Source organism: Hylobates moloch, unplaced genomic scaffold (genome assembly GCF_009828535.3).
Source record: "Hylobates moloch isolate HMO894 unplaced genomic scaffold, HMol_V3 SCAFFOLD_12, whole genome shotgun sequence".
NCBI classification, from domain to species: domain Eukaryota; kingdom Metazoa; phylum Chordata; class Mammalia; order Primates; family Hylobatidae; genus Hylobates; species Hylobates moloch.
In genome coordinates this window covers 48,056,386-48,115,743 of record NW_026652287.1, presented here as the reverse complement: position 1 = coordinate 48,115,743, position 59,358 = coordinate 48,056,386, and the positions used below count along the sequence as shown (strand labels likewise).

General features: G+C 45.8%; 3 protein-coding genes across 7 annotated transcripts; 1 reads left to right on the top strand and 2 right to left on the bottom strand.

The window, feature by feature from the left end:
• Positions 1-9,753: 9,753 nt before the first annotated feature.
• SLC1A6 (solute carrier family 1 member 6) lies at positions 9,754-39,600 on the top strand. Of its 5 annotated transcripts, none has more exons than XM_032169973.2 (11): positions 9,754-10,106; positions 12,612-12,883; positions 16,668-16,879; positions 17,693-17,830; positions 21,212-21,416; positions 25,347-25,389; positions 27,314-27,657; positions 32,967-33,200; positions 35,347-35,541; positions 36,560-36,694; positions 39,244-39,591. In XM_032169973.2, the coding sequence occupies exons 3-11, from the start codon at positions 16,675-16,677 to the stop codon at positions 39,437-39,439; spliced, it is 1,695 nt and encodes a 564-aa protein (XP_032025864.1). In that variant the 5' UTR covers positions 9,754-10,106; positions 12,612-12,883; positions 16,668-16,674; the 3' UTR covers positions 39,440-39,591. The 5 variants fall into 5 exon arrangements, with proteins under 5 accessions (XP_032025864.1, XP_032025862.1, XP_032025861.1 ...); XM_032169971.2 differs by having other exon boundaries at positions 9,754-10,310; XM_032169974.2 differs by lacking the exon at positions 9,754-10,106 and adding an exon at positions 11,336-11,535.
• Positions 39,601-47,175: 7,575 nt separating this feature from the next.
• LOC116478608 (olfactory receptor 7C2) lies at positions 47,176-48,138 on the bottom strand. Its single transcript, XM_032169975.1, has one exon. It carries the CDS (start codon positions 48,136-48,138, stop codon positions 47,176-47,178), a length of 963 nt encoding a protein of 320 aa, XP_032025866.1.
• A 2,075-nt stretch (positions 48,139-50,213) lies between these two features.
• LOC131380703 (inteferon-activable protein 208-like) lies at positions 50,214-52,413 on the bottom strand. Its single transcript, XM_058424588.1, has 2 exons — positions 52,137-52,413; positions 50,214-50,576 (listed from the first exon to the last, which is right to left on the bottom strand). The coding sequence occupies exons 1-2, from the start codon at positions 52,398-52,400 to the stop codon at positions 50,532-50,534; spliced, it is 309 nt and encodes a 102-aa protein (XP_058280571.1). The 5' UTR covers positions 52,401-52,413; the 3' UTR covers positions 50,214-50,531.
• Between the last annotated feature and the right edge of the window lie 6,945 nt (positions 52,414-59,358).

The following is a 59,358-nucleotide window of genomic DNA, read 5'->3' as shown; positions in this document are numbered from 1 at the left end:
GTCAGGAGTTCAAGACCAGCCTGACCAACATGGAGAAATCCCGTCTCTACTAAAAATACAAAATTAGCCAGGCGTGGTGGCGCATGCCTGTAATTCCAGCTACTCGGGAGGCTGAGGCAGGAGAATCACTTGAACCCAGGAGGTGGAGGTTGCAGTGAGCCGAGGTCACACCATTGCACTCCAGCCTGGGCAACAAGAGTGAAACTCCTTCTTAAAAAAATTTTTTTAAATAGATTTTGGGGGTTCAGTGCAGTTTTGATACATGGATATATTGAATACTCATAAAGTCTAGGCTTTTAGTGTAGCCATCACCCAAATAATGTGTGTTGTACCTAACAGGTAGTGTCTCATCCCTCAGCCCCCGACCCTCCCACCTTTTGGAGTTGCCAGTGTCTGTATAACCATCGGTACCCATTGTTTAGCTCCCATTTGTGAGAACATTCGGTATTTGACTTTCTTCCTTCTTTTTTTAAAGACAGGATTGTGCTCTGTTGCTCAGGCTGGAGTGCAGTGGCACGATCATGGCTCACTGCAGCCTTGAGCTCCTCAGTTCAAGTGATCCTCCCACCTCTGCCTCCTGAGTAGCTGGGACTACAGGTGTGCACCACCACACCCAGGTAACTATTATTATTATTTTTTGTAGAGACGGGATCTTGCTATGCTGCCCAGGCTGGTCATCTCCTACTCCTGAGTTCAAGGGATCCTCCCTCCTCAGCCTCCCAAAATGTTGGGATTACAGGCATGAGCCACCACACCGGCTAGTATTTGACTTTCTGTGTCTGAGTTATTTCGCTTAAGATAATGGCCTCCAGCTCCATCCAAGTTGTTGCGAAAGACATTATTTCATTCTTTTTTTAATGGCTGAGTAGTATTCTATGGTGTATATTCTGACAGGTATTAGGTGATATCTCATTGTGGTTTTAATTTGCATTTCCCTGATGATTAATTCTATTCAGCATTTTTTCTTTCATGAACCTGTTGGCCATTTTGTATGTCTTCTTTTAAGAAATGTCTATTCAAGTCCTTTGCCCATTTTCTAATTGGGTTATTTGTTTTCTGAACATAAGGTTTCACAGAGCAGGAGCACCATCATCTTGTACAAACACAGCCACTTTAAGTTCCAGCTCCTTTTCTAGCCTCATGCATTTCAGGGAGATCACTTCTCTTCTAACTACAAGAAGACAGAAAGAACAGACCATAAAACACAAATAAGACAGCTGGGGGACAGAGGCAGGTGGGGAAAAAGTCTCTTGGGTAACTGCCAAACTTCACCCTCATACAATGGGCCCCAGTAAAACAGTGGGCCTTAATAAACACGTTCCTTTCCCTTCAGGTGCACTAAGATAGGGAAGCTAAAAGCAGACTTGGGGAATATGCCAGGAGGCTCTCCACCTCCTGGGTTCAAGAAATTCTCCTGCCTCAGCCTCCTGAGTAGCTGGGATTACAGGTGTGCACCACCACGCCCGGCTGATTTTTGTATTGTTAGTACACATCTGTGGTCTCAGCTACTTGGGAGGCTGAGGCAGTAGGATTGCTTGAGCCCAGGAATTCAAAGCTGCAGTAAACTATGATTGCCCTACTGCACTTCAGCCTGGGCAACAGAGTGAGATCCTGTCTCAAAAAACCAAACCAAAACAAACAATGAAACCAAAACCGAAAAGGCAGGCTCTGCTGGACTAGGCTCTCTGAGTTGCTTTGCAAATGTTTTCTAGTTGGGCATGGTTTGAGTCTGAGCTGCTGTGGAACATATTCGGGGAGACTCATGATGTCCTTGCTGGGCTTCAAACAGCACAGGCATATTGTGCTCAGAGTCTCTGCATTTGCTGTTCCCGCTACCTGAATTGCTCTTCCTCTAGTCATCCTCCCTGCTGACTTCCTTATCTGCTTTGCGTCTTTGCTCAAGTATCACCTTTGCACTCGGACATCCACTAACTGCTTAATGAAGACTGTGACTCTCTCCTCACCCTCCATATGTTCTTTTCCTGATTATCGTTATTATTTTTAATTTTAAAAATATTTTTTTTTCGAGACAGAGTCTTGCTCTGTTGCTCAGGCTGGAGTGCAGTGGTACGATCTCAGCTTACTGCAACCTCCGCCTCCTGGGGTTCAAACAATTCTTCTGCCTCAGCCTCCTGAGTAGCTGGGATTACAGGTGTGCACCACCATGCCTGGCTAATTTTTGTATTTTCAGTAGAGACGGTATTTCGCCATGTTGGTCAGGCTGGTCTCGAACTCCTGACCTCATGATCCGCTCACCTCGGCTTCCCAAAGTGCTGGGATTACAGGCGTCAGCCACCGCATCCAGCCCTGATTATTGTTTTTTCTCCATAGGACTTATCACCATCTGACAATGGTTTGCAAAGTGTAGCCTGCAAATCCCCAGGTGTGGCAGCCTTGAGACCATTCAGGAGGTCTGCAAGGTCAAAATGATTTTAATAATCATTCTAAGATATTATTTGCCTTTTTTCACTGTGTTAGTCTATGCACTCATGGAGCAAAAGTAAGGGCGAGTAACAGTGTTTATCATCTAAAAGGGAATCAACGCAGCAGCACCAAACTGTACTAGGGGTCATTATATTCTTCATTGCCACACACTCATGGTTTTAACAAAAGCCATTTTCAGGCCAGGTACAGTGACTCATGCCTGTAATTCCAGCACCTTGGGAGGCCGAGGCAGGAGGATCACTTGAGCCCAAGAGTTTGAGACCCAGTCTGTACAAAAAAGTAAAGGAAAAATTAGCCAGACCTGGTGGCGCACACCTGTGGTCCCAGCTACTCAGGAGGCTGAGGTGGAAGCATCACTTGAGCCCAGGATGTCAAGGCTACAGTGAGCTATGATCGTACCACTGCACTCCAGCCTGGGTGACAGAGGGAGACCCTGTCTAAAAAAATAAAAATAAATAAAAAAGCCAGTTTCATTTAGGCTTGTACTTGATAAAGCAATACAATTTTTCATTTTATTAAATCCTTTTTTTTTTTTTGAGACAGAGTTTCACTCTTGCGGCCCAGGCTGGAGTGCAATGGTGCAATCTCGGCTCACTGCAAACCTTTATCTCCCGGGTTCAAGCAATTCTCCCTCAGCCTCTGTAGTAGCTGAGATTACAGGCACCCACCACCATGCTGGGCTAATTTTTTTTGTATTTTTAGTAGAGACGGGGTTTCACCATGTTGGCCAGGCTGGTCTTGAACTTCTGACCTCAGGTGATCCACTCACCTCGGCCTCCCAAAGTGCTGGGATTACAGGCGTGAGCCACCGCGCCTGGCCCATTTTATTAAATCTTGACTCTTGAGTATATGTCTTTTTAATATTCTGTGTGATGCAACAGGAAGTATGGATAAAAAATTTTTCTACACACAGAAGTACCATGGTAGCTGTCTCCAAGACAAAAAAAAAAAAAAAAAATTACCGCTTGTGTGAGTGTTTGAATTGCAAGCTGAACCAGCTACTTTTTTTCATGGAATTCCATTTTTAGACAGATAAACCTCAGCTATTCTGACATGGTGTATTATTCTGTGCGTGTGTCTGTTTTTTTTTTCTTTTTCTTTTTTGAGACAGAGTCTCGCTCTGCTGCCCAGGCTGGAGTGCAGTGGTGTGATCTCGGCTCACTGCAACCTCCACCTCCTGGGTTCAAACAATTCTTCTGCCTCAGCCTCCTGAGTAGCTGAGTGGTGTGCACTACCATGCCCAGCTAATTTTTGTATTGTTAGTAGAGATGGATTTTTGCCATATTGGACAGGCTGGCCTCAAATGATCCTCCCTCCTTGGCCTCCCAAAGGTTGGGATTATAGGCGTGAGCCACAGTGCCCGGCCAGACTGTTTGCATTGCTATAAAGGAATACCTGAGACCGGGTAATTTATAAAGAAAAGTGCTTTATTTTGGCTCACAGTTCTGCAGGCTGTACAGGAAGCATGGCACTGGCATCTGTTTCTGGTGAGGGCCTCAGGCAGCTTCCAGTCATGGTGGAAGGTGAAGGGGAGCAGAAATATCAAATGGTGAGAGAGAGCAAGAAAGAGAGAGGGAGGAGGTGGCAGGCTCTTTTAAACAGTTAGCTTTCCCATGAACGCATAGAGTGAGAACTCACTCATTACTAGGAGAATGGCAGCAAGCCATTCACAAAAAATCCACCCCTGTGACCCAAACACCTCCCGCTAGGCCTGCTTCCAACACTGGAGGTCACATTTCAACATGAGATTTGGAGGGGACAGAACACTCAAACCATCGCAAAGGAGGTTTGACAAACATTTTTGCAAAAATGAAAGAAATATATCTGTCACTTCAAGGAAAATGATTCACAGTCATTATTGTCAATGATAAAATTTGCACTTTTTGGACAGGCGTGGTGGCTCACGCCTGTAATCCCAGCACTTTGGGAGGCCGATGCGGGCAGATCACCTAAGGTCAGGAGTTTAAGACCAGCCTGGCCAACATGGTGAAACCCCGTCTCTACTAAAAATACAAAAATTAGCCAGGCATGGTGGCATGCACCTGTAATGCCAGCTACCTAGGAGGCTGAGGCAGGAGAATCGCTTGAACAAGGGAGTCGGAGGTTGCAGTGAGCCAAGATTGCGCCATTGCACTCCAGCCTGGAGACAGAGCGAGACTCTATCTAAAAAAAAAAAAAAAAGTTGCACTTTTGAGTGAAAATTATAATTTTTAAAAATTTGTATTCACAACTGTGACAGCTTCCCAACATTTTAAAACTTTCCATGAGGTCAGTGATGATATTAACAAACATGACTTTTTGCTATTGCATAATAAAATGTGTTAATATTTAGAAGATCTGTAACTAGTGAGCTAACATTTTTCAAATGACAAACGCATGAGGTTTCAAAATCATGCATGGTTAAAAGACGAGCTTAATGGATTTTAATATTAATAGAACGCAAGAATTCACGGACAGGGTTTCCAATTCCACATTGCAACTGTTCTTGAAGAAACTAAAATATGTAGCATTTTGGTGTCATCTCAAAGAATAGACACAGTTACCTGAAAAGCTGATTAAAATAATCAGCTTTCCAACTGCCTGTCTGTGTAAGGCTGAATTTTTTTTCATTAATTTCAACCAAAACAATATACCATTACAGATTCAATGCAGAAGCAGATATAGTTGATTTTCATTATTCATGGTAGTTATATTCTATGAAATTGCTTTTTTTTTGTTTCTTATTTTAGAGATGGAGCTTTGCTCTTGTTGCCCAGGCTGGAGGGCAATGGCACGATCTCGGCTCACCACAATGGTGCCATCTCGGCTCACTGCAACCTCCGCCTCCTGGGTTCAAGCGATTCTCCTGCCTCAGCCTCCCAAGTAGCTATGACTACAGGCAAGCGCCACCATACCTGGATAATTTTGTATTTTTAGTAGAGACAGGATTTCTCTATGTTGGTCAGGCTGGTCTCAAACTCCCGACCTCAGGTGATCCGCCCACCTCAGCCTCCCAAAGTGCTGAGATTACAGGCATGAGCCACCGCACCCAGCCTTATAAAGTTGCTTTGAACAGTAAAGTAGCAAATACTAAATCACTGCTTCCAGGGGAAGTACAAGATTTAGTTTCTGTAAGCACCTGGTCACAACATTTTTGTCAACTGATATATACTTTGTTTTATTTGTGTTTTTGTTTAAAGACACCATATTTAATATATGTTGCTGATTCATTAACATTGAGCTCATGCCCAACAGTACTAAAAGTTATGTCTGAGCATAGCTTACCTAACATACATATTGTCTCTGTAAGGCACGTCACAGCCTTACAGCCTTACAGCCTTTTTTTTTTTTTTTTTTTTTGGTCTTGTTGTTCTTGTTGTTGTTGTTTTAGAGATAGAGTCTTGCTCTGTCACCCAGGCAGGAGTGCAGTGGTACAATCATAGCTCACTGCAGCATCAAACTTCCAGGCTCAAGTGATCCTCCCACCTCAGCCTCCTGAGTAGCTGGGACCACAGGCACGCCCCCCATACCTGGCTCATTTAAAAATTTTTTGTAGAGATGGGGGAGTCTCGATATGTTGCTCAGGCTGGTGTCAAACTCCTGGGCTCAAGTAATCCTCCTGTCTTGGCTTCCCAAAGTGCGGCTGGGATTACAAGTGTGAGCCACCACACCCAGCTACCCCACAGCCTTCTAGAGCTTAGAAACACACTAAGCACTTCAGCTTAGAAACGCTAGACAGCACTTCAGCAAAGTGCCCGGGACCATTTTAAACAGCGAAATCAACAAAAAACATGAAAATTAGAAAAGTATGGCACTAAATAGGCCACAAATAGGATGCTTGTTCACTGTATGAGCTGAAATAAGATTAACAGAGCATGGTTTTATTCCACCTCAGCTACAAACGTTCACGCCGTGCAGCTCAAAATGTTAACCTCTCTGCAAATGACCCAGAATAACTTCAAAATCTCCACAAGTATTAATTTTGGGGTCACAAATACATGTTAGTGAGCGAGTGACTTTGCAAACACAGAATCCATGAATAATGAAAATCAACTGTATAAAAATTCCGTTTCCTTTTTATTAAGGTAGCCATTAAAGCAATTTGAAAAAGTGTAAAACAATGTCACTCCTCTCTTTTTTTGCTCTTGTTTTGGAAAATACAGTTACTTTTCGTAAAAATATGCTATTTTATGTTAACATGTAGTAGGTTTATTCTTGTTATGTTAAAATAAATGTTGAAACACTTTTTCAGTTTTAATTTCTGATACTGTAAAGATCAATAGCCATAACCTATATAAACAAAAGCTCTTTGGAATCTCCCAGGATCTTTTTAAATTAAGACACAGTTTCTGAGAACAGTTTTAGATTTACACAAAAAATGAAAAGATAGTGCAGACAGCTCCCATATACTCCCTTGACTTAGTTTCACTTGTTATTAATATCTTTCATTAGTATGGCACATTTGTGTAATTACCATATTGTAATATTGATATATTATTATATTGATACATTATTAGCAAAATGTTATCGTTACAGATAACTTTTTATGAACAAAATGTTATTGTTACAGATAACTTTTTTTGAAACAGAGTGTTACCCTGTTGCCCAGGCTGGAGTGCAGTGGCACGACCTTGGCTCACTGCAAACTCTGCCTCCTGGGTTCAAGTGATTCTCTTGCCTCAGTCTCCTGAGTAGCTGGGATTACAGGCACCCACCACCATGCCTGGCTAATTTTATATTTTTAGTAGATACGGGGTTTCACCATGTTGGCCAGGCTGGTCTCGAACTCCTGACCTCTAGTGATCTGCCCACCTCGGCCTTCCAAAGGGCTGGGATTACAGGTGTGTGCCACCACGCCTGGCCAATACGGATACATTATTATTAGTGAAAGCCCATACTCTATTCAGATTTCCTAATTTTTTCCTTATATCCTTTTTCTTTTCTAGGATCTCACATTACGTTTGGTTGTCATATCTTCTTAGATTCCTCTTGGCTGTGACAGTTTCTCAGACATTCCTTGTTTTCTCATTTTTTAATTTTAATTTTTTTTTTAGAGACCGGGTCTCGCTCTGTTGCCCAGGCTGGAGTGCTGTGGCACAATCATAGTTCACTGCAGACTCAACCTCTTGGACTCGAGGGGTCCTCCTGCCTCAGCCTCCTGAGTATCTGGGACTACAGGCACCTGCCACCAAACCCTGCTCCAGACGTTCCTTAATTTTTAAGGACTGTTTTGAAGAGGACTGCGCGGGTAGATTACCGGATGCCTCTCTGTTGAAATTAGTCTGATGTTTTTCTCAGGCTTGGGCTTCAGTAATGGTTTCTTTGGGATCCTCCCTGATTGTTACGGGTGTAAAGGGTTTGCAAGGCCCAATTGCCAGGGAACTACTGCTATTTTATTTACTTATTATTTTGTGTGACAGAACAAGGGCCCTGTTGTCTTCGCTGCTGAGTCTCCAGCCTCTAGCACAGCCGAGTGCACAGTAAGTATTTGTGGAGTGAATGACCATAAGAGGCAGTTCAGGGGCAGCCCTAGGTTCAAGAAGGATGCAGAATCGTCTAAGCACAGTGAGTGAATGAAGCAGCAGAGTGAGAAGGTTGCAGAGCGGGGTTGCCAATGTGGTCCAGGGGAATCTGATATCTAGGACAGAGATTCAGCCTTAGCCATACATTGGCGAGCATTCAAATATACTGATGCCTGGGTCCCACTTCCAGGTATGCTGATGTGCTTGGTATAGGGTGTGGCTTGGCCATCAGATTTCTTTTCTTTTCTTTCTTTTTTTTTTTTTAGACAAGGTCTTGCTCTGTTGTCCAGGCTGAAGTGCAGTGGCGCAATCATAGCTCAGTGTAACCTCAAATTCCTAGGCTCAAGTGACCCTCCTGCCTCAGCCTCCTGAGTAACTGGGACTACAGGTGTGTGCCCAGCTAATTTTTCGATTTTGTTTTTTAAATAGAGTCTTGCTATGTTGCCCAGGCTGATCTTGAACTCCTGGGCTCAAGTGATCCTCTCTCCTTGGCCTCCCAATGTGCTGGGATTACATGCATGAGCCACTATGTCAGGCTGGCTTCAGAATTTTTAAAAGCTCTCCAGGTAGTTTTAAAATACAGCTAAGTTTGAGAATCACCTATCTAGGAGTTGTTGCAAAGAGCAGAGCCAGGGTGATGCATGCAAAGAATTAGAATTGGGGCATCTGTTTCCTGGCTGTGTGACCTTGGACAAGTTATTGAACCTTTCTGAGCACCTGTCCCCGCCCTGAAAATAGAGGAAGTGATATCTACTTTATAGGAGTGTGTAGATTAAATATAAGTATTAATAAAAGAGCCTACCTAGTTTGGGAGGTTGCCATCAACACTCCATCAATAACAGCAACAATAATAAAAAACATTGAACGTGCACTGAGGTGTTTTTTTTTTTTTGACGGAGTCTCGCTCTGTCGCCCAGACTGGAATGCAGTGGTGCGATCTCGGCTCACTGCAACCTCCGCCTCATGTGTTCAGGCGATTCTCCCGCCTCAGCCTCCCGAGTAGCTGGGACTACAGGTACCCGCCATCATGCCTGGCTAATTTTTGTATTTTTGTAGAGAGAGAGTTTCACCTTGTTTTCCAGGCTGGTCTCGAACTCCTGACCTCAAGTGATCCTCCCGCCTCTGCCTCCCAAAGTGCTGGGATTACAGGCATGAGCCACTGCGTCCGGCCTGCACTGAGTTTTTATGCATACGACAGACTTGATGCTCAGATCTTTAAATGGCGTTAGCTCTCAGGAGAGGCGGAAGATGTGGGAAGCAACCAAGTCATCGCCTTTTGAGAAGAAAAGCCGAGTGCACCTTGCCTGGTGTGCCCTAAAGACAGCAAAGAATAATATTTAGGAACAACATTATCCATCTCCCATTTGCCCAATACTTCGCGCTGGCACGGGGCATTTCCAGCCTCACGCGCTTTAATTTTCTCAGCTTTAATTTTCTGTGGGGTCGGCCAAGTCATCTTCCTTGTTTAGCGGAGGAGGCCAGGCTCAGAGAGGGAGAGGAGTTGGCCCAAGGGCACACAGCGGCCAAGTGGCCAAGGCCGGAAGGTGCACCCGCAGGGAGAAGCGGGCAGCGGAGCCCTCTCCCTGGCTGTTGTCACTGGGACACGAGAGCCGCGCCTTCCCCAGGCCTCCGCCGAGGCTGCTGGAGCGGGTCCCGCGGTGCCAGGGCCTGTTCCCCGCGCTCCGCCAGGGATGCTGGGGCCTCCGAGGGCTCCGGAGGCGGTTTAGGGGGCGGGGGCGTGGAGGCGCGGCTCCGAGCAGGGGGCGGGGGCTGGATGCCGGAGAGGCCACTCACCCCCGCCCAGCCTCAATCCCCCTCCCTTCCCAAACACGCGGTCCCCCTTCTCCCACTTGGCTGCGGAGCCTGGGCTGGGCGCGGGGGAGGCGGGGGGCATCGCGGAGGGGATCCCGCCCCCTCCCCCGGCCGCTCGGTGCCCCCACACCCACGTGAGCGCAGGGCCGGCCCGGATCCCGCCCGCAGCATAGCGCGTCCCGGCTCCGCGCCGGTGCCTCCACCGTCCGGTACCCGCGCCGGTGCTGCACAGTCCCTGGCGGGTCCCCGCGGCCCCGGCCGGGCGCTTCGCCGGGCTCCGGCTCCTGCATCCGGGCGCAGCGCGCAGGCCGAGGCGCGGGCAGGCCGCCCCCGCCGCTCCGGACGCCGGTGAGTGGGGGCTCCGCGGCTCGGCGCGGGGACTCGGTGTGGCTGCGGCGCAGAGGTTGCGGGCAGGTGGGGGATCCGAGGCGCTGGGGTCAGGCGTGTGGGGCGCTCCCTGCGCCCACGTCCCCACCTCTCCGCCACCCTTTGTCTCTGAGCTCCTCCTTGCCCCTTAGAGCCGTTGCCACCGCTTTTCTCCTGGTCGTTCTGGTGAGTTTCCTATCCCCTTAGTTATCCCCGGGTCTCCCTGCCCATCTCCCCACCTCCCCAGCCCGTGGCCTCCGCACACAGGCACGTTTCCAGCACCCAGCCTGATACCTTCTGCATTTATAGGGCTCGGTTGCCTTCTCTGTCAGAGGGCTTATTTCACCAATTTCAGATGTATCAGATGTGGCTGAGGCTGCAGAGGGTCTGGGCATTAGTGTGTGTGTGTGGGTGTGTGTGTGTGTGTGTGAGACGAGAGAGAGAGAGAGAGAGAGAGAGAGAGAAAGAGAGAGAGAGAGAGACTGAATTTGTGAGTGGGATCGCCATCCTGAACTGGTGTGTGGAGCTGAATGTTTAAATGTGAGGATGATTTCGAAGTCTGAAGTTTGTGTTTTGTGCCCTAAAGAGAGAGAGTGTGTGTGTGTGTGTGTGTGTGTGTGTGTGTTCCTGTGTATATGTAGGAATTGTATGACTGTCACTGCCTCTGTAGGATTTAATTCATGAAGGGTAGTTGTGCAGAGCCACGAAGGTGTGTGTGGTTGAGTGAGGGTGTACATGAATGTGTATGTGTGTGTGCAGAATTGTATGACTGCATGCCTGGAATTGTATTTCTGAAGGTGTGGGTGGTTGTGTGCCTGAGGGTGTACATGAATATGGCAAGCGTGTGTGAGTGTGTCTGTGCAGAATTGTACAACTGTGTGCCTGGAACTGCATTTCTGAAGGTGTGTGGTTGTATGCCTGAGGGTGTACATGAATGTGGGAAGTGTGTGTGTGTAGGGATTGTATGACTGCATGCATGGAGCTGCATTTCTGAAGGTGTGTGTGGGTGTGTGTGTGGTTGTATGTCTGAAGAGTTTGCGTGTGACTGTGTCTGCCTGGGGTTGTGGATACGTCAATAGCATACAAGAGGTTTTCGAGGTTATGTGTGCGTGTGTGTGTCTGAGTGTGTGTGATGTATGTGGTTTCAATGCCGTCTCTGTCTTCCCTCACTCACTCCTCTGGCTAGCATAGCATTGACATAAAATGTATAGAAAGCATTTTCAGTTTGCTCACTGTAGCTTGCTTTAGTTTTAGGGACGTAAGAGGCTCCAAGAGGCAGCCCACAAATCTCATCACATCTAAGTGTCTGGAGGTTGGGAGAACCAAGTGGGAAAGACCCACCCTCAGCCCTCTCACCCTGTAGAAACTGGGGACACTAGAAGGGACATTTTCTGAGCAGGAAACCCAAGAGGTAGGTCCAAAAGAAAGCCTAGACCCAGGAAAGCCTAGAAAAGAGAGAGCCCAGGGTGGGGGAGAAGAGAGAGACCCAGAGAGGCCCAAGTGGAGGTTAAGATCACATTTCAAGTCAAACATTTTTTTAAACTAGTATTATTATTAATTGACAGTCATGATGGTATATACTTATAAGTGATGCAGACAGGACTGAGAAAAATTGATAGTAAGACATTCTCACACGGTAGCATTTTACTCTATTAATTTTGTGTGAGTTAGGTTTCTGCTTTTTATCAACCACAGTTGGCAACTATTTTATGGTCATCAGGTGCTAAGGTGCTGTTTTCTTTTACACAGGGTTTTACACTGTCACCCAAGTTGGAGTGCAGTGATAAGATCATAGCTCATTGCAGCCTCAAACTCCTGGGTTCAAGCGATCCTCCTGCTTTAGCCTCTTGAGTAGCTAGGACTACAGGCACAGGCCACCGTGCCTGGCTAATTTTTAATTTTTTAAAGAGACAGGGTCTGGCTATATTGCCCAGGCTGGCCATGAACTCCTGGGCTCAAGCGGTCCTCCAGCCTTCACCTCCCAAAGTGTTGGGATTGCAGGCATGAGCACTGCGTCTGGCCCACAGATGCTAAGTGTTGTCTGCTCTTCTCCAGGGGTCAACAAATTTTTTCAGCAAATGGCCCGAGAGTAAATATTTTGAGCTTTGTGGCCCGTACAATCTCTGTCCCAACAACTCAACTCAGGCATTGTAGCTTGAAAGCAGCTGTAGACAATAGGTAATGCATGAGTGTGGCTGTGTGCCAATAAAACTTCATTTACAAAAACAAGCAGTAGGCTGAATTTGACTAGCAGACCATCGTTTGTCAATACCGTACTATGTCTTGTAAGGAAGAAAAAGGAACCAGACAAAACTCTAGCCTCAGGAGTTTTCCTGACTGTTCAGATCTTAGCTGAATGATCTCCCTTGGTATCTACAGGCAACTTCCTGCTGTGGCTTAGGGACTGGAAACATAATATCCCAGAGGGATTCCCTGTGTAGTCTGTGGTTCACTCTTTGGGATTTTTTTTTTTTTTTTTTTTCACAGCAAGGAGAAGCAGCACTGTGGTTTCAGGAGATGGGTCCATTTGGAGCAGGATCCTAAGTGGGGCTTGGCATTGGGAATTTGGATTAGCTCTAGAGGACGCAGGATCTGGAAACCCAGGGCAGATGTCCCATCCCTTGGATATGGTGGGGAGTTGAGGAGGGCAAGGAAGATCCCAGAAAAGCCAGTGGCAGCAAAACACAAAGGCCAGGGACCTACGTACTGGTAAAACTGAGACCTCCAAGAAACCTGCAGCTCGACCTAGTTGAATTCAGGTACTGGGGGTGTGGCTGGGGTGGGAGTGAGAAAAATATCAGGGATCCTTGGTCCCTTAGGAAGTAGATGGGGGAGCGGCCGGGCGCTGAGGCTCATACCTGTAATCCCAGCACTTTGGGAGGCCGAGGTGGGTGGATCACCTGAGGTCAGGAGTTCGAGACCAGCCTGGCCGACAGTGAAACCCCTGTCTCTACTAAAAATACAAAAATACTAAAAAATAAGTAAACGTGCGGTATTACACTTTGCTTCTGAATTATTTCACTTAAGAGAATGGCCTCCAGTTCTATGTGTGTTGCTGTAAAAGACACTTTATTATGGCTGATTAGTATTCCATGATATACATAATGAAACATAGATAAAATACTATAATCAACAATGTAGCAAGAAAATGTGATATTGATATAAATGTGATACAGATTTATCTATAGTATGATAAACTTATCTATATCACATTTTCTTTTGGTGGACACTTAGGTTGATTCCATAGCTAGGCGATTGCAAATATTGCTGTGATGAAGCATACCAGTGCAGATATCCTTTTAATACAATGATTTGTTTTCCTTGGGGTGGATATTCAGTAGGGAGGTTTCTGGATGGGATGGTAGTTCTATTTTTAGTTCTTTGAGAAATCTCCATACTGTTGTCCTTTCCACTGGGCAGATCGAAAGGGAGTCCGTGGGAGAGGGAGCCTAAGAGTGAGTCTAGAAGGAAGAACAGAATTCTCAGTATGCCTGGAAGAAAGGCACCGCCCTTTCTTGGTTATGAGAACAGTGTAGGTTAGGGGGTATAGTACCTATAGCACACAGTGCTTTTAGGGACTCAGAGAAAAGTCCCCTTCCTTTCCTTTCCTTTCCTTTCCATTCCCTCCCCTCCCCTCCCCTCCCTTTTTCTTTTTTTCTTTTTTTTTTTTTTGACAAAGTCTGGCTTTGTCACCCAGGCTAGAGTGCAGTGGTGCAATCTTGGTTCACTGCAACCTCTGCCTCCTGGGTTCAAGCGATTCTCCTGCCTCAGCCTCTGGAGTAGCTGAGATTACAGGCGTGTGACACATCCAGCTAATTTTTGTATTTTTCGTAGAGATGGGGTTTCGCCATGTTGGCCAGGCTGGTCTCGAACTCCCGACCTCAAGTGATCTGCCCGCCTTGGCCTCCCAAAGTGCTGGGATTACAGACATCAGCCACTGCGCCCTGGCCATTTTCATTTTTTTGTTGTTCCCTTTTATTTTGAGTTGATACAAAATACTTGTACATATTGATGGGATACAGAGTGACATTTCGATACATGTATACAATGTGTAATGATCAAATCAGGGTAATTAGCACATCCAACACCTCAAACATTGATCATTTCTTAATGTGTAAATGCTCAGAACCTTCTCTACTGGCTTTTTGGAAAATATAGAATAAATGATCATTAACCATAGTCCCTCTACAGTGCTGCAGAACACCAGAACTCATTCTTTCTATCTAGCTGTAGTTTTGTGTATGTTAACCAACCTCTCCCCATCCTCTCCTCCTGCCTACCCTTCCCAGCCTCTAAAACAATTCTACTATTTCCCTGATGTTTTCATCTCTTTCAAAATTAGAAGACAGAAACAAGCATTTAGGTGAAAGAAAATGTTACAATGTAGAATATTAACATATTCATTTTAATTTTCAATTTTTTTAGGGTGGGTGCGGTGTCTCATGCTACAATCCCAGCACTTTTGGAGGCTGAGGTGGGAGGATCATTTGAACCCAGGAGTTGGAGGCTGCAGTGAGCTGCACTCCTGCCTGGGTGACAGAGCGACATTCTGTCTCACATCTTGAACTCCTGGGCTCAGGTGATCCTCCCCACTCAGCCACCCAAGTAGCTGGGATTACAGGCATGAGCCACAGCAGCTGGCTCCATTTTTAAAATTGAGGGGAAATTCACATAACACAAAAGCAACCATTTGAAAACATACAATTCAATAGCATCTAGTATTTTCATTATGTTGTGCAATAATTGTCACCTCTATCTCATTCTGAAATAACATATTTGTCTTTATATGAATGCAGTTGTAAAACAGAATGTTAATGTAGACTTTTTTTTAATGAAGGAAGGGGTGCACAAAGAGAAAAGTTCCTCAGGCCTATGAAAATCACAATTTCTAAGCCGCCCTGTACATGTGAGGTGTTTAGCTTGCAGATGGATGGGCAGGTTTTAATTTTTATATGCATTTTATTTAATGTTGATGAAAAACATAATTCACATTTCAAGTAGAGGTCTAAAGTTTCCATTTTAGATACATTTTTAATTTTAATTTTTAAAATATTTATTTACTTATTTTTATTTTGAGACAGAGTCTCACTCTGTCGTCCAGGCTGGAGTGCTGTGGTGCGATTTTGGTTCACTGCAACCTCCACTTCCTGGGTTCAAGTGATTCCCTTGCCTCAGCCTCTCGAGTAGCTGGGACTACAGGCACCTGCCACCACATCCCGGTAATTTTTGTATTTTTAGTAGAGGCGGGGTTTCACCATGTTGGCCAGGCTGCTCTCGAACTCCTGAGCGCAAGTGATCTGCCTGCCTTGGCCTCCCAAAGTGCTGGGACTATAGGTGTAAGCCACCGCGCCTGGTTCGGTACGTTTTTTTAGATAAGTGAATAAGGACACGTGAATATGGCCAAATATAAAGAGGAGACACACAAATCTGCAGTTTGGGAAACAACATTACAGTGCCTGCCACCCCAGAGGGGCTCATGAACACCACGCTGTGGCCAAGAATCATCATCATTTCATTCCCAAGGGACTCCCCACTCTCCTGACTCCCCACTCTCCCTGTTGCTCACCTGGGCATTCAGGCAGAATAGCTGCATTTACTGGGCACCTGCTGTTTGCGAGGCAGCTGCTGATTTTGTCCTTGTGAAAAGCCTACAGGCTGGATACAAAACCGTCTTAATTTGGGGGACTAGCCTCCGGGTGCTTTGTCTAGGGCTCCCTATGCAGCTGGCACTTCACAAAGGCTTGTTAATTTCCCTTGAGCCGCTGGGGCAGCCCCCAGAGGCTTGTGATGATCTCAGTGAAATAAGAGTGGGCTGGAGTCAGGGTGTGTCAAAAAGGTCCATTATTTTTGTGGTTTCCTCCTCTTCCCAGCCATTCCCAGGAATGATTCTGGAGACTTGACCTTTTCCTGCCAAGACCCGACCTTAGAACCGGGCACATCGCAACAGACTGACCTTCCCCCTCCCCTGCCTTTTTTTTAGTTTTATTTTTATTTACTTGTTCTTAGAGACAGGGCTGTGCTCTGTCACTCAGGCTGGAGTGCAGTGGTGCAATCACAGCTCACTGCAGCCTCAAACTTCTGGGCTCAAGCAATCCTCCTGCCTTGGCCTTAGAAAGTGTTGGGATTACAGGTGTGGGCCACTGCGCCTGGCCTTTGTGCTTTTTTGGAGGGGTGGAGGTCTCACTATCTTGCTCAAGCTGGGAAGATCATAGCTCACTGTAACCTTGAACTCTTGGGCTCAAGTGATCCTGCTGCCTCAGCCTCCCCAATAGCTAGGACTGCCACCCCCGGCTGTTTTTAAATTTTTAGAAACGGGTTCTCACTATGTTGCCCAGGCCAGTCTTGAACTCCTGGGCGCAAGTGATTCTCCCGCCCCCGCCTCCCAAAATGCTGGGATTGCAGGCGTGAGCCAAAACACCCAGCCACCCCCGCCTTCTGAGAGTCCTCAGGAAGTGCTCATTACCCTTCGCAGCCTTCGCCATCTGCCCACGCCTGCCTTCTGTCCTGGCCCTCACCAGCCCCAGGCTTCTCTCTTTCCCGCAGATAGACCATGAGCAGCCATGGCAACAGCCTGTTCCTGCGGGAGAGCGGCCAGCGGCTGGGCCGGGTGGGCTGGCTGCAGCGGCTGCAGGAAAGCCTGCAGCAGAGAGCACTGCGCACGCGCCTGCGCCTGCAGACCATGACCCGTGAGCACGTGCTGCGCTTCCTGCGCCGAAACGCCTTCATTCTGCTGACGGTCAGCGCCGTGGTCATTGGTGAGCTCTGCCTCCTGGAGGGCGGGGACTTCAGGGAAATTCCTGGCCCCTACACATTTCTTTGCTGCACCCCCTCATTCTCACCTGCACACACGTCCCCGTCCCACCAGCCACTCTCAACCCCACATAAAGACACACCACACAGATGAATACACATGTGTGCAAACACAACTGTGTGTGCACACAATGTTACATGCATATCCATGTGTACATACACACTCACATATATACATATACAATGTACAAACACACTTTACTATGCACACACACATGCGTGCATTGAACTTATAGGTGCAAACACAGAAACTTACATGCACACTTGTGCATGCATGTTGGAACTTATAAACACATTCACATCTCTACGTGCATTCTCTTGAGTACACGTGCACACACTTATGAGCTTAAAAACACGTACACTCCCATGTTTGAAAATAGTAACATACACACAAATCACACCTATAGATGTCCAGGAAAACACGTGTGCATATTCATGTGTATATGCCCCTGTATACAGACACCTATACCTGTTCACAAGTGAACGTCTACAGTCACATATCCTGGATATATACACACACATTTACACATTTACATTTACACAGACACAGACACACATTTACACATCAATATGGTAACCCATACATACACACATTTCTACAATGTCTGCACGCGTCAGTGCACACACAAATACACACACTCATAGGATATTTCTCTCCCTCACTCCCACCCTTGCCCTACCCTTCTTGGGATGGATGGACCCTGCCTGGGGCTGAGCGACCCAGACTTCAGTTCATGGACCCCTTCTTTTGGCCCTAGGGGTCAGCCTGGCCTTTGCCCTGCGCCCATATCAGCTCACCTACCGCCAGATCAAGTACTTCTCTTTTCCTGGAGAGCTTCTCATGAGAATGCTGCAGATGCTGGTGTTACCGCTCATTGTCTCCAGCCTGGTCACAGGTGAGAGAGCCCAGGCCATTGTTGGCCTCCAAGACCCATCCAGAGCCTCAGCTTGAACCCAGAGCCAAGGCCATCCCAAGCATGGGACCACTTCCTTGACACGGCACCTCAAACATGGAGCCTGTGTCTGGTCCAGGGTCCTTGGCCAAACAAAGCCCAGGTCCAGATTGGTCCCAGGTTCCAGACCCCATACGACCCCACACCACTTATCTCAGTAGGCTTCCTGTCCTTTTCCTTGGAGGTAAAATGCCAGCCTGCAAGGGGCTTAGTATCACAAAGAAGTGAGAGAAAGTCTTGGAGGGGCAGCCAGGGAGGGTGGCTGGGATATGGTGTGGATGTGCAGGGAGTAGAGTGTCGATTAAGGTGTGGAAGGTGAGTGAGATGGAGGTGACAGCTTAGTGGGTAGAGGGTGGGATGGAGTGTGGTTGGCTTATGCAGGGGTCCACAAACTTTTGCTCTAGAGGGCTGGATAGTAGACATTTTCAGCTTCAAGGGCCATATGGTCTCTTTTGCAACTAGGGTTGACCCTTGAACAATTTGGGTGTTAGGAGCACCAACCCCCACACAGTCAAAAATCCACATACAACTTTTTTTTTTTTTTTTTTTAACGGAATCTTGCTCTGTTACCAAGCTGGAGTGCAGTGGCACAATCTCGGCTCACTGCAATCTCCGCCTCCCAGGTTCAAGCAATTCCCCCGCCTCAGCCTCCCAAGTAGCTGGGACTACAGGCGTGCAGCAACATGCCTGGCTAATTTTTTGTATTTTAGTAGAGATGGGGTTTCACCATATTGGCCAGGATGGTCTCGATCTCCTGACCTCATGATCTGCACACCTCGGCCTCCCAAAGTGCTGGGATTGTAGGCGTGAGCCACTGTGCCTGGCTCACATGTAACTTTTGACTCCCGAAAAACTTAACTACTAATAGCCTACTATTGACTGGAAGCCTTATAGATAGCATAAACAATTGATTAACTCATATTTTGTATGCTGTATGTATTGTATACTATATTCTTTTTTTTTTTTTTTTTTTGAGATGGAGTGTCACTCTGTCTCCCAGGCTGGAGTGCAGTGGTGCAATCTCCGCTCACTGCAAGCACCGCCTCCCGGGTTCACGCCATTCTCCTGCCTCAGCCTCCTGAGTAGCTGGGACTACAGGTGCCCACCACCACACTCAGCTAATTTTTTGTATTTTCAGTAGAGACGGGGTTTCACCGTGTTAGCCAAGATGGTCTCAATCTCCTGACCTCATGATCCACCCACTTCGGCCTCCCAAAGTGATGGGATTAGCTCCAGGCCGTGACACCAATCGCCTCCTCGGCACTGCTATTCCTCAGACCACCTCGATACACCACGCCCGGCTAATTTTTTGTATTTTTTGGTAGAGACGGGGTTTCACCGTGGTCTCGATCTGCTGACCTCGTGATCCGCCCGCCTCGGCCTCCCAAAGTGCTGGGATTACAAGCTTGAGCCACCGCGCCCGGCCGTATATACTATATTCTTAAAGTACAGTAATCTAGAGAATAGAATGTTAATAAGAAAATCAGGGCAGGTGAGGTGGCTTATGCCTGTAATCACAGTGCTTTGGGAGGCTGAGGCAGGAGGATTGCTTGAGCCCAGGAGTTTGAGATCAGCCTGGGCAACACAGTGAGACTCCATCTCTACAAAAAATAAAATAATCAGCAGGATGTGGTGATACATGCCCATAGTCCTAGCTACTCGAGAAGCTGAGGCAGGAGGATCACTTGAACCCAGGAGGCTGCAGTGAGCTATGATGGCACCACCGCACTCTAGCCTGAGCAACAGGGTGAGACCCTGTCTATTAAAAATTTATAAGGAAGAGAAATTTTATGGACTATTAATTGAGTGGAGGTGGATCATCATAAATATCTTCATCTCCTTTGTCTTCATGCTGAGTAGGCTGAGGAGGAGGAAGAGGAGGGCTTGTCTTGCTGTCTCAGGGATGGCAGAGGCAGAAGAAAATCCATGCATAAGTGTACTGGAACAGTTGAAACCCATGCTGTTCAAGGGTCAATTGTACTCGATTCTGCCATTGTAGCACAGAAGCAGCCATAGACAATATGAAAATAAATGGGCATGGTTGTGTTCCAATAAAACTTTATTTACAAAAGCAGACAGAGGGCCAGATTTGGCATGAGTAGCAGTTTGCCAATCCCTGGATTTGGGGATGGGGAAGAAGAAAAAGGCAGGAAGAAATGGTTTCTTAGGTTGGGTTTCCTGGAAGCAGAGCCTGACTGAGATGGGGATATCTGCACAGGTGATTTATTGCGGGATGGGACAGGGCTGGGAAACCAGTGAAGCAAAGATGTGGGTTTCAAAAGAAGGCTGGCCTCTCAGCCTGATCGCATGGGGAGCTCTGGAGTGTGAGCAGAACCACAGAATTGAATCCCTCCCCAGCTCTGCTGCCACCTGAATCAAAGGAGTTGGCCATTGTGAATCCCTGCACAGTCATTCATTGGCTATAGGTCTCCCCTGGGGTTTTTGTGGGCAAGGCAGCTCCCATTTTGCGGAGGGCAATTCTCAGGAGAAGGGGGCAGCCTGAGCTATTTGTAGCCAGTGCTCTGGGGGCTGAAGGGTCAGCATATTGGCTTGGGAAAGGGTGTAGGAGTGGAGCACCAAGAAGATATGCTACAAAGGGTGTGCAGTGAGGTGGGTTGGAGGAAGGTGTGATTTTGGGATGAATAGTGGGATGACAAGTGGAATGAAATTTAGGTTATGGGCCAGGCGCGGTGGCTCACGCCTGTAATCCCAGCACTTTGGAAGGCTGAGGCAAGTGGATCGCCTGAGGTCGGGAGTTCGAGACCAGCCTGGCCAACATGGTGAAACCCCGTCTCTACTAAAAATACAAAAATTCGCTGGGTGCGGTGGCAGCACCTGTAATCCCAGCTACTCGGAAGGCTGAGGCAGGAGAATTGCTTGAACCGGGGAGACGGACGTTGTAGTGAGCCGAGATCGCACCATTGCACTCCAGCCTGGGCGAAAGAGAGTCCGTCTCAAAAAAAAAAAAAAAAAAAAGTTAGGTTATGGTGCAAAACAAGAGAAAACAAGACTCCATAGAGGATGGGGTGAAAGTGTGAAAAAGGTGGCTTGGACTAGAGGGAGGGCAGTAGGATAGTGGAATGCTACTTGGGATAAGGGTTGGGGTGGAGTGTGAGGGTGTGTATTTGGAAAATAGAATAGAAGTAGAAAGATGGTGGTGAGGGTGAATGGGTAATGGGTGGGTTTTGGGGTGGGCTGTAGGAAAAGGGATGCTTGGTGGGATGGCTGTTGAGTTGGTGATATGGGGAGGGTGGAACGGATGGCTAGGAGAGCTGGCTTTGGGTATGCATGGAGCTGCAGGGGACCACATCATCTGTCCTGCAGGTATGGCATCCCTGGACAACAAGGCCACGGGGCGGATGGGGATGCGGGCAGCTGTGTACTACATGGTGACCACCATCATCGCAGTCTTCATCGGCATCCTCATGGTCACCATCATCCATCCCGGGAAGGGCTCCAAGGAGGGGCTGCACCGGGAGGGCCGGATCGAGACCATCCCCACAGCTGATGCCTTCATGGACCTGATCAGGTGTGCCAACCTAAAAAAAACACAACATACACATTTGGAAAAGGAGACTTTATTTATTGTAAAAGGTCATCTTTTGCAAAGCCGTCATCCCACAGGCTGGGAAGCATGCGTCTGGTTAAGATCAGAGACAGGCACTTCTAAGGAGGAGGGGTTGGACTAGAAGCTTTATGCTGAATGGGTTAGCTAAATATCCATATTCAACAGGTTACAGGAGGAGCTATGAATATTCATGTAGGTGGCCCTGATGCATGCATATTGAACAAAGTTACATGTAACATATGACCCCATGTCCACTTTGGGGTGGATGCTTAACATTTACTTAACATTTAAATGTATCACATTTAGGCTTTTTACATCAAAAGGTCTTTTCAGGACACGAAGGTACCCAAATGCACAGCCTCTGTCAATGAGCCAGAACCAGCCCATGGTCAGTGGTGTTATCAGGAGAAAGTTACTGAAATCAGTCTCTTGTCCAATCAAAGCTGTAGTTATGGCTGGCGGAACAGGGGCCCCATTAGTCCTTGTCTGTGAACTGATGAGTTGTAATTATTTTAATATTGCTTATCTTAAGACTAGTGTTTGTTTAACTCCTAGAGAAAAACAAGAACCTTTTGACAGCTAGAACACAATTTATTCTTTGAGCGTAGGGTCCATGACTTAACCCCTGCCTGGCATGGCCTTAGATCCTCCTTATAATTTGGTATCTTATTGCCACAAAGAGCCTGTTCTATCAGTCTTATGATTTCTGTTTTCATTAATTTAACACGTTAATTTAACATTACTGTGGGTTAGTTGTTGTGTCTAGATTATAAAAGGGAGAGGTTGTAAGGAGGCGTGTCTGACCTCCTGTCCCATCATGGCCAGGAACTCAGTTTTAAAGTTGTTCTGGGGTACACTTGGCCACAAGAGAGTCTGTTCAGCTGTTGTTGGTGGTGGTGGCTTAGATGTCACTTTTAGTTTACAGGTGACTGTACTCATTTTGATATGATTTCTGACTCTACTTGCAACAACCCATACTGAAGGAGAGACAAAGGGGACAGGCTGCCGCAGCTTGGACATAGCAGCACCCATAGTATCCATTTTTGGTACCAAATTTCTGCCCTGGAGCCTTGTGTATATTCTCCTACAGCAGCTGCTGCTAGAATATGATCTTAGAATATGACCCTGAAGGTGGGGTCACAACAGCTGGTATTTGCCTAAGCATCATTGGAGGGTGAATGATTCTCTTAGAGCAGCATGATTTTTTAATTTATATTTTATTTTATTTTTTACTTTAAGTTCTGGGATACATGTGCAGAACATGCAGGTTTCTTACATAAGTATACATGCACCATGGTGGTTTGCTGCACCTAGCAATCCGTCATCTAGGTTTTAAGCCCCACATGCATTAGGTATCTGTCCTAATGCTCTCCCTCCCTTTGCCCCTACAGCCCCCAAAAGGCCCCGCTGTGTGATGTTCCCCTCCCTGTGTCCATGTATTCTCATTGTTCAACTCCCACTTATGAGTGAGAACATACAGTGTTTAGTTTTCTATGTTAGTTTGCTGAGAATGATGGCTTCCAGCTTCATCCACGTCCCTGCAAAGGACATGAACTCATTCTTTTTTATGGCTGCATAATATTCCATGGCATATATGTGCCATATTTTCTTTATCCAGTCTATCACTGATGGACATCTGGGTCAGTTCCAAGTCTTTGCTGTTGTAAATAGAAGCAGCATGATTTTTTTTTAAATTAACTAAATTTTCTATTTTTTATTTTTATTATTTAAAAAAATATTTTTGCTATTAATAGTTGCCTTTACTCTTTCAATTGTTTTTATTTTTGCACTCCATCACCCAGGCTGGAGTGCAGTGGCATGAGCTTGGCTCACTGTAACCTCCGCCTCCGGGGTTCTGTTGTGCCTCAGCCTCCAGAGAAGCTGGAATTACAGGTGCGCGCCACCACACCAGACTAATTTTTGTATTTTTAGTGGAGACAGGGTTTCACCATGTTGGCCAGGCTGGTCTTGAACTGCTGATCTCAAGTAATCTACCTGCCTCAGGTAGTGAGGCTTAAAGTGCTGAGATTACAGATGTGAGCCACTGTGCCTGGCCTATGAAAAATTTTTTAATTTTTAATTTCAGTAGCTTTTGGGGAACAAGTGTTTCTTTGTTACATGGATGAATTATATAGTGGAGAATTCTGAGATTTTAGTGCATCTGTCCCGCTAGTAGTGTATATTGTACCTAATGTGTAGTTTTTAATTTCTAACTATTCTCCCCGCCTCCTGCTTCTGAGTTTCTAAAGTCCATTATATCACTCTGTATGTTTTTGCATACTCATAGCTTAGTTCCCACTTATAAGTGAGAAACACTGTATTTGGTTTTCATTCCTGAATTACTTCACTTAGAATAATGGCCTCCAGCTCCAACCATGCCAAAGACATTATTTCTTTTTTTTTTTTTTTTTTGACACAGAGTCTCACTCTGTCGCCCAGGCTGGAGTGCAGTGGCATGATCTCAGCTCACGGCAACCTCTGCCTTTCAGGTTCAAGCGATTCTGCTGTCTCAGCCACTTGAGTAGCTGGGATTAGAGGTGCCCGCTGCCATGCCCAGCTAATTTTTGTATTTTTAGTAGAGACGGCGTTTCATCATGTTGGCCAGGCTAGTCTCAAACTCCTGGCTTCAAGTGATCCACTCATCTCAGCCTTCCAAAGTGCTGGGATTACAGGTGTAAGCCACTGCACCAGCCTATTTCATTCTTTTTCATGGCTGAGTAGTATTCCATGGTGTACATATATCATGTGTTCTTTATGCACTCATCAGTTGATAGGCACTTAAGTTGGTTCCATTTCTTTGCAACTGTGAATTGTACGTGATAAACATATGTGTGCAGGTGTCTTTTTGATATAGTGACTTCTTTTCCTTTGAGTAGATACCCAGTAGTGGGATTGCTAGGTGGAATCGTAGATCTACTTTTAGTTCTTTAAGAAATCTCTCGGCCAGGCGCGGTGGCTCACGCCTGTAGTCCCAGCACTTTGGGAGACTGAGGCGGGCAGATCACGAGGTCAGGAGATTGAGACCATCCTGCCTAACCCCGTCTCTACTAAAAATACAAAAAATTAGCCAGGCGTGGTGGCAGGCACCTCTAATCCCAGCTACTTGGGAGGCTGAGGCAGGAGAATTGCTTGAACTCGGGAGGTGGAGGTTGCAGTGAGCCGAGATCGCACCACTGCACTCCAGCCTGGGCGACAGAGCAAGACTCCGTCTCAAAAAAAAAAAAAAAAAAAGAAAAGAAATCTCCATACTGTTTTCCATAGAGGTTGTACTAATTTACATTCCCACCAGCAATGTATAAGTGTCCCCTTTTCTCCACATCAATGCCAACATCTATAGTTTTTTGACTCTTTAATGATGGCTGTTCTAGCTGGGTTAAGGTGGTTATCTCATTGTGGTTTTAATTAAAGCAGCAAGATTTTTGCCGCACAGAATCAAGGCTAGCCATAGTTCTACCTTAATCACGGGCCTAGGCAAAACCTAAAGTTAAAAGGGTTTAGGAGTTTTCTGTGGTCTTTTGAGGCATCACTGACACATGTGTGTTTGAATTAAAGTCCTTGGGGTGATGTAGGGCTCTGGCCACATGCTCAGACAGACCTGGATTTGAGGGCCATCTGCACCTCTTAGCAGCTCTGTGGCTCTGGGTAGCTTACATCAATTCTCTGGGCTTTGGTTTCTTTCTATGTGAAAGGGGGCATTAAATAGCACTCATGTCTAGGGTTATTGTAGTGTTTAAATCAGATGATAGTAAGATACTTGCTCAGTGCCCAGCCTAGAGGAAGCATTCATATATTGGCTGCATTATTGTTGTTCTTGGTGTTAGTATTACTGTTATCACCCTAGATGCCCTTCCATGGTCTAACCACTTTCCTTCTTCTCATGTTTTTCTGCAGAAATATGTTTCCACCAAACCTTGTGGAGGCCTGCTTCAAACAGGTCAGGGGGAAGTACACAGTTTGATCAAGGAGATTCGGAGGGTGGTGGGAGCTTGAGGCTGAAGCAATGGTCCAAGGGCAAGAGGTGGGAGGAAGGACCTGACAGAGCAATGGGCAGGGGTTCTTGAGGAGTCTAGGAGAAAGGATGTATTTTCCATGGTGATCTGGGAGGGTTAGGGAGAAGCACTTAGGTCCGAGAATGGTGGCTCAGGCTTGTAATCCCAGCACTTAGGGAGGCCAAGGCGGGAGGATCACTTGAGGCCAAAAGTTCAAGACCAGCCTGGGCAACAGAGTGAGACTCTCTGTCTTTCAAAAAAAAATAGATTAAAAAAATTAGCTGGACACGCCTGTCTCAGCTACTTGGGAGGCTGAGGTGGGAGGATTGCTTGAACCCAGGAGATCAAGGCTCCAGTGGTCACACCACTGCACTCCAACGTGGGTGACAGAGCAAGATCCCATCTCAAAAAAAGGAAAAAAAAAAAAAAAAAAAGAGGACTTAGGCCAAGGACTTCCTGAGCACAGGGCTAGAGGAGGCATCAAGGCTGGTGAAGAGATTCCAGAAATTTTGACCATAGATGGTTGAGGGGAGAGGCCCTCAACTCTGGTTAAGCATTGCCCAGGGAATTTGTGAAAAATTCAGAATCTGTACTACTTCCACATATTGGTTGTTCACTTCCTCATTCATTTATTCAGTCACTTATTCTTCAAAAAAATATTTTTAATTTATTTATGTTTAAATTCACACAAAGATCGTATGTATTTATGAGGTATGACGATGTTTCGAAATATGTCTGCATTGTGGAGTGGCTCAATCAAGCTTATTAACATATCAGTTACCTTATATACTTAACATTTTTTGAGATAAAAACACTTAAAATCTACCCTTTTGGTGATTTTCAAATACACAATAAATTGTTATTAGCTATAGTCACCATGTTGTATAATAGAGCTCTTGAACTTATTCCTCTTGTCTAGCTGAAATTTTGTGTCCTTTTACCAACATCTCCCCAATTTTCCCTGCTCCGCAGTCCCTGGTAAACACTATTCTATTTTCTGTTTCTATGAGTCCAACTCTTTTAAATTCCACATATAAGTGAGAGCATGCAATATTTGTCTTTCTGTGCCTGGCTTATTTCACATAGCACAGTGTTTTTCAGGTTCAACCCTGTTGACAGGATCCCCACCTTTTTCAAGGCTGAATAGTATTTCATTGTATATGTATACCACATGTTCTGTATCCATTCATTCATTGATGGATACTTAGGTTGATTTTGTATCTTGGCTATTGTGAATAGTGCTGCAATAAACGTGGGAGAGCAGATATCTCTTTGAGATACTGATTTCACTTCCTTTGGATATATACAGTAGTGGGATTGCTAGTCATATGGTAGTTCAATTTTTTTTTTTTTTTTTGAGATGGAGTCTCACTCTGTCACCAGGCTGGAGTGCAGTGGCACCATCTCAGCTCACTGCAACCTCCACCTCCCAGGTTCAAGGGATTCTCCTGCCTCAGCCTCCCAAGTGGCTGGGACTACAGGCACGCACCACCACGCCCAGCTAATTTTTGTATTTTTAGTAAAGACAGGGTTTCGCCCTGTTGGCCAGGATGGTCTCGAACTCCTGACCTCATGATCCACCTGCGCTTGGCTTCCAAAGTGCTGAGATTACAGGCGTGAGCCACGCCCGGCCGGTAGTTCTATTTTTAATTTTTTGAGGAAGCTCCATATGATTTTTCATAATGAGCTTATGGATTCATTCACTCATTCTTCCATGCGCTGTTCAAATCATTCATTCACTCATTCAGATCTGCTGGATAAGATCTTCCAGGGTGTGGGAACTGGGAATCAATGGTCACAAGGAATTTCTCCAGGCGATTCTGATGCATCCGCTGAATTGAATCTGGGCGCAATCTCTCTCTATTTCAGTTCAAGACGCAGTACAGCACGAGGGTGGTAACCAGGACCATCGTGAGGACAGAGAACGGGTCTGAGCTGGGTGCCTCCATGCCTCCTCCATTCTCAGTGGAGAACGGAACCAGCTTCCTGGAAAATGTCACTCGGGCCTTGGGTACCCTGCAGGAGGTGCTGAGCTTTGAGGAGACTGTACCTGTGCCTGGCTCCGCCAATGGCATCAACGCCCTGGGCCTCGTGGTCTTCTCTGTGGCCTTTGGGCTGGTCATTGGTGGCATGAAACACAAGGGCCGAGTCCTCAGGGACTTCTTCGACAGCCTCAATGAGGCTATTATGAGGCTGGTGGGCATCATTATCTGGTGAGTCCTGGTCTGTGCCCACGGGAAGGTGGAGCCAGAGCTAGGAAGTCAGGCTGTGGGGAAGCTGCTGAAGGGCTTGCTGGGGACTTTTGGTCATTCATTTACGTGTTGGGTAATTCACTTACCCACTCACCAACTCATTCATTCATCATGTCTTTCTGGAATGATTTCATCACTAGTTCACTTCCTTGTTCATCTGTTCATTCATTCGTTCTTTATGCATTGGTTAATTCATGGAATATCTCACTCTTTCATTCATTCATGTCCTTCGGCAATGATTCATTCACTTCTTTGTTCATCTGTTCATTCGCTCATTCTTCTATGCATTGACGAAATCACTCATTCAGTGATTTATTCATCTATACTCATGCTTCAATGCATTGATTTACTCATTTCGTCATTCATTTATTCATTCTTCTATGCATTGGTTAAATCACTGGCCAACTCACTAACTCATTCATTCATTCACACTTTTCTGCAATGATTTGTTCATTTGTTCACTCCCTTGCTTATCTGTTCATTCACTCATTCTTCAATGCATTGACCAAGCCATTCACTGACATTTATTCATCTACATTTATTCTTTCATGCGTTGGTTTCTGGATTTATTTGGTCATTCATTTATTTTACAAAATTAATGTATTTTTGATTGACAAATAAAAACTGTATATATTTTCATGTGCAACGTAATGTTTTAAAAGATCTCTACATTGTGGAATGGTTCAGTTGAACTAACTAACATAGACGTTACCTCACATGCTTATTTTTTTGTGGTGAGAACACTTAAGATCTAGGCAGGGTGTGATGGCTCATGCCTATAATCTCAGCACTTTGGGAGGCCAAGGTGGGAGAATCACTTGAGCCCAAGAATTTGAGACCAGCCTGGGCAACATGGCAAGACCACAAAAAAATACAAAAAAATTAGCTGGGTGTGGTGGCATGCACCTGTAGTCCCAGCTACTTGGGAGGCTGAGGCAGGAGGACAGATTGAGCCTGAGATGTAGAGGCTGCAGTGAGTTGTGATTGCCTGGGTGACAGAATGAGACCCAGTCTCAAAACAAAACAAAAAAAAGGTGGGTAGGGGGAGAGACCACTTAAAATCTACTCTCTTTGTGATTTGCAAGCACACGATACATTGTTTTTAACTATACCTACCATGTTGTCCAATAGATCTCTTGAACTTAGTTCTCCTATTTAACTGAAATTTTGTACCCTTGATCAACATCTCCCCAGCCTCCCTTCCCTGCCAGTCCCTGGTAACCACCATTTTAATCCCTGCTTCTGTGAGTTTGATTGTTTAGATTCCACAGATAAGTGAGATCATGTGGTATTTGTCTTTCTGTATCTTGGTTATTTCAATTAGCATAATGTCATCAGGTTTGTCTGTGTTGTCACAAGTGACAGGGATTTATTCATCTCCTATGCATTGATTAGTTACTATTCATTCATTCATTCATACCTTTCTGCAATGATTTATTCACCCATTTACTTCCTAATTTATCTCTTCACTCACCAATTTATTCACTTATTCATTCTCATTTTTCTATCGGTTCATTCATTTTCTTATTCATCTATTCATTCTTCCATGCATCAGTTAACTCACTCATTTATGTATTCATTCACTCGTAAATTTATTTACAGACTCATCCATGCATTAGTTAAATCATTGATGGACTCATCTGTTTATTTACTCAGTTAAGTCATTTATTCATTCTAATTCATTCTTTGACCCACTCATTCATCTATGCATTTGTTATTCTTTCATTCATTTATTCAAGTATTCTCTTCATTCACTCATTTGTTCACGTATTTGTTCACTCAGCTACTAACTTGTTTCATTCGCTCATTTCATTATTTATTCATCCAGTTGCTAATCCCTCCCTTCCTTCCTTCCTTCCTTCCTTCCTTCCTTCCTTCTCTAGATTCCTTCATTCCTTCAGAAATATCTTTATTCACTCAGCAGGCATTTTCCTAGGCAGACTTTGTCTTGACCTCTGGAGTACAGAGATACAGTGCACTCATACCTTGTCCTCAAGGAGCTCACAAAATCTTAGGGGAGACAGGCACATTGTAGATCAATATAACACAAGGTGGTAGGTTCTGTAGTAAAGGAGCATTTTAAAAATGTTGGGAACATGGAGAAGTAAGCAGTGAGTAGAGGGGTACACAGTGAATGCTTCCTGAAGAGGGAGTCATGAAGAAGGTCACCTGTTAACTGCATCTTGACAGGTGAGTAGGACTTCAACTGGACAGTGAGAGGGGAGACGTATTTCAGGCAGAGAGAAGAGAACATGCAAAGCTTGAAGGTACCTAAGTTGTTTGGGGAATGGTGGGGCATTCAGGAAGGTGAGAGCATGGGGTAAGTTGGGAGTGGTGGTGGAAGATATTAACAAGGCTGTCAGATCCCAAATGGGAGAAGACTTTGTACATCATCCCAAACAACTGGAAAGTTGTATAGTGTTATATGTAAAATGTTTATTTAGAAACAGAATGCTTGTTCCCCAGTGCCATAAAGAAATAGCACTCGAACATAAATTTAATTATCTCAGCAAGGCAATTTTTACTTCTGCAGAAAGGGTGTTCATCACAGATTGAACAATGGCAAGAGCACACCTGAACAAAGGAGGGAAGAAGCAATTTTTATCCCTTATGCAGTTTGTCCCTGCTACTGTGTCCTGTCTCCATTGGCTGGAGCCAGACCTTACAATCTAAACTAAAACCCGACTGGCTAATAATTTAAAACTTTTCTGAACAGGTAAAAGCAATGGAAAACAGAGGAAAAGAGGAAGTTGCTTACAAAAGGACTTAGAAAAGTAATAACATTCCCAAATAAGGAAAGGGTATAGGCTGCGAGCTGGGACATGCCTGTGAGCACATCCAGCACAGATATCTTGGTTAAAGTACAAGGATGTAGAATGTACCATGTGCCTGTGAGCATGTCTAACACCTACATAGGATAGGGCTTAACAAAGAGTTATTAGCATAAAGTAAGGAGGCTTGAAGGAAGTTAGTCTTTAAAAGAAACTATTTTTAACACTTAAGATTTATTCTTTAACAAGAAGGGAAACTTTGAAGATGAAATTTTACTTTCTTCATATAAGGAACTTGAGGCTAAGTTGAGGGCCTGGAAAAGCATCTGAAAGGAATGGGAGTGGGGAGCTTATTAAGGATAAGCAGAGAGTTAACAAGGAATAATGAAGGCTCAGCTGAATTGGGAACAATGAATTTATAGCAGTGTCATTGGCATGATTGGGTGAAATGTCCAGATGTGCCAGGTGGCTGAGTGTAGGGGGTAAGAAATCATGCACAATTAATCTTGGGCTGAGGAATTTTGCAGGGGATGAGGTGGAAGGATGGAGGTGAGGAAGTTGAGAGAGGGATTACTCAGAGTAAGCATAGAGGTGGATCTAGTCATGTTGACTTGGAGAAGACTCAGCAACTACTCCCCAGGGCTAACTCTGAGCCCAGTTTGGAGAACACAGATGTGACTGGAGAAGTCCCTTGCATCCTCATTTTTGACTCAAGCTATTGTACCACCTTCCCAAGAGGTCCCCACCTCCTCCAACACATCCATGATGAATGGTGAGCCAAAGTAGATTTCAATTTTTTTTTTTTTTTTGAGATGGGTTCTCGCTCTGTCGCCCAAGCTGGAGTGCAGTGGTGCGATCTCAGCTCACTGCAACCTCTGCCTCCTGGGTTCAAGTGATTCTTCTGCCTCAGCCTCCCGAGTAGCTGGGACTACAGGTGTGCACTACCACACCCGACTAATTTTTGTATTTTTAGTAGAGATGGGGTTTCACCATGTTGGCCAGGCTGGTCTCGAACTCCTGACCTCAAGCGATCTGCCCTCCTTGGCCTCTCAAAGTGCTGGGATTACAGGCATGAGCCACCACGCCCAGCCGTAGACTTCAATTTCTAAAGAAAGAGGAGTAGCCATTGAAGCCTAGAAATGAAATGATGGTGCCGATGGCAGAAGCTCACACGATTGACCAGTAGGCTGGATTGTGGGGGGAAACAGGTGAGCCCCTGATGAACATGCCTCTTTCATCTTTTTTATTCTCCTTTTTACTCAATACTCCAGCCACATTGGTCTTCTCTCTGGTCCTCCAGCACTCCTAGTGCATGCCCATCTCAGAGTCTTTGCATTGTGCCTGCAATGGTTTCTCCCAGATACACAGGGTACCTTCTCATCATGCAAGTCTCAGCTTAAATGTCACCTCTTCAGAAAAGCCCTCTCTGACCATCTGCTCAGAAGCAGTCCCATCCAGTGACTCTCCTTTGCTGTTATCACCACTTGAAGTTTGCAATTAGTGCATTTCTATGTGTACCTCCTGCTTTCCCCATTAGAATGTGTCTTAGTTCATGTCAGCTGCTGTAACAAAAATACCATAGACATCGTGGCTTAAAGAACAAAAATGTATTTCGCACAGCTCTGGAGGGTGGGAAGTCTAAGTTCAAGGCACCCACAGATTCCGTGTCTGGTGAGGGCTGTCTTCTGGTTCATGGAAGGCGTCTTCTTGCTGTGTCTTCGAATGACAGAAGGGTGGAGGGAGCTCTCTGGTGTGTCTTTTATATGGGCACTAATTCCATTCATTATGGCTCCACCCTCATGACCTAATCACCTCCCAATACTATCCCATTGGGGGTTAGGATCTCAACATATGAATTTGGTTCGAGGGGGGAGGGGATATAAACATTTAGTCCATAACAGAATGTAAGTACTATGAGGACGGGAGCCATGTGCCTGGTACTCATTAGGTACTCAGTCAATATCTGTGGAATGAATGAATACATCAGTGATTTTGATAGGACAAGTGGTTTGAGAGGGAAATGCTTAGGCTGGTGAATGAGTGATAACAGGCACTCATAGGGAAGAGAATAGGGGCATACACGTTTCAAATGTGGAACAAAGAGTTGGGGGCAGAAGATAAGGGAAGCTTAGAAGGCCAGAGACAGGGAATGTCTTGGCAATGTCTAAGGAAGGAAACTGAAGGTAGTGATTATTTGGGGCAGGATTGAGAGGGCTTGGATGGGGAGTAGATACAGGAGAGACCTGAAAGGTTGTATATCCCGGAATTGTAGGAACTTTTCTACCATGGTGGGGGGATGTGGAAGAGCAGGAGGAGGAGGAGGTGGGCTTCATTCATGGGGCCCGGTGGCATTCATTAGTGTACGGGGAAGACTGGGATGGAGTAGGGTGCTGTATCGTGGGTACTGTGTGGCTCCACGGCCCTATATGGGCAAAGCCTTGGAGACCTGCAAGGGAGGTCAGGAGGGAGCCCTGACAGGTATGTGGCTCCCTCACACAGGTATGCACCTGTGGGCATCCTGTTCCTGATTGCTGGGAAGATTCTGGAGATGGAAGACATGGCTGTCCTGGGGGGTCAGCTGGGCATGTACACCCTGACCGTCATCGTGGGCCTGTTCCTCCATGCTGGCGGCGTCCTTCCCCTCATCTACTTCCTCGTCACTCACCGGAACCCCTTCCCCTTCATTGGGGGCATGCTACAAGCCCTCATCACCGCTATGGGCACGTCTTCCAGGTATGGCCTTGCTCCCCACCCCAGCACCATTCCTGGTTGCACTTCTTGTCCTTCATGTCCTCTCCTAGGGCATCTGCCCTCTCCGTTCCTTAAACACCTCTTCTAAGTCATCCAATAATGTCCAGGGCTCTGGAGGGTCTCCAGCTGGCGCAACACCTGGGGGCCAGTCATTGTCCTGGGCTGGCTCTCCTGGTCTCCTTTTCTCCTTTCCTGTTTTTTAACTTTCTGTGGAGGAGAACCAGGTACCAATTTTGAGTTAAGAGGGAAGGTTCCAGGATGCCCCATGAGCTCAGTCGTTTCCTGGCTCAGAGAGTGTCATCTCCACTTGTGAGATGGTGTCTGGGAAATCTTTTGGCTGCTGCTTCTTCCTTCTCCTCCTCCTTCTTCTTCCCCTTCATCCTCTTCCTCCTTTTTCTTCTTCCTCCTCTTCTTCCTCTTCTTCTTTTGTAGTTTTAGGGGATTAATTAAGAGCATCATCCCAATTCAAAATAATTTGAAAAGTAGCACAACAGCCAAAAAGATGGAAGAATTTTTTTTTTTTTTTTTTGAGGCAGAGTCTCACTCTGTCACCCAGGCTGGAGTGCAGTGGTGTGATCTTGGCTCACTGCAAGCTCCGCCTCTTAGGTTCAAGTGATTCTCCTGCCTCAGCCTCCCAAGTAGCTGGGATTACAGGCGTGCACCACCACACCCGGCTAATTTTTGTATTTTTAGTAGAGATGGGGTTTTGCCATGTTGGCCAGGCTGGTCTCGAACATCTGGCCTCATGTGATCCGCCCACCTTGGCCTCTCAAAGTGCTGGGATTACATGTGTAAGCCACCACGCCCAGCCAAAAATATCTTTTTTTCTTTTTCTTTTTCTTTTGACATGAGGCCTCACTCTATCACCCAGGCTACAGTGCAGTGGTGTGATCTCCACTCACTGCAACTTCCACCTCCCAGGCTCAAGTGATCCTCCCACCTCAGCCTCCCAAGTAGCTGGAATCACAGGTGTGTGATTCCAGTCCTCCCGGCTAATTTTTTAGCCCTCCCAGCTAAGGTTTTTTTGTTTTTGTTTTTTTTTGGTAGAGACGGGGTTTTGCCACGTTGGCCAGGCTCATCTTGAACTCCTGAGCTCAAGTGATCTGCCCGTCTCGCCCTCCCAAAGTGCTGTGATTACAGGCACAAACCACTGCACCTGGTCAAAAACATAATTTTTAAAATTGCCCATAACGCTGGTCAGGGAATGTGCCTCTTGGCCTACGGCTACATAAGACTGATGTCACTGTATCTTAGAATTAAACTCACATAGTCGCCGCTGAGCTGGACACCCAGAGACTCTCTATGAGTCCAGGATTCCAACCGTATGATGGAAAGCGGACCACAGAACATACGCCTTGTGGACAGACTTACCCCAAATGAGATGCCCACTTCTTTGACTAAACTCACCAATCAGTTAGGTCACTTTTCTCCGATAAGACATGGCGGGGAGATGGAGAGTGAAAGTTAGCACAGCTGAGGTCAATGCTGGTACAAACAGGGGAGTCTGGAATGGGGCCCTCCCTGAAGTCAGCAGGCCTTTGGTCCTGTCCTTTCTGGAAATGGATAGGTAGAACGAACTAGTGCCATAAACTAGTGTGTAGTCACTGGCCTTAGCTATTGGCTTTAGGTGGGTCAAGAGATCTTCAGCTTGGGAGACCCTCATTGCTGTTTTCTTCCTGTATCATAAGGAGTTGCTCCTTTCCTTTGTACAGTTATCAGCCTCTGAAGTGTTATACCCTTGTCTTCTGCCTCTTGCGGAGCCCCCACCTGGCCTGCTCAGTGCTCTCAAAGGGAACGCTCCTTGGGCTCATTTCTGCCCAGGCCACGCCCAGCCCATGCCCTGCTCTGATCCCCGCCCTGCCTTGCCACGCCCTATTTTCAGTTCTTCCTCACCTGGCCACGTCCTGCTCTGAGCCCCGCCTCACCTACTCCGCCCCTGTTCTCAGCCCCGCCCATGTGACCCAGACCTCCGCATTCTCAGCCGTGCCCCACTAGGTCCCTCCCTGTTCCCAGCCTTTCTTCGGCCACGCCCCATTCTCTGCCCTGCCCCAATAGGCCACACCCTGTTCCCAGCCCCGCCCCCCCACCAGGCCACGCCCAGTCCTCAGCCCTGGGCTCTTTCCCCCAGCTCCGCAACGCTGCCCATCACCTTCCGCTGCCTGGAGGAGGGCCTGGGTGTGGACCGCCGCATCACCAGGTTCGTGCTGCCCGTGGGCGCCACGGTCAACATGGATGGCACTGCCCTCTACGAGGCCCTGGCTGCCATCTTCATTGCTCAAGTTAACAACTACGAGCTCAACCTGGGTCAGATCACAACCATCAGGTGAGGGGGCTTGGGTAGGACCTGCCAGCAGGTAAGACTTAAGAGGTCATCAGCTTGGCTGGGAGGGTTGGGGAGGGAGGAGGGGGCCACAGCTGGAGCTCAGAGGAGCCCACGGATGTTGGAAGGGGGATGTGGGAAGAGCCCAACGGCGGATGAGGTAGGTGAAAGGTAAAGTTGCCACCTGAGGCTGTCAGGAGCTGCCAAGACGTTCCCGTCAGTTTCCCTCTCACGTGGGAGATCCATTTGTCCAAAGCATGGCTGGTGCATCCTGATAACCCGAGGTTCTTGTATATAGATTCTTATATTTGTAGGCCCTATATATTTATTTATTCCTGTATTTATAGGTCCCATCATCCAGTGGTTCCAACTTAGTCATTATAAAAATAACAGTGAACATTGTCATCTCCTTCAGGTCTTCAGCGTTACTTTTTCAGGGAAGCCCTGTTTAAAATGGCATATCGGGTCTTGCTAAGGAGGCACCGTTTCCCCATGTAGTACCATATCCATATAGTATGAATTTTACTTATTCATTTTGTTTATTGCCTGCTTCCCATACTAGAATGTAAGCTCTGTCGGGCGCGGTGGCTCACACCTGTAATTCCGGCACATTGGGAGGCCGAGGTGGGTGGATCACTTGAGGTCGAGACCAGCCTGGCCAACATGGTGAAACCCCATCTCCACTAAAAATTAACCAGGCGTTGTGGCATGTGCCTGTGGTCCCAGCTACTCAGGAGGTTAAGGTGGGATTGAGTAGTGAGTTGCAGTGAGCTGAGATAACACCACTGCACTTCAGCCTGGGAGAGAGAGAGGAGGCGAGGCGGGGCGAGGCAAGGAGGGGCGGGGCGGGGCGGGGCGAGGCGAGGCATCAAGAAGTATTTTTCTCTCTGTGTCTGGCTTGGGTATTTAATTTAAAATGCCTTGGGGAGCTGATCTCTTCCCTTCTCTCTGTCCTTTTCCTCTCTCTTCCTCATCGCCTTCTTCCCTCCACCTGCTCCCCATGTTCTCCCTCCCCCTGCAGCATCACGGCCACAGCGGCCAGTGTTGGGGCTGCTGGCATCCCCCAGGCGGGTCTGGTCACCATGGTCATTGTGCTCACATCGGTCGGCTTGCCCACGGAAGACATCACGCTCATCATCGCCGTGGACTGGTTCCTGTGAGTGTTCTCCAGGCTGGACCCTGGTGCTCCCGCTTCTCCACACACTGCTTTTCCCTGCAACGTCCTCAACCTGTGAACTTTCATTCCAGAAAAGATGCAATGGTCCAGAATTTTCAAGTGAAAAGGAGGCCTTGGAGAGGCCTCCAATCCATGGCCTCTGGACCCCAAATCCCACACAGTTAGTTATCTTTGGGAAGTAGGGTTGGAGACAAGCAATGGGGGCTTTACCTATCAGTCGGAAAAACTCCTCTTTTACCTGTTTTATGTAGAAGTCACAAAAAGGTGATCCAGGCCGGGTGCGGTGTCTCTACTAAAAATACAAACAAACAAACAAACAAACAAACAAAAAACAAAATTAGCTGGGCGTGGTGGCATGCGCCTGTAATCCCAGCTGCTCAGGAGGCTGAGGCAGGAGAATCGCTTGAACCTGGGAGGTGGAGGTGGCAGTGAGATGAGATTGCCTCCCGGGTTCACGCCATTCTCCTGCCTCAGACTCCCAAGTAGCTGGGATTAAAGGCGCTCACCACCAATCCTGGCTAATTTTTTGTTTTTTTGTGTTTTTAGTAGAGACAGGGTTTCACCATGTTAGCCAGGATGGTCTCGATCTCCTGACCTCATGATCCACCCACCTCGGCCTCCCAAAGTGCTGGGATTTGTTTTTTGTTTTTTTTTTTTTTTTTTTTTTGAGATTATGTTTTGCTGTGTTGCCCAGGCTGGCCTTGAACTCCTTAGCTTAAGCAATCCTCTTGCTTCAGCCTCCCAAGTAGTTGGGACTACAGGTGTGAGCTGCTACTCCCAGCTGCAAATATATATTTAAATCTCAATTTTTAAAAACGGGAGGTTTACGGGTAGGACACAGTGACATGTGCCTGTAATCCCAGCACTTTGGGAGGCCACATCAGGTGGATTGCATGAGTTCAGGAGTTCAAGACCAGCCTGGGCAACATGGCAAATCCCGTCTCTACAAAAAATACAAAAATTAGCTGGGTGTGGTGGCACACCTGTAGTCCCAGCTGCTTGGGAGGCTGAGGTGGGAGGAACTCTTGAACCTGGGAGATTGAGGCTGCAGTGAGCCAAGATCGCACGACTACACTCCAGCCTGTGTGACAGAGCAACACTCTGTTTCAAAAACATAAAAACATGCCGGGTGTGGTGGCTCACGCCTGTAATCCCAGCACTTTGGGAGGCCGAGGTGGGCAGATCACCTGAGGTCAGGAGTTCAAGACCAGCCTGGCCAACATGGCGAAACCCCATCTCTACTAAAAATACCAAAAATTAGCTGGGCCTAGTGGTGGGCGCCTATAATCCCAGCTACTCAGGAGGCTGAGACAGCAGAATCGCTTGAAACTGAGAGGTGGAGGTTGCAGTGAGCCGAGATCGCACCACTGCACTCCAGCCTGGGCAACAGGAGCGAAACGCCATCTCAAAAAACAAAAACAAAAACCAGCAACAACAACAAAGCCAGGAGGTTTACATTAAAAGAAGCCTGAACTTTCATTCCCACATGGGAGCTGTCAGCTGAGCCTGAGTTCCAATTTTATAATCTTCAGCCTGCCCTGGTCTACACCTGTATTGACTCAGGCCTGCCCTGGTTTACCATTCCAGATTCTATGTGCTTTTCAGTTCATAACCCTTAATTGTCTGTATCAGATGTTCATTTTTTTCTTTTCTTTCTTTTTTTTTTTTGAGACAGATAGAGTCTCACTCTGTCACCCAAGCTAGAGTGCTGTGGCTCGATCTCAGCTCACTGCAACCTCTGCCTCCCAGGTTCAAGCGATTCTCCTGCCTCAGCCTCCCGAGTAGCTGGGATTACAGGTGCATGCCACCATGCCCGGCTAATTTTTTTTTTTTTTTTGTATTTTTAGTAGAGACGGGGTTTCACTATGTTGGTCAGGCTGGTCTCCAACTCCTGACTTCGTGATCCTCCCACCTCGTGCTGGGATTACAAGCATGAGCCACCACGCCCAGCCTCATTTTCTTTTTTTTGAGAGACAGGTTCTTGTTCTGTCATCTAGGCTGGAGTGGAGTGGCATGATCATAGCTCGCTGCAGCCCTGAAGTTCTGGGCTCAAGTGACCCTCCCATCCCAGCCTCCCAAGTAGCTGGGACTACAGGCACATGCCACCATCCCAGGCCATGTTTTAAAGTTATTCTATGTAGAGACAGGGTCTTGCTATGTTGCCCAGGCTGGCCTTGAACTCCTGGTCTCAAGCAATTCTTCTGCCTGTCAGCCTCCCAAACAAAGTTCTGGGATCATATTTTTTTTAATGATATGATCTTTTTTTTTTTAAACCACGCCCGGCCTCATTTTTAAAAAAATCACATCTAAGATCAAACATGAACATTTCAGAGCTGGTCCATCCTGTTTGTTAGGAGGAGAAACAGGACAGAGAGGGGGAAGAACCTGCTCGGGGACTTGTGGTCGTGGATTGTACTGGAATGGGAGGCCTCTGACTCCCTGGCACAGGGACACCCCTCTGCTGCACCCTCCTTCTGTGAAGTTTTTCAAGCCCCCATTAATGGCAGCTTCTTTTTCCCCTGTACCAGTGACCGGCTTCGCACAATGACCAACGTACTGGGGGACTCAATTGGAGCGGCCGTCATCGAGCACTTGTCTCAGCGGGAGCTGGAGCTTCAGGAAGCTGAGCTCACCCTCCCCAGCCTGGGGAAACCCTACAAGTCCCTCATGGCGCAGGAGAAGGGGGCATCCCGGGGACGGGGAGGCAACGAGAGTGCTATGTGAGGGGCCTCCAGCTCTGCCCCCCAGAGAGGAGGGAAGGGGGCTGGGGAGGGGAGTCCTGGGGACACATTTGTCACCCAACTGACCATGGGCTGAACACACGTTCTGCTTGACTCGTTTAGGGGGGAGGGAAAAGTGAAATAAAGGAGCAGGAATGAAAGGTATACAAGGTCTCTGTTTCTCTCTAAGCGCATGCTGAGGGCTTGAAGGATGGCATGAGCAAGGGAGGGGGAACAAACGTTTCTCCTAGGTTTGGGGAGGAGGGAAGTTTCAGCTTCAACAAGAAGAGGGGTCAACTCATGTTTCTTACATTCTCAAAGAGTGGCGGAGCTGAAGAAGGTAAAGAAAAATCATTATTTCTCTTAATAAAATGATATCCATGGTTTCTGTGTCAGGGGTCCCCCAAGACCACCTTTAGGTTCAGCAATTCACTAGAAAGGCTCATAGAATTCAGGGCCAGGTGCGATGGCTCCCGCCTGTAATCCCAGCACTTTGGAAGGCTGAGGCGGGCAGATCATGAGGTCAGGAGATCAAGACCAGCCTGGCCAACATGGTGAAACCCAGTTTCTACTAAAATACAGAAAATTAGCCGGGCGTGGTGGCAGGTGCCTGTAGTCCCAGCTACTCGGGAGGCTGAGGCAGGAGAATCACTTGAACTCGGGAGGCGGAGGTTGCAGTGAGCTGAGATTGGCGCCACTGCACTCCAGCCTGGCGACAGAGCAAGACTCTGTTTCAAAAAAAAAAGAAAGACTCATAGAATTCAGAATTCAAGACAGGTGTGGTGATTCACACCTACAATCCCAGCACTTTGAGAGGCCAAGGCAGGAGGATTGCTTGAGTCCAGGAGTTTGAAACCAGCCAGGGTAACATGGCAAAACCCTGTCTCTACTAAAAATACAAGAACTAGCCAAGTGCGGTAGTGGGCACCTGTAGTCCCAGCTATTCGGGAGGCTGAAGTGGGTTGAGCCCCGCCGGCAAAGGTTACAGTGAGCCGAGATAGCACCACCGCACTCCAGCCTGGGCAACACAGGGAGACCCTGTCTCAAAAATAAAATAACATAAAATAAAAAGACTCGTAGAACTCAGAAAAGCTATCATACTCATAGTTATGGTTTATTACAGTGAAGGGTACAGATTAAAATCAGCAAAAGCAAAAAGTGCATGGGACAGAGTCCAGGAGAGACCAGATGTGAGTTTTCAGTTCAGTAGAAAGCAATTATGTCTCCCAGTAATGAGAGATATATATATATATATATATATATTTTTTTTTTTTTTCAGAGTCTCTTTCTGTCACCCAGGCTGGAGTACAGTGGCAAGATCTCAGCTCACTGCAACCTTCACCTCCCAGGTTCGAGCGATTCTTCTGCCTCAGGCTCCCGAGTAACTGAGATTACAGGTGCCCACCACCATGCCCGGCTAATTTTTGTATTTTTAGTAGAGACGGGGGTTTCGCCATGTTGGTCAGGCTGGTCTCAAACTCCTGACCTCAAGTGATCCGCAGGCCCTGGCCTCCCAAATTGCTGGGATTACGGGCAGATCACCTGAGGTCAGGAGTTCGAGACCAGCCTGGCCAACATGGTGAAACCCCATCTCTACTAAAAATACAAAAGTTAGCTGGGTGTGGTGGTGGCTGCCTGTAATCCCAGGTACTCAGGAGGCTGAGGCAGGAAGAATCACTTGAACCAGGGAGGTGGAAGTTGCAGTGAGCCGAGATTGCGCCACTGCACTCCTGCCTGAACTACAGAGCCAGACCCCTTCTCAAAAAAAAGATAAATAAAACCAAACAGAACATCAACAACAACAAAAAACCACTTTTGGACTGTTTTGTAATAACGGGTAGCTTAAAACAAATACACTGTACAGCTGTACAAAAATGTTTTGTCTTTATATTCTTATTCTATATGGGTTTTTTTTCTGTTTAAAAAATTTGTAACATACGCATTAGCCTAGGCCTACACAGGGTCAGGATCATCAGTATTACTGTCTTCTACCTCCACATCTTGTCCCACTGGAAGGTCTTCAGGGGCAATACCACGCACGGAGTTGCCATCTCCTGTATTAACAATGCCTTCTTTTAGAATATCTTCTGAAGGACATGCTTGAGGCTGTTTTATGGTTAACTTTTTCCTTTAATAAGTAGAAGGAATAACCTTTAAAATAGTGATAAAAAAGTATAATATAGTAAGTACACACATCAGTAACATAGTCGTTTATTTTCATTGTCAAGTATTCTGCACTATATATAATTGTATGTGCTTGCCTTTTATCCAGCAGGTGGAACAGTAGATTTGTTGACACAAACGTGTGAGTAATGTGTTGCATTCTGAAGTACAGTGACTATGAAGTCATTAGGCCATAGAAAATTTTCAGCTCCGGGCCGGGCGAGGTAGCTCACGCCTGTAATCCCAGCACTTTGGGAGGCCAAAGCAGGTGGATCATGAGGTCAAGAGTTCGACAGCAGCCTGGCCAACACGGTGAAACCTTGTCTCTACTCAGAATACAAAAATTAGCCAAGCATGGTGGTGGGCGCCTGTAATCCCAGCTACTCAGGAGGCTGAGGAAAGAGAATTGCTTGAACCCAGGAGGCGGAGGTTGCATTGAGCTGAGATTGCGCCACTGCACTCCAGCCTGGGCGACAGAGCAAGACTCCGTCTCGAAAAAAGAAAAGAAAATTTTCAGCTCCATTATGATCTTATGGGTTTACCATAATATACGTTGTCTGTCGTCGGCCAAAACATCATTATGTGGGGCATGACTGTATATCAATGCTGCTGGATAATAAAAAACAAATTCAGTAAAATAAGAAGCTACTACATTATAAAAGTGACATTAAAATCAATGAGGGGGCTGGCCATGGTGGCTCTCGCCTGTAATCCCAGCACTTTTTGGGAGGCTGAGGCGGGTGGATCACCCGAGGTCAGGAGTTAGAGACCAGCCTGGCCAACATGGTGAAACCCCGTCTTTACTAAAAATACAACAATTAGCTGAGTGTGGTGGCGGGCACCTGTAATGCCAGCTACTTGAGAGGCTAAGGCAGGAGAATCACTTGAACCTGGGAGGCAGAAATTGCAGTGAGCTGAGATTGTGCCATTGCACTCCAACCTGGGTGACAAGAGTGAAACTCCATCTCAAAAAAAAAAGAAAAAGAAAAAGAAAAACCAACAATTTTTTGATTGAGGGAAGGAAGGATGTTAAAAATGGTACTTGGATAATTGGTTATTAATTGGGGAGCAAAATCAACTTAAATTCCTATCTTAACATCAGCCACCATAATAGAATGAAGTTGGAGGAAAAATGTCAAATAGCAGCAGAATTCTAGAAAAAAGGATAGATTAACCCTCTGAGCAGAAATCCAGATGGAAGAAAGAGAAAAGAAGAGAAATGAGAAGATAACTGATGGACTTTTTTACCTGCAGATGTTTAACAGCTGCAGGTAAAACAATAAAGATAATAAAAGATGAATGGAAAGCTGTGGAAATATTTAATAAATACTTACATAAAAGATATCTTTTATGCAAACTCTCATGTTTGTTTCAGCACTATTCACAATAGCTAAGATTTGGAATCAAACTAAGTGTTCATCAACAGATGAATGGATAAAGAAAATGTGTTACATATACACAATGGAGCACTATTCAGTCATAAAATTAATGAGAGATCCTATCATTTGCATCAACATGGGTGGAACTGCAGGACACTATGTTAAATGAAATAAGCTAGGCGGCCGGGTGTGGTGGCTCACGCCTGTAATCCCAGCACTTTGAGAGGCTGAGGCAGGCAGATCACCTGAGGTCAGGAGCTCAAGACCAGCCTGGCCAACATGATGAAACCTGGTCTCTACGAAAAATAAAAAAATTAGCTGGACGTGGTGGTGGCTGCCTGTAATCCCAGCTACTCGGGAGGCTGAGGCAGGAAGAATGGCTTCAACCTGGGAGGTGGAGGTTGCAGTGAGCCAAGATCGCAGCATTGCACTCCAGCCTGGGTGTCAAGAGCAAAAGTCCGTCTCAAAAAAAAAAAAAAAAAGCAAAAACAAAACAACAACAAAAGAAATAAGCCAGGCACGGAAAAACACATTACATCTTCTCACTTGTGTGTGGGAGCTGAAAAAACTGAACTCATGGAAACAGAGTAGAATGATGGTTACCAGAAGCTAGGAGGGGCAGTAAGGAGGGAGGGAAGATAAAGAAGGGATAGTTAATAAGTACAAAAATACAGTTAGAAGGAATAAAATCTAGTATTTGGTAGCACAATAGGGTGACTATAGTTAGCAATAATTTATTGTATATTTCAAAATAACTAAAAAGGTGGAATTGCAATGTTTATAACACAAAGAAATGATAGATACTTGAAGTGATAGATACCCCAATTACACTGATTTGATCACTATATACTGTATGTGTAAAAATTTCATATGTGGCCGGGTGCGGTGGCTCACACCTGTAGTCCCAGCACTTTAGCTGGCAGAGGTGGGCAGATCACGAGGTCAGGAGATTGAGACCATCCTGGCTAACACAGTGAAACCCCGTCTCTACTAAAAATACAAAAAATTAGCCAGGCGTGGTGGCAGGCGCCTGTAGTCCCAGCTACTCGGGAGGCTGAGGCAGGAGAATGGCGTGAACCCAGGAGGCGGAGCTTGCAGTGAGCAGAGATTGTGCCACTGCACTCCAGCCTGGGCGACAGAACGAGACTCTGTCTCAAAAAAAAAAAAAAAAAAAAAAAAAAAAAAAAGAAAACTTCATATGTACCCCATAAATATGTACAACTATTGTGTATCCATAATGATTAAGAATAAAAATTTAAAAACTACTTTAAGTGAACTAGAATTTTAAAAAGTCTAAGATGATAAATGATCAAAGGAGGTAAACTCAAAATTTAGTAAAAATAAATGTGAGTAAATCACTACACAATGTGTACATATATCAAATCATTATACACCTTGAATATGTACAATGTTTATTCATCAATACTCAGTAAAGCTGGAAAAAAGAATTACTATAAAAACATTGAACACAAAAAGATCGAGCACAAAAATGATCGAGCACAAAAATTTTCATGAACAATCAAAGGAAGTCAAATTAAACTATCAAAGGAAACAATAAATCTTACTCATGGGTTTCATTTATTTCTGAGGCTGCAGCTCCCAGACACAGAATATTTCTTGATTGGGGAGCATAATTCCAGAAGTAAGAACTTATGTCAGAGAATTCCTGGTTCCTTTGAGGTTTAACTATTATTATTAGAAGGTTTGACTAGAGGTAGCTGTCATGGGTGAGTGGCGACTGTCTGGGGCTGGTGGTGTGGAAGATAAGAAGAATTTACCAACACAATTGTAGGTAAAGAAAGGCATATTTATTGGAGAAAGTATGAAAATACATTGCAAGGAAGCAATGGGCAGGCCAGCAATGGAGGAGCTGACTGCAAAGAGACAGAAGCTTGCTGGGGATTTTAAAAGACAATGCTTGTGCTGTGTGCTGAAGAGGGCTTTGTACAGTATTGATAACGCCAAGGTTGCAGTGAGCTAACTTGCAATTTTTGTATCAGCCGAGGGTCTGGTGATAGCTGAGTGCAGGAAGATTGTGAGTTTTTTGCACAGGAGGGCTTTGTGTCCGGGACCATGAAGAAGGGCAGACTTCTATCTGCTTCTTTTTGCTTTCCCTCGGTCTCACCAGCCTGACTCCTTTTCCCTAATTAGGACTCCACAGTAACATAACATAATGCCTGGGAGAGCTGTCTGATTCATACAGCCCTGCATTTGAACCTTGTCGCTACATTCATTATCTTGAGCTAATTACCTACTTACCATAAGCTCTTACTTCTTTATTTGTAAATATGAGAAATAATACTAATCACATAAAAGAGTTATTGGAAAAATTAAATGAGGTAATGTATATAAAGCTCTTAAATGGTGCTGGTATATAAAGTGCTATTAATATCAACATCAATAACCTTGAATTTTGTTTCTAGCTCTACAACTTAATTAATTATTATTATTATTATTATTATTATTTAGAAACAGAGTCTCGCTCTGTCACCCAGGCTGGAGTACAGTGGCATAATCACGGCTCACTGCAGCCTCAACCTCCTGGGTTCAAGCCATCCTCCTGCCTTAGCTTCCTGAGTAGCTGAAACTATAGGCATGCAGCACCATGCCTGGCCAAAAGCTTTAATCAGATTAATCAATTTGTATTTTTCTGGTCCAGATCTTATTTTATATTTAACCATCCACCCATCTATTTTTCTACTCCATTTGACAAATATCATGTAAACATGAACTCCTTACCAATAACTGTGCTAGGCATTGTGATTGCAAAAATGGGTGAGACGTTGCTCTGAAGTTCAAGGAACGCATATTGTGAAAGAGTAGAAAAGTTAAGTAAAGTTGGTGTGACTGAAAGGAAAGTGAATCAGATTAAAAAAGGAGGAAACTCTTTGAGTTATTTTTATTCACGTAACCTCAAAAAGCATCTCTGTAAATGAGTTTCCAGGGCAACATGTCCAAAATAGGGACATATCTCATCGCTTCTGAGGGTATATATTTAACACGTTAAGATTTGATATATATATTTGTAACTCAAATCAGGCCAGGCGCGGTGGCTCATGTCTGTAATCCCAGCACTTTGGGAGGCTGAGGCAGGCAGATCACTTGAGGTCAGAAGTTGAGACCAGCCTAGCCAACATGGTGAAACCCTGTCTCTATTAAAAACGCAAAAATTAGCCAGACATGGTGGTGCATGCCTGTAGTTCCAGATACTCAGGAGGCTGAGGCAGGGGAATTGCTTCAACCTGGGAGGTGGAGGTTGCAGTGAGCCGAGATGGCGCCACTGCACTCCAGCCAGGGCAACAGAGGGAGACTGTCTGAAAAACAAAAACAAAAACAAAACAAAACAAAAAACAAAAAACAAAATCCAAATCATTACTAAAGATAACGGAGAAAACACCAGGTTGTATTCATACAAAGTTAAGATTACTGGTTAGAAAGTCAAATACGGTGATCCTATATAACTTTATTAGCAGTAGCAAGGGCAGGAAACGTTCCAAAGGAAGATGCAAGGGAAGAGATGCTTTAATACGTATAAAAGAAGGCAGGGTGCGGTGGCTCATTGCCTGTAATCCCAGCACTTTGGGAGGCCAAGATGGGCAGATTACTTGAGGTCAGGAGTTCCAGACCAGCCTGACTAACATGGTGAAACCCCATCTCTACTAAAAATACAAAAACTAGCCAGGCGTGGTGGAGGGTGCCTGTAATCCCAGCTACTCGGGAGGCCGAGGCAGAAGAACCATTTGAACCCGGGAAGCGGCAGTTGCAGTGAGCCGAGATGGCACCATTGCACTGCAGCCTGGGTGACAGAGTGAGACTCCTTGGAAAAAGAAAAAAAAGCGGCTGGGCACGGTGGCTCATGCCTGTAATCCCAGCACTTTGAGAGGCCGAGGTAGGTGGATCATGAGGTCAGGAGTTCAAGACCAGCCTGACTAACATGGTGACACCCCATCTGTACTAAAAATACAAAAAATTGGCTGGGCATTGTGGCGCATGCCTGTAATCCCAGCTGCTAAGGAGGCTGAGGCAGGAGAATTGCTTGAACCTGGGAGGCGGAGGTTGCAGTGAGCCGAGATCATGCCATTGCACTCCAGCCTGGGTGACAGAGCAAGACTCCGTCTCAAAAAAAATGCATAAAAACAGAAGTCGAAATATTGGCTGAAAGACGCCAGTCTGGACTCAGTATTGTGTTCACTGCAATTCATGAGAGCTTGGTAATGGTCCCCTCTTTGAGAGAAGCTGCCCTGAGGAGGAGTCTCCCCAGTGACCCCTTCATGTCCCTGTTCCTCAGGCTGTAGATGAAGGGGTTCAGCATGGGGGTGACCATGGTGTACATCACCGAGGCCACCAGACTTGTCCTAGAAGATGGTGTAGCTGCAGAACTGAGATAGACCCCAAGGCCCGTGCTGTAGAACAAGCTGACCACTGAGAGGTGGGAACCACAGGTGGAAAAGGCTTTGTGCTGGCCTCTGGCAGATGATACTCTTAGGACGGAGGAGAAAATCTGAGAATAAGAGAATAGGATTCCACAGAGAGGAAAAACACCCAGGACAATGGTCATAAAATACATCACGATGTTATTGATGAAGGTGTCAGAACAGGCAAGCTTCAGAACTTTGGAAGGATTGCAAAAAAAGTGCGGAATTTCCATATTTGTGCAGAAGGACAGCCTCAAAATGGTCAAGGTCTCAAGCAAGGAACCCATGACACTGATGCACCAGGACCCCAGAACCAGCAGTCCACAGAGCTGGGGGTTCATGATGACCATGTAGTGCAGGGGGTGACAGATGGCCACGAAGCGGTCATAGTCCATCACGGTCAGGAGCAAATTGTCCAGGCATCCAAATGCAATGAAAAAAAATATCTGGGTGAGGCAGCCTGCAAAAGTGATCATTTTGCTTTGTGTTTGGATATTCACCAGCATCTTTGGGACAGTCGTGGATGAGAAACAGATGTCAGCAAAGGACAGGTTGGAGAGGAAGAAGTACATGGGGGTTTGGAGGTGGGAGTCTGAGCTGATGGTCAGGATGATGAGCAGGTTTCCGGTGATGGTAACCAGGTACATGGAGAGGAACAGCCCATGGAGGAGAAGCTGCATGTCAGAGTCCTCTGCGAATCCCAGGAGGAGAAAGTTTCCAACTTCTGTTTGGTTTCCTCTTTCCATGGGGCTGCTGGGTTCGCTGAGAAGGAGGAAAAAAAAAACAGCCACACAAAATTTACTCCAAATAGGCATTCCCCAGAATGACTGCAATATCCTTTATTCAAACCCAGGGAACTCAAGAAATCATGCATTTTGGCTAATTATTGGATTTCTTTGCCAACAAGTTACAGTTACCATCACTACCTGGAGAAGTCATCTCTACATTATTGGTCCTCAAACTGTGGTTCCTGGAACAGCCCCATCAGCATCACCTGGGAACTCATTAGACATGCGCCTTATCATGCCCACCTGACCAACTGAATCTGATACTCTGGGTATGGAGCCAGCATGCTGGTGTTTGTTTGTTTGTTTGTTTGAGATGGAGTCTCGCTCTTTCACCCAGGCTAGAGTGCAGTGGCGCAATCTGGGCTCTCTGCAACCTCCACCTCCCGGGTTCAAGCAATTCTCCTGCTTCAGCCTCCTGAGTAGCTGGGATTATAGGCATGCACCACCATGCCCAGCTAATTTTTGTATTTTTAGTAGAGATGGAGTTTCACCATGTTGGTCAGGCTGGTCTTGAACTCCTGACCTTGTGATCTGCCTGCCTCGGCCTCTCAAAGTGCTGGGATTACAGGCATGAGCCACCGCGTCTGGCCTTTTAATCTTAATTTTTTTTTTTTTTTTTTGAGGCAGAGTCTCACTCTGTTGCCCAGGCTGGAGTGCAACGGTGCAATCTCAGCTCACTACAACCTTTGCCTCCCAGGTTCAAGCAATTCTCATGCCTCAGCCTCCTGAGTAGCTGGCACTACAGGTGCACACCACCACGCTGAGGTAATTGTGTGTGTGTGTGTGTGTGTGTGTGTGTGTGTGTGTGTGTGTGTGTGTGTGTGTGTTGTGTGTGTGTGTGTGTGTGTGTGTGTGTGTGTGTGTGTGTGTGTGTTTTAGGAGAGACAGGGTTTATCCATGTTGGCCAGACTGGTCTCAAACTCCTGACCTCGGATGATCCGCCCGCCTCAGCCTCCCAAAGTGCTGGCATTACAGGCGTGAGCCACCGTGCCCGGCCGGCATTCTGGGTTTTAACAAGCCCTCTAGGGAATTCTGATGCACACTCAAGTTTGAGGACTATTGCGTCAGCGCTTGCCTGTATCCCTAAGCAATCATTCCCTCCCCAGCATCCCTGGTGGCTGCTCTTGCCCTTTCTGCCTAAGGCATGGGGATTAGGAAATCAGGCAATGAGAATTCCCTAATTCTAGGCAGAATTTCAATCCTCAGAAGGCTTTTTCTTCTATTGTGCTGCATTCCTGTAATTTATTTTTCATTTTGTTTTAGAGACAAGGTCTTGCTCTGCTGCCCAGGCTGGAGTGAAGTGGCGCCATCCTAGCTCACTGCAGTCTCGAACTTCTGGGCTCAAGTGATCCTCCTGCCTCAGCCTCCCAAGTAGCTGGGACTACAGGTGCAAGCCACTGTGCCCAGTTGTAATTTCTACATGTTAAATCCCCTGGATCTTGGATGCCCCTTCTGCTAAAAAATAATAACCACTGTTTTTAATAATCATTGTTTACATTTCATTTATATCATCAATCTCCCTACCTAAACTCAACAAAAATGGAACTTTGAAATAGAAAAGCCCTAGAGTTTCTAGATATAGAATTAAATTTTATCCCCATTTTCCGTTATCTGATTCCCTCAGATCAAAATATTCTGCCATACGGAAATGGCTCTTTAAAACTTGCCCATGTTGGACATTTACTTACTTTCTAAGTTTTCTTAAAGACAAAGGAAGTTGTTGATTAATTATAGTTTTATATTTTCTTCTCTTAGGATAATCTGTAAATGGCCTTTCTGAGTTTTTTTTTTTTTTTCTAATTAAGATATTTCCGGCTGGGCGCAGTGGCTCACGCCTGTAATCCCAGCACTTTCGGAAGCCAAGGTGGGCAGATCACGAGGTCAGGAGTTCGAGGTCAGCCTGGCCAACATGGTGAAACCCTGTTCTTGCGGTCCGGCCGCAGGGGTTATTCAGGGATGCACCGAGAAGTAGTGGGAAGAATGATGAAAGAAAGACACAGAGAAGCGGGATTAGGAGGGACGGTCCCCTGATAGGGAAGCGACCCAAGTTCTGCTTTATTCATTGCTTTTATACATGCCAGGGGTCAAAAGTCCACACAATAATTGTTTTTGTCTTCTTCAATTGGTGCGGCCTCCACAGCCTGTCCTGCACTAATCACTAACTGTGAAAAGCCATTCTCAGCGCTTCACTGATCTGGTAAGAACAGGAAGCTACCCATGACAGGATCTTCAGTGGTCAGGTCTTTGCCATGCCACCTACTTCCCTGTCTGCTGGCTTTGCCAATGCATGGGAATGTGAACTTGGCTCCCCACAGTTCCCCCTTTTCTTTCTAAAAGCAGCCGTTGATGATTTATCCGGAGCTGGGTGATGGCAGAGAAGGCTCCCCGGAGACAGACTGGGAAAACACAAAGAATTAATAAAACAATACCTGCAAGGGTGGCTAGACTAATAATTATAGCAGACAAATGAGATGTAGGGGATAACTTATGAAAAACGGACAAAATGCTATCAGCAACATCCTTAGGATTCACAATATTTAAATGTGCCTGTTGCATTTTTTGTATTTCATTATGTAGCAAGACAACATCTAAAGAGAAGTTGTTAGCTGACCAGACTCCATGAAGGTGTGCCTGCACTTCTTCCCAGTCCCATTGAGATTGATTGTACTCATGAGCTGTTATACAGATCCATTCATAATCGGCATGACATTTTAGGGGGAGTCTAGTAGATAAGGCCTCTACTCTCATGCCTAGAAATTCAACAGCCTCCTCTAATGCATTTAATTTTGCATTGATTTTTAAATCAATTCGTTCCTGAGTTCCTAAAGCGGTGCTAGTATTTTTTGCAAGATCGTTTACAAAGTGAGCAGTTTGAATGGACTGTGTGATAGCCACAGCTGCAGTTGCTGCAGTAGCTACAGCAGTAACAAGTGCTACTATTCCTGCAATGAGAAGTCCTTAAAAGCGTTTTGTTTGGGTAAGAGACTCAACAACTATTTGTAATGCAGCAAAACCAGGATCGTCATACCAGGTTTCATTAAGATGAACAGGCAGTATCACAAAAGGAGGCTGCTGTAAAATAGCCAAAGTTAGGTTGAAATTATCTCTAGTAACACAGTTGGTAAGGTTACAACGCAGGCAATGGATAATGTATTCCTTTTCACCTTGATGGGGAATGCTATGAGCCAAATGTGGGGAAACCAACTTGCCCATGTGGGCTTTAACGGTAATATTGAAAAGTCCAGAAAGGAACACATAGGCGGCACGCACACAGGCACGCAACCCAGTTCGGACTTGCTTGTGAGTGGTCTGTACTGGATAGAGGAACTCTACCACTCCTAAAGCAGCGGCGGCACGCCAAATGTGTTCTTGCACTCGTCCCTCCTGAGTGGTAATAATAGGCACCGTCCAGTCTCCAGTAGCGACATAGCGCATCCCAGAAATGGGAGGAATGTAAGCATAAGGGCGAGACTAGTCAGTAAGATTAATGCCATAATGAGGAATTTGATGTTGAGTTCCAGGTAGATAGGCACAACTTTGCCATACAGGATATTTTGAAATAACATGTCCAGGCCTGACAACAGGGCATGGGGGAAGGACATGAGGTGGATGTTGGCTTTTTGGGGCGACCGCCTCAGTGGAAAACCCCCAGAATGAAAGCTGCCACTGCACAATAGTATGTAGCGCCGTCGGTAGATATCCTGCCACACGTCTAATTTCATGCCCAAGAGTAAGGCAGCCAGCCATTGGAGTAAAGGAAAGGCAAATAGGCAGTGTAGCAGTGGATCCTGTATAATTATATATGGTGGAAACAGGGACAATGAAGTCTCCAAGCCCCCAAGTAAGTCAGTATTGTTAGTATACACAGGGACATTAGCGTCATTCCATGCAACTGGGCGCAACAAGGGGGACTCAGGCACATATGCCCAATAAGTTTTCCCTTCAGTAGGCAGTACCTGAAGGCTCAGGAGAGCCAGCATGGCCAGGAAAATATTCTCCACCGTGAGAGGGTTTCCTTGATTAGTCACCAAATTCTGTGCCATAGTGGAAAGACGCTTAATCTGACCCCAAGTGGGAAGGGGGGCATTACGTGTTCCCATTGCCGGACGGCGAGGGCGGCGGGCTCGGCGAAGCATCCCGCGACGAGCCCCGGGAGGACTGTGAGGAGGGCTGTGGAGGCTGAGGTTCCGCATTCTGCTCACAAGGAATCCGTTCCGCATGCCGAACAAGCCGCTCCGGAATCCACAGAGGTCCGCCATCAGATCCTTCAGGAAAAACACAAACACTCCCTCCTCCCCATATTAGCACAGGGTCAGGTCCATGTCATTGTCCAGTCAGTGGGTCCCTCCACCTCACAAGAGCTTTTGTAGATGCCTCCGGATGCCAAAACCGCTCAGCAGCAGAGCGTCCTGTGGCATCCAGGCGCAAAAAATTCAACACATATAGAGCATGATGCAAATAATTAGCAAGTGTGCGGGGGTAAAGTTTCCCCTTTTTTGTTTTTTCAAGCTGATGTTTAATGGTGGAGTGTGCACGTTCAACAATACCCTGACCCTGTGGGTTATAAGGGATGCCAGTGCAATGTGAAATATTACATTGTGCAAGGAAAGAGTGAAAGGCTTTAGCAACATAAGCTGGTGCGTTATCTGTCTTGAGTTGCCGGGGAATTCCCAAGGTTTGAAAACAATATAGTAAGTGAGCTTTAACATCCTTTACAGCCTCCCCGGAGCGCGCGGAGGCTAAAAGGAAACCTGAAAAGGTATCTACACAAACATGGATACAACTGGATTTACCCAAGGGAGAGTAGTGAGTAACATCCATCTGCCACAAATGCAGGGGCTGCAAGCCTCGAGGATTAACTCCATAATGGGGGACAGGTTGCAGTTGAGGGCAGGTGGAGCAATGCTTTACAATAGCACGAGCAGCTTCACGAGTGATTTTGAACTGCAATCATAAACTGTGAGCATTTTGATGGTGTATGGCATGGGAATTAGCTGCTCGCTGGACAGCATTCTCCGCGAGGAAACAAAGTTTATCAGCAGCTGCATTTCCAGCAGATAATGGTCCGGGCAACAGAGAATGACTCCGGATATGCCCTACAAAATAGGCAGCGGTACGCTGTCGGCAACAGGATTGTAAAAGTGAAAGTAACTGGTAGAGTTCGTCATCAAGCAGGGAAGAGATAGTAGCAGATTCGATATGAATGCTACTGCGAAAAACCCACTCACTGTCAGTATAGATGTTAGTGGGCTCAGAGGGGAACATTTGTAAGGCTTGGCACACGGCAAAAAGTTCAACTCGCTGTGGAGAAGAGTAAGTAGTGGGAAACCGAAAAGGACGGTTGTCAGCGATGACGGATGCAACACCTGTTTTTGAACCATCAGTGAACAAAAGGTGAGCATGGGCTAATGGTTGATGAGAATGAGGAAGAGGAAGAACAAATGAGGTACGCTGAAAAAAGGTTAACAATTTATGTTTAGGGTAATGAACTGACAATTGACCAGTAAAATTGCCTAAGTGCTATTTGCCAAGAAAGGTTGAATTGATAAAGAGAAACGATTTGTTGTTGAGTAAAAGGAACTGTGAGGATGTCAGGGTCTTTTCCATATATTTGGCGAGATCTTTTGTGGCCAGCCATAATAAGTTGGCTAACTAATTCAACATAAGGTTGAATAGTTTTATGACGTGTAGAGGGTAAATGTAGCTACTCTAAAGGGGATTGTTGCCAAAACACTGCTGTAGGGTATAGGTGTGGGGTACGAATCAGCAAAAGTAAGGGCTGAGTATAATCTATTCGAGATACATGAGCATGTTGAATTGCTGACTCCACAAGCTGTAGAGCTTGCTTTGCTTCCAAGGTGAGGGTTCTAGGAGAAGTAGGATCGCTACTTCCCCTTAAAATGTTAAACAAAGGCAACAAGTCAGCAGTAGTAAGGGACAAAAAAGGTCGAACCCAGTTTATGTCCCCAAGAAGTTTTTGAAAATCATTAAGTGTTTGCAATTTTGAAAGGTTAAATTGTATTTTTTGAAGAGAAATGGTAGTCTCAGCAATTTTTTGACCAAGATAAATAAGAGGAAAGGTTTGTTGGATTATTTCTTCTGCTATCTGCAGACCAAAGGTAGGCAAATGCTGTTGTAAAAACAATAAGGCTTGTCGCAATTCTGCGAAAACTTATCCTGCAATTAAAATGTCATCCATGTAATGTAAGCAATAGATGTGAGGAAACTGAGCCCTAAAAGATTGTAAAGCCATGGCCACATACTTTTGACATAAAGTAGGGCTATTAGCCATGCCTTGAGGCAAGACCTTCCACTGACATCTAGCCATAGGCTGTCGAAAATTAATAGAGGGAAGGCTAAAAGCAAATCGAGCCTTATCATTTGAATGAAGAGGAATGGTAAAAAAGCAACCTTTAAGATCTATGATAAAGGCTAACAAATTTTTTGGTATAGCCGTAGCGGACGGGAGACCAGGTTGCAGTGCCCCCATGGGTAACATAGTAGCATTTACAGCCCACAAATCTTGCAATAGCCCCCACTTCCCAGATTTCTTTTTGATAACAAATATAGGTGTATTCCAAGGGCTAGTAGAAGGTTCAATATGTTCAGCAGAGAGCTGCTCTTGAACCAATTGAGTGGCTGCCATCAATTTCTCCTGAGTTAAAGGCCACTGATCCACCCAAAGAGGTTCATTAGATTTCCACTGAATAGCATCTGCAGTTAAGGGGGCAGCTAGGATCAGTGGCCTTGGGGAAAATCCAAACCATGTCGATCATTTTTTGGTGTAATTTATACTGGAGCAAGAATGCCAGTGTTATGTTTTCCTAATCCTTGGTTGGGGAGCAGTCCCTGCTGGAGCAACTGTTGGGACACAATGGGGTTAGGACTAAACAGATAAACCCCCATTTGTTGTAACACATCACGTCCCCATAAGTTACAAGGTAAGTGGGGTAACACATAGGGTTGAAATTTTCCTTGGTGACCTTCTTGATCAGTCCAGGTTAATACTAGCGCACTTTGCTGGGGGTTTTGAGACATTCCAATACCTTGTAAATGAGTCATAGAGGCAGTAAGGGGCCATGAAACGGGCCAAAATTGTAAACTAAATACAGAAACATCTGCTCCAGTATCAGTTAAGCCTGAAAAAGTCTTTCCTTCTATTTGGAGTTGCAGGGTAGGTCTCTCGGCATCAACAGCCTGCAACCAATAGACATCAGAAGAACCGAAACCGCGGCTGCCACGCGCAGAAGAGGAAGCTGTTTGCCCTACTTGAGAGACATAGGGCAAAAGCAGAAGTTGGGCCACATGCTGACCTTTAGATACAGTGACCACAGCTTGAGAGGTGGAAGCCATAACTTGAAGTTCCCCAGTGTAGTCAGAGTCAATTATTCCTGAATAGACAATTAACCCCTTAAAGAGGACACTGCTTCTTCCAATAATTAACCCAACAGTCTCCTTAGGGAGAGGCCCAAACACTCCTGTAGGAATGCGTTGTGGACCCATTTCAGGTGTTAGTATGTAGCTGGAGGTGGCACACAAGTCCAATCCTGCTGACCCTGGGGTGGCTTGGGAAAGGGATTGGAGGGACTCATGGAGGTCACTGGAGGGACTGTCTGAAGGGCCCCTATTGTTTGTCGGGCCCGGGGAGAGGCCCACTTCTGGTTTCCCTGAGGGGAAAGAAGGTTGCCTTGAGAATCAGTACGAGACCTACATTCATTCATCCAATGAAACCCACGTTGGCATCGAGGGCACAAGGAAGTAGGTCGAGCCTTAGGTGATTTCCCTGAACTTGCTGGCACGTGGCGGCATTGATTCTTAAAATGTCCTGGTTTACCACAATTAAAACAGGTTTGTTTACCTCCCTTGTTTTGTAGCCGCTTATTTTGGCCCCTTCCTTGCACCTGCAAGTAAATCTGAGAAACAGGAACTCCTTTCATAGCTGCAGCATAAGCCACACCTTGATTAAAAGCAGGGCCAATTTCAGAACATAAGCGAATATAATCTTCCAGAGTCCCATTTTTCTTGTGTGGGCGAATAGCGGCTTGGCAAGCGCCATTCGCATTTTCAAAGGCAAGTTGCTTTACAATAACAGTACCTGCCTCAGAATCACTGATTACTCGGCCCACTGCCTGTAATAATGGAGAGACAAAGTTCTGATAAGGCTCATCAGGTCCCTGGTGAGTTTTTGTGAGTTCCTCTGTGCGTTTGGAAGATGGCAATTTCTTCCAGGCAGAGAGGGCAATATTGGATACTTGGTCATAAATCCACCTTTGCCAGCTAATTTGATCAGCAGTATCTGAAAAGTTACCTAAGCCAGTGAGCATTTCATAAGTAACCTGATTACCCGCCAAGCGATTGCGGCGAGAAATTTCTTCAGCCTTTTCCAAAAATTCAGTTTTCCACAAGAAGTAGTCACCCCGTCTAGGCAGGCTTTTGCTATGCCCTTCCAATCATTCGGGGGTAAAGCATCCTCTGCCAAGTTCTCCACCATGGCTAAAGTAAAGGGTGCTGTAGTCCCATACTGAACCACAGCAGCCTTAAGGTCCTTTAAAGTCTTAAAAGGCAGAGGCTCGTGATATTGCTGATTTGTCTGTGGGTCAAGCCTGACAGGGAAGGCATGAAAACCTTCCAGTGATTCTCCAGACAAACGAGCATGATGCAAGGCACCCTCCAAAGGTGACATGACAGACGCAGGCAAAGAGTCAGACTTACGAGAACAAGAGCAAGAACAATTAGATCCAGGGGGTTTCTTAAGAAAGGTGGCAGCGAAAGCACGTACCAAGGCCTCTTCATCTTCCCCTGGTGAAGGCAGAGGTGAAGCAGGAGAAGTAGGCAATGATGATTTTTCGGACTCCTCACAAGACAACTTCCCATCTCTTGGAGACGGTTGGTGACAAACAACCAACTTTTCCTCAGCCATGATGGGGCAGAAGGCTCCCCGCATGGCATAGAGCCTAAGGGCTTATAGCCTTCAGGACAAGGCACAAGACATTCCTGGACCAGATTAAAGAGTCCAAAAGTCGCCACAGGAATGCCATCAGGGCCATGCAGAGTATAATGCTTCCTCAGGCCTTCCCCCACCTTTGACTGGGCGTCCATGTTGATAGTGCCTTCCTCAGGGAACCAAGGACATGCCTCTTGTACCCTCTCCAAGAATTTTTCCAACTGCTTAGTTTTTATAGAAGCCCCACAGGTATACATCACAGATTGCAACACTTGAATGTAAAGAGCACGTTCCTTAGAACCAGAATGTCCCATTTTTACTCCCAATGTATGACTATGCGCCCACAACTGTTTATACTCACACAACTTCTGCAGAACTTACCAGAACTGGGCGTTCTTTCCACAGTATTTCTCGGGTCCCTGTTCGGGCACCACCTCTTGCGGTCCGGCCGCAGGGGTTATTCAGGAATGCACCGAGAAGTAGTGGGAAGAATGAGGAAAGAAAGACACAGAGAAGCAGGATTAGGAGGGACGGTCCCCTGATAGGGAAGCGACCCAAGTTCTGCTTTATTCAGTGCTTTTATACATACCAGGGGTCAAAGTTCCCTGTTATATAACACACAATAATTGTTTTTGTCTTCTTCAATAGGTGCGGCCTCCGCAGTCTGTCCTGTACTAACCACTAACTGTGAAAAGCCATTCTCAGTGCTTCACTGATCTGCTAAGAACAGGAAGATACCCAACAACAGGATCTTCAGTGGTCAGGTCCTTGACCATGCCACCTACTTCCCTGTCTGCTGGCCTCGCCAGTGCATGGGAACAACTCTGCTTTGGCTCCCCACATGCAAAAGAACATGTTCCATAGAATGGCAGAAGATGATTAATATTGAAAAAAAATAAGTCTGTGTTCTCGCATGCACACGTGATATAAATATTCAAACTCATTGAAGTATAGAGTAGAATGGACGTTACTAGAGGCTGGGGGTGCGGGTAGGGTGGATGGAGAAAAGGGAAGTATTCGTCAAAGAGTATACAGTTTCAGTTGGACAAGAGGAATCATTTCTAGTGATGAATTGCACAGCATGGCGACTATTGTTGAGAATAATGTATTATATATTCCAAAATTATTAAAATGTTAAATTTTAAATGTTCTTCCCACAAACAAATTATAAATATGTGGGGAGATGGATAGGTTAATTAGCTCAATTTAACCATTCCACAATTTATATACATATCATAACATCATATTGTACTTCATAAATATACACAGTAGGCCAGGCACAATGGCTCATGCCTGTATCCCAGGACTTTGGGAGGCTGAAGGAGGTGGATCACCTGAGGTCAGAAGTTTGAGACCACCCTGATCAATATGGTGAAACCCTGTCTCTATTAAAAATACAAAAATTAACCAGGCATGGTGGCATATGCCTGTAGTCCCAGCTACTTGGGAGACTGAGACATAAGAATTTCTTGAACCCGGAAGGTGGAGGTTGCAGTGAGCTGAGATTGTGCCACTGCACTCTAGCCTGGGTGACAGAGCAAGATTCTGTCTTTAAAAAAGAATATATATATTCTTTTTTATGTATGTGTGTAGTAAGATTCCTTACTATATATATATATATATATATATATACATATATATATATACAGTTGCTATTGGTCCATCAAAATAAAATTTAAAATTCCATTCAATTAAAAAAAACTCATCACAAAAGGCAAAAAGGTAATGATCAAAAAAAAAGGGATGTGAAATAAGATGGCAATACATATGAAAGGCGATTTATTTCTATTAAAGATGCAGGAGAATTTTCTAAGTTAAGAAAAATTGGAGAGGGTGGATACACAATATGACAAGCTGAGAGATTAGACCAGAGGAAATTTATAAACTTTCACATATTCCATCAAGATATAATCTATACATACATAAACAATGAACTATTATTATTCTGCAAAGTTGGTGAAAATCTCTTCTTCTTTATCTGAAACAATGTAATCAAAAGAATAAAAGCACTCAGACTCTCGGACATAAAAGCAAACAACCTTCAAAATTTGCAATAACTAATAAACCAACAAACACTGTCTACTCAGCCTCAGCTGAAAGGAAATAATTGAGATTAAAAACTCTTGGGTATTCCTAATTCGACCTATCACATGATTTTTTTTCATATGATTACGAAAAATAATCCAGGGATGCTGCTCAACATCCTACAATGCCCAGGACAGCCCACAGCACAA

Excerpts from the sequence above, each read along its gene's own strand:
- SLC1A6 (XM_032169970.2), top strand. The coding sequence starts at position 16,675 with ATGAGCAGCCATGGCAACAGCCTGTTCCTGCGGGAGAGCGGCCAGCGG. Across the intron at positions 35,542-36,559 it reads GGTCAGATCACAACCATCAG|CATCACGGCCACAGCGGCCA; the intron begins GTGAGGGGGCTT and ends CTCCCCCTGCAG. Across the intron at positions 36,695-39,243 it reads ATCGCCGTGGACTGGTTCCT|TGACCGGCTTCGCACAATGA; the intron begins GTGAGTGTTCTC and ends CCCCTGTACCAG.
- LOC116478608 (XM_032169975.1), bottom strand. The coding sequence starts at position 48,138 with ATGGAAAGAGGAAACCAAACAGAAGTTGGAAACTTTCTCCTCCTGGGA.
- LOC131380703 (XM_058424588.1), bottom strand. The coding sequence starts at position 52,400 with ATGCGGAACGGATTCCTTGTGAGCAGAATGCGGAACCTCAGCCTCCAC. Across the intron at positions 50,577-52,136 it reads TGGCTCTCCTGAGCCTTCAG|TCTGTCTCCGGGGAGCCTTC; the intron begins GTACTGCCTACT and ends GTGTTTTCCCAG.